A 72089-nucleotide genomic window follows, 5' to 3' on the forward strand; every position below is an offset into this window, starting at 1 on the left:
TCTGCCGACCCTCCCAGATGATCGGGTTGTCGGTCACTATGTTTACTATGTGGAGATTTCGCGTCTTACTTATCTGTGAACTTGCATCCCTGGGTTCCATATTACCCTGTTGTACTTTATATCTGCGTGCGTACATATATTTCTACATGTGTACTGATATCTATTTCCGTATCTGTGTACACACATAAGTACATATGTGGTCGACTTGCGGCGATAGTGGCAGCATACGGCCACTGTGCTGTGGAACCGCGTATGTGAGGTGTTGGCATTCCATGCTCTGCTGGCTATTGGGTATGCAGTGTTTGGGCGGTGCCTTTGTTGGAGTCACATAGGTCCGCCATACGGTACACATTACGGGGACATGTTTGTGTGGCGTCCATTTCACTGTGTGTGCAGGTAAGGAGGTGTCAGTCCATGTGGCCTACACTGTCAGAGTATGTTCTATGTTCCCTCTTTGCCAGGGCATAGGCATATTGGGTGCGCCTCCGTCTACCTACTGGGGCTGGCACAGCGTGTTCATGGCGCTGAACGCCCTGTGCCTGTGCTTGCCTTGGCAGTTGTGGCGGGCTTGGTGGCCCTACACCATTATGTCCCTGCAGCAGCTGTTTCCGCAGAATCATATTGTGTAGCATACAACATACTATGAATATGTGGGCACATGTGCCTGGAGAGTACTGCAAGGCTCCACCGGATGTATCCAAGCACCGGAACCGTGATTTCAAAATCCCAAACACACGCTCTATGATTATTCTGGTTTGTGCGTGTGCCTCATTATGGCGTTCTTGCATGTGTGTGTGCATTTCTGATGGGTGTCATCAGCCACGGCTCCAGTGCATAGCCAGCATCCCCCACAAGGTGACCTTGTGTGATGTCCCCTGGCGAATACCTGATACAGCTGTGAGGCATGCCAGATATGGGAGTCGTGGAAGCTTCCAGGGCTGCCAGCACACACATCCATGATAATGCCCTGCGCATTGCACACGACCTGGCAATTGATGGAGGGGTATCCCTTGCGGTTTATGTAGCGTGTACCCTGCTCCCGGTGGTGACTTGATTTCTATGTGCGTACAGTCGATCGCACCCAGTACCTCCGGTATTGTGCCACACGGTGGAAGCGGCGCATATTGCTAGCCAACACCTCCTGAGATCTGGGGAAGTTTATATACTCATGGGCATGTCGTAACATGGCATCCAGGAACTGGTGTAGTACCCTAGATGCTGATGCCTGTGAGATACCCATTATATCCCAGTTGGCCTTTGAAAGGTACCTGTAGCCAGTATTGCAAGCTCACATACCTTTGTGTCCACTGGGATGGGCTCCCCCTCTGTTGTCTCTTGTTCTCAGGCGTGGCCGCACAGCTCCACTATTTGCTGTAACGTGTCCCTGTCCACCCTGTAGCGCTCTACTATCTCCAGGTCTTGCAGCCCCTGGTAGGTCACCCTTGGTCTGAACACTCTCCTTCTCCTGTGAGGCCTACGGTGGTTGTCGGCACCGCCCTCCGCAACTCCGTCTGTCTTTGCCACATACCTATGCATCACGGCCACGGCGGCACCCACCATATACATATTAAAGTTCCCCATGTGTTTACACCCTCACGGTGCGGCGTTTGGGAAATCGCTGTGTGTTGTGTGCATTCACACTTTATACTGTTGTGCTGTATACCCGGTGATGTCATTGGGTGTGTCTGTGCAGCCGTATCCATGGATTATTTTCGGTGTTTTACGGTTTGCAACTGCAACGGTATTGCCTTTAGTGTTGCATTACAGTTGCCTGCATTGGCTTAGCTTTGCATCTTACATTACTGCATCCTGCAGGCACATGGCAAAATGAATTTCCATTTTTATTCTTTCAGGGCCCCCCCGCCAAGGTTTAATTTTCCTTTTTTTCCCCCCCCCTTTTTTTACCTTGGGCTTGTTTTTTAAAAGTCCCAATTTTTTCCAACCCCCCAACCTCCAGTAGCCGTAGTTGTTGTATCCCGCCAACCTGGCTGTTACATGTCTCTGCAGCAGCACACTGCATTGACTGCTAGCCTATTCATGTACGTTGTGTACCCTGACCACCACACTACCACATCTGTCACACTACACATGGGTGGCACTGCATTGCACGTATGGGGCTGCATTTGTACACCCATGACTGGGCCATTCAGTATGGCACTGGGCCACATCTTGACATACATGCTTCACACACTCATTGACTACCTGCATGCCTTTACTGGCACCCTTGTTGGGCTTATGTGTGCCACAGCACACCACATCCCATGCTGGCCACCTGTCATACTATTGCATGGGTGGTTGGGGTGGTACAGAGGGTATCACATCAGACATGATCCACTCTTTGCCCTTCAGCACCATTCCACTTTATGCTATTGCCAATGTACACATCCAGCATCACATCGTACCCTATGTCTCGGGATGTTACGCCATGTGCCTCCTGTACAGGTCACACAGTGGTGCAGGCATATCATGCTAACTACAACAAGTCAGGGACATGTGACATTGCACAGTCCTCAGACATGTGGCCCCTCATGCTCAGTATTTGCATACGTACACTACCTGCTGTCACACAGTATTGTCCATGCCTACATATCCCACATCTACATACCTGGCAGCATTCTAGCTCATCCTACTCATATTGCTTACAACCATACAGGTGTCAGTGTGGCAGATATATCATGTAGATATCATTGCATCAGTTACATCACACATAGTGCATACACATCACCTTTGCATAGTGACAGTCATGCGGTGTGTATCACATGGATACTGTCCCTATACAGGCATATCACGTTGTACATGGTTGATGTACACACATGCCCCACATGGTGCTGTGGTTGCCATATTCCACCATGGCGTGGGTACACATGTGCAGAACCACACATTTCTGGACCGTATGTCTAGCTGATACCTTGGGTGCCCTTGTACCTGTGCCATACACACATGTACACGCGGGCAGTGGTACAATAACACATGTGTGGTGTACCTTACACAATGGATACAACGTTACATGTCTCAGTATAGTCATGCTGTGATCTCTACCCAGCTCAGACAGTTTACATATGCAAATGACAGTCATGTAACACATCTGTACTCACCTGCATGCCACTAACACAGGGGTGTAATCTACTCTGCCATGGGCCATGTTCTCCGCAGTACTGATGCATGTAGTACTCCTACATGGCGTTTGCAGTGGGCAGGGTGGGAGGAGCAGTCCTGCATGTGTGCACACATGCCACATTGCTCTGCCTGGGCGTCTGTGTGACATCCACAGACTGGACACACACCGTGCTGTGGGACATAGGTCCTGTGCACATCCCACAGGGGCACACTGTGTCACTAGTCATGTGATAGCTCCCTTGCTGGTAGGGTGACACGGACCCATGGTACCACCACAGCGGACGTACTGTATAGACATACAGTTGACATCCACTTCTGCCGTTCAGTGGACACTACCATGGGGGGGGTGTCACTGCTGTGTACATTGCACATGTGTTTACACACGGCCCTGCTGGACATCATTGTGGCACACATTGCACCTGCTACGGAACGTTTGGACATGGTTACTTGCTGTTCCCTCCATTTTGGGCACCTATTCTGCTACTACATTGTCCCATATGTGCAGGCCATACATATCTTGTTTATGTACGTAACATTAGGCCATCCCTCCATCATGCATGCTATGCCTGTGATACTGTCTATGATTTCTGAACATATCCATCATGACAGCTTTGCATTACACATAATTGACATAGTCACCCCTACTGCGTGGGATACGTGCACGTCGTGCGCACATTCCGTATGACATCGACGGTATATGCCCATGCACATGTGTGCTGTGACACTATACATACATGTCCTATACCCTGCTGTGGCACTTCATTGTTGGATATCCACTGCCAGCATCAGCGTGGGTGGTGGCATTGTTCTGTGTTTGAAATCCCTATGGCAGACCTGGGGTAGGGTTACCACCTGTCCCACTTTGCAAGGGACAGTCCCTCTTTGGGCAGTTGTGTCCTGACAAAACATATTACAAATGGCAAATGTCCTGAGATTGTGGGACATAATTATGTCCCATTTTTCATGTAACAGTTGCATAACATAGTTATTTATGTTTGTAAATTCCTAAATGTTACAAGACACACAATAAGCAACTAAACTGCTACAAGACTACGATTTTATTTAGGCAAAAGAGTAAAGTTCTACCCTTTGTACTGACCATGGGTATGTGTCCACCTGTAACATCTGATGTGTGTCCCGACAATGTCCCACTTTGGCCATTTGAAAAGTGGCAAGCCTAACCTGGGGTTATCCCGGGTGTGTACATGTTGTCCCACTGCTGTGCACACGTTGTCCACAGTCGTTGGTATGCTGCACGGCTTAGCATTACATAACCAGCTTTCACCACTCTCTGCCTGATGGACAGGTATCTTTACCTACACACACCGTTCACATACTGTACAGATTCGTCATACGTATCATGCGTTACACAACAGTACATCTCCTGGGTTCGACATACCTTTCCGGCCTTTGGTTCTGTATTCGTCAGTACTTGCTTGCTACTCCGTTTGTATTCGCTATTTGTTCGGTATGAACATACGGTTTGAATATCCAGGGAGTCTTCCTTATATTCGTCGTCACCTGAGGCATGTGGGTTCATCACGCCAATAGCTGTTCCTCGGTGTGTACTTATACGCATATCACCGGTGATCCCCCTCCATTCGTACGTTACGCGTCGGCACTGGGTCATGGTTCATTCCTCGTGTGGCCGTTGGTTATTTGCAATACCTTCGTGAGGATGGTATGTATTGTATCATGTTTGTGTGACTGCATCCGCTATGTGTGGTGTCAGGTACATTTCGCTGTGGTGTTAGCCGTGGATTGTGTGTGTTGGGTATGGTATTCTGTTCGACATGTGGGTCTCCGTGTCCTGGCGGCGTCTGTCGATGGCGTTGTGCATTCAGATGTGTAACATAGCTGTTATATTCCTGTACACAACGGATGCAAGGATGCATCAGCTGCTGCTAGTGTTTCCCACGCGGCTTGTTGTGGGTATGCCGCTGTCATTGACTGCCTGTATGTTTTTGCTATGGTTTTAGCTGTTATCCCTTTGATATGTGCGATGGGGTATATCTGCGGATGTGGGTGAGTGCGGGTGTGGGTCTTGCATTTATACATACAAGATATGCTTGTGTGTGTGCTCCATCCCTGCTTGGGGAGCTGCAGGTTACCTGTCTGTTGTTCTGGGAATGTTTGTTTTGTTGATGTCGTGTGGTGTCGGTATCGCCTGCATTTGTGCTTCCTGCACGTATTCCTCCTTCACATCGGTTATATATCTGCGGATGTTCGTCCGTGCCTACTATCCATTGGCATTTTGTCACTGATAGTTACGGTGATTGTGGTCCTATACTTGGGACGGCCTGTATGCTACCGGTAGCCTCCTATTCGTGTGCCGCTTGCTTACTTAACGGTCATGGAACACACAGCGGTATTTACGGGACCGTAAGTGTTCACGATCGGTGCCGGGTTAGCACAGTCGTATTTTCGCCGTACATGCCTGATGCTGTGTAACGCGTTGCGGCGTCGTGTTGAGTCTACCTTATGGACGCCATACATACGGACATGGTTTGTACATCGTCCTTTGCATCTCCTGTTGGCTATGGCCCTGTGGTACATTCTGGGACATTTCCGCTTTGCATCGTTTTACGTCGCCACGTGCATAGCCACTGAGGAGATGTCAGTACTACTTTGTGGGTACTGCTGTACATCGCCTATAGTTCCTGTACTGTATGCCTACGCATGTTATTACAGTCCGCCTGTGACATGTCATCTACATACACATTTTACAGTGGCACACACATTACACACACACAGCGGAACACACGACAACCTCACCTCACACATACACATATTGCCGCCATGGCTCTCAACCTTCTATTTCCAAAATGAGGAACACACACATTAGTAATGTGGAACAAATGGGCATAATGTGGAACACATAGTAATGGCATAGTAACAACTTCAGCTAAGTAGGTCATAGGATGATTAGAATATGCTGATTTACTTACAGTGAAGAACCTTTAATGAATTACTATGATCCATTTCTATTTACCAGGATGTCATTTAAATACATTCCTAACAATGGATGTTTGACAGACATTTTCAATGTGGAACTTTGTGGAACTGTGAGGGACATGAACTGTTTTACACCCCAAATGAGGTACGTTCCTCATAATGACGTACACTTCACTGGTATGCTTGCCGCTTTCGCACCGACGGTTGAACACAATACCTACGTTGGCCACATCGCCGGCGGCGTGTATCTACGCACTCATATCCTATGGATATGACCGCACATATCCGTTACTGTACCGTGGACTGCTGATCATCCAGACACGCGGATATATATTGATGCAGGTTGACATTTCCATGGCTGGCGTTACCTGCTCTGCCGACCCTCCCAGATGATCGGGTTGTCGGTCACTATGTTTACTATGTGGAGATTTCGCGTCTTACTTATCTGTGAACTTGCATCCCTGGGTTCCATATTACCCTGTTGTACTTTATATCTGCGTATGCGTACATATATTTCTACATGTGTACTGATATCTATTTCCGTATCTGTGTATGCACATAAGTACATATGTGGTCGACTTGCGGCGATAGTGGCAGCATACGGCTACGCCGTGTGCTGTGGAACCGGCGTGCGGTGAGGTGTTGGCATTCCATGCTCTGCTGGCTATTGGGTATGCAGTGTTTGGGCGGTGCCTTTGTTGGAGTCACACATAGGTCCGGCCATACGGTACACATTACGGGCGGACATGTTTGTGTGGCGTCCATTTCACTGTGTGTGCAGGTAAGGAGGTGTCAGTCCATGTGGCCTACACTGTCAAAGTATGTGCTATGCGTTCCCTCTTTGCCAGGGCATAGGCATATTGGGTACGCCTCCGTCTACCTACTGGGGCTGGCACAGCGTGTTCATGGCGCTGAACGCCCTGTGCCTGTGCTTGCCTTGGCAGTTGTGGCGGGCTTGGTGGCCCTACACCATTATGTCCCTGCAGCAGCTGTTTCCGCAGAATCATATTGTGTAGCATACAACATACTATGAATATGTGGGCACATGTGCCTGGAGAGTACTGCAAGGCTCCACCGATGTATCCAAGCACCGGAACCGTGATTTCAAAATCCCAAACACACGCTCTATGATTATTCTGGTTTGTGCGTGTGCCTCATTATGGCGTTCTTGCATGTGTGTGTGTGCATTTCTGATGGGTGTCATCAGCCACGGCTCCAGTGCATAGCCAGCATCCCCCACAAGGTGACCTTGTGTGATGTCCCCCCTGGCGAATACCTGATACAGCTGTGAGGCATGCCAGATATGGGAGTCGTGGAAGCTTCCAGGGCTGCCAGCACACACATCCATGATAATGCCCTGCGCATTGCACACGACCTGGCAATTGATGGAGGGGTATCCCTTGCGGTTTATGTAGCGTGTACCCTGCTCCCCGGGTGGTGACTTGATTTCTATGTGCGTACAGTCGATCGCACCCAGTACCTCCGGGTATTGTGCCACACGGTGGAAGCGGCGCATATTGCTAGCCAACACCTCCTGAGATCTGGGGAAGTTTATATACTCATGGGCATGTCGTAACATGGCATCCAGGAACTGGTGTAGTACCCTAGATGCTGATGCCTGTGAGATACCCATTATATCCACGGTTGGCCTTTGAAAGGTACCTGTAGCCAGTATTCGCAAGCTCACACATACCTTTGTGTCCACTGGGATGGGCTCCCCTCTGTTGTCTCTTGTTCTCAGGCGTGGCGGCACAGCTCCACTATTTGCTGTAGCGTGTCCCTGTCCACCCTGTAGCTCTACTATCTCCAGGTCTTGCAGCCCCTGGTAGGTCACCCTTGGTCTGAACACTCTCCTTCTCCTGTGAGGCCTACGGTAGTTGTCGGCACCGCCCTCCGCAACTCCGTCTGTCTTTGCCACATACCTATGCATCACGGCCACGGCGGCACCCACCATATACATATTAAAAGTTCCCCATGTGTTTACACCCTACGGTGCGGCGTTTGGGAAATCGCTGTGTGTTGTGTGCATTCACACTTTATACTGTTGTGCTGTATACCCGGTGATGTCATTGGGTGTGTCTGTGCAGCCGTATCCATGGATTATTTTCGGTGTTTTACGGTTGCAACTGCAACGGTATTGCCTTTAGTGTTGCATTACAGTTGCCTGCATTGGCTTAGCTTTGCATCTTACATTACTGCATCCTGCAGGCACATGGCATATGATGCATTTTATCTGCAGCCGCAGTTATGCTACCTCTGTACTTGGCTATGCTATTTCGGTTCTTTGTTCTTTGCATTTCTACTACATCCCCTACTATCTTTGCATTCATATGCCTCCCCTTTCCCGTTATGCAGGAGTCTGCATACAGAGTTGTCGGCTGCCGCCGTTTGCCCTTCCTGGATTAATTGGTGTTGATTGCTCATTACGGCTCCAATTACACTGCTTCCGCATTTCCTCATATTCTCCGCATTACCTTCCTATATCCGTGGCTGTTGACGGGGAGGCCGTCACATGACTGTGTTGGGGAACATAGTCATCCTCGTGCACATGCATCTGTGCGCGCATTATGTACTCTCAGCGCATCTATTTCCTCACGCCGGTCCTGCTGCTGTGATATGCATTGTACAGCCCAGGTTTGCTGGCCTCCAATATGCTTCCTCCTACTGTGGCACACCCCTCTGCGATTGACATGTATCTCGTGTAGGCCACTCCTCGGTGTAGTACCGCTGCGCCGTTTGCTCCATCCTTACACCGGCGCCAGCTTTGCGATTCACTATTATCTGCCTCATTTGCATGGCATTGACTGCTAATACATGGTTACGGCCTCGAACACTGCCACCACTCCTTGACAACCCTTGCGCTGGGGTTGGGCTTTCCATACATACTATGGTGTGTGGTGGCTGTACAGCTGCTGTGTATTATACAGCTCTTTTAGGACATTGTCATATTATTTCATTGCTTTGCACCTTCTGTACACATATCCGGGGGTTCTGCTGTGGTTTCTATGTACATGACATTTTTGTCATTATTTACAGTTTGTGCATGTTTTCTTTGGACATTCTCGGTGCCTTTCTCCTTTGGCATATTGCACCTGTATGATACCTGACGTTGACAGCCTTCCGTTACTCCTTGGTCAAGTTTGGGTAAATGTAAACCATTTTTTTTGGTTTACATTGCCGTCTACGCCACGCATGCCCCGCCGTGAATCGCTATTTGCCTTCATTTGCATGGTGCAATACCGCACACAGTGTGATTAGCATACCTCGCCGGGCGGCGCAGGTCCGGCGCACGCCGGTAGTGCACATGGGATTGCTTCATACCTGAATCGCTCGGTGGCCATATTTGGCTTTATAACGCCGACGCTATGCTGGCGCCTGGCGCAAGGTTCATGAATCCCGGGGATAGTGAATTTAGTTAGATAGATATATTATTAACCTGACAAATCATGGAAATATTATATAATGTTTGTGTTGTTTATTACAATGCTACAAATCGGTCATTTAAGAATATATATCTGCCAGTAGAAAGAAAAAATACATGACACAACTACTGAATATGGGGGGGGAGCCAAGATGGCCTACTGAAGGCAGCTTAATTTCAGAGCTCTGTAAATGTATTTCATCAGGAATTCAGTCAACAATATCAACTAAACATTATAAAATCTTGTCAATAATACTTTGCACTTCACTTGTAACAACTGTGGAAAATTATTTTGAAGAAATTCCTGTCAAATTACCTGAAACATATTAGAAACAAAATGAACAGCACCAAATACTCTCAAATGGAGTCAGCACTGAGGAAGGAGATACAAATGTTCAGCTCTACAGACATTATCTGTGAAAATAGATAACTTCCTACAAAACCTAGAAAATCTTCAAGGGAACAACCAGAAGAAGACAGAAGTTTTCAAGGTACTCTTAAAGCAGCACCAAAGTAAAATCCCTGACATGGAATTTGCAGTAACTGATATGGATGGGAGGCTTAAAGAAGATGAGCAACATACTGACTTTCTGCTTAAACAAAACACCGGCTTAATAAATAAACTTGATGATCTCGAGAACCAAGAAAGAAGGTGCACTATAAGAATTTTCAGTCTCCCTGAGAAAATAGAAGGAACTTATATTATTACCTTTTTGAACTCCTGGATTCCTGAAATACTGGGCTTACAAGAAGGGCTTTCATATGGAATTGTAAGAGCCCATAGAGCACTAGGTAAGCCAGCTTCAGCTTCCTCTTCTACAGCACCAAGGTCAATTATTATAAAATCCCTCTCTAATAAATAGATAAAGACCTTATACTAAAAACAGCTTGGCAGAAAGCTTCATTAAAATATAACCAAAGCTTTATTAAAATTGACAATGATTATTCTGCAAGAGTACTGGAAATGAGGAAAAATGTTGACCTTTTGTAAAGCTACTAAATAAAAATAATAATCAAACCACAAATCTTGTATCTTGCAAGAATAAAAATGCATCTGTTTAATAGAACAAGAACATTTAATAGTCTTGCAGAGGCATCTACTTATACCAAAAACAACATAATCACTATCCCTGAAGACATGGACATTTCCTTCTCTTCATTAAAGAGATCATTGGAGAAAACCTCTTGGACAGACTCAAAAAAAAAAAAAGAAGACAAAAACTGACACTTCATCCACATCTAGTAGTAAATATTGTAAAGCTTCTACTGATAGGTAAAATCTTTTTTTTTTTTTTCTTTAACTTACAAAATTTTTCACAGATGTCATGCAGCTACACACCATGCAAATTCTCACACTACAGTCACTAACTGTTTTTAACATTTAAAGAGAGTGAATAAGCTACTACAAGCTATAATATAGCAATAACCCATGCCTGGGTGTGGGTAATGCTGGATTTACCCACGGTTGGCGTGGTTTGGTCACGAGGGCTGGCCAGTGGACAAACAAAACCAACCGTGGGTAAATCCAGCATTACCCACACCCAGAAGTGGGTTATTGCTATTATACAATTACATTATTTAAAAAAAAAAATTATTACTTTTCTTAAATAATGGCATTGTATAATGCCTCCTTGCTGCCCTTCCGCAGCTGTCTGGTATTCTGCGGCAGTTCTGATGTACTGCGCATGCGTATGCCAACGCAGTACATCAAAACTGTGGGCAAAAGCAATGGAGAAAGTAAGATCTCCATTGCTTTTTACAAACTGTTTTCGCTATGTTAAATGGGTTTGACATAGCGAGACAGCTTTAAAAAAAAGCAACGGAGAATCTCCGTTGCTTTTTTTAAAGCTGACTCGGTATGTTAAACCCATTTAACATAGCAAGACAGTTTTGAAAAAAGCAACGGAGAAAGCAAGATCTCCGTTGCTTTTTACAAACTGTCTCGCTATGTTAAAGTTGTTTAACATAGCGAGACAGCTTTAAAAAAAGCAACTGAGAATCTCCGTTGCTTTTTTTAAAGCTGTCTCGCTTTGTTAAACTCGTAATGGAAAAAGTCCGGGCGACCGGACCTTTTTCCATTACTATAACTCTGATTTACAACGTGCACGCTGACCGATCAGCGTGCACGTTTTTGACTATTAATGGTTGGGGGAGGTTGTATAATAGTAGTTTAAAAATATAATAGTTATGTAACTCATCATAAATTACTTATCCTGATTTTTTTACTTCATATTAGGACTGTCTGGCATTCTAACAGCATGATTACTGATTTATTTATTTCAGTGTCTCAAAAAGCACTTTTCTGAATAATATATGTTATTTAGCACACTAAATGTATTACTAACACAATATTTATTAATTTAACTAGCAAAAAGAGTTTATTAATGCTGTTATTAATTGCTGTTCTGGGCAAAACCAACTTAAACATAGTTTGCTATGGTTGTCTATGTGATTTGCCATTTACTAACGTACAGGAAATGGCTGTGAACATTTGTGACTTTTTTAAATGTTTTCTCAAATTTACAGCATCACATTGCTTTAGAATGTTGTTGCAATTTTCACTCAAACTGAATATTTAACTTACCACAAGGAGTCTCAAGACTTGTTTTAAACTGTGAAGTAGTCACCATTATGAAACAATCTCCTAGTCATTCCCTTTTAATGTAACACAAGGAAAATGAGAGGAATGCTTTCAGAGTGACACACCAGTCTCTGTTAACTTAAAGGACCACTATGGGGAAAATAGTTTAAAGAGATATATAATTTTTAATTTCCTTAAGTTTGGCTCATTGCAAACCCTTATGTACCAGGCATAAGCAGTCACTACTAATTTTATTTTGCTTGTACCCCTGACTGCCCTCCTGGGGGCAGACATCCCAATGAGAGTTTATATTCTTCTAAAGAAAAATCTTTCCCATAATACACTGCAAGTCCACTGTATCTGAGATAACAGTGTCCATAGCTTGGCTGTTACATTACAGTCAGGGACAGCCTTAGGCATAGGCGAACTAGGCGACCGCCTAGGGCGCCGTACAGGCCGGCTTCAAAAGGGTGCAATTCTGATGTGAAACGCTAGTAACCGGGAAAGCTGAAAAAACAAGTACATTTTTTTATCAATTGTCAGTGACCGCCGCGCCGCCCATGTAGGCTAGAAATGCGCCCTCCCCCACTTCAACTTAAGCATGAACTTGTTTTCCAATTCCAAATTCCTATCCACAGTAGCGCAGACAGCCCCTGGCCCCACCCTAAGTATAGCAATGTGATGTGTGTGGCCGCATTATTCAAATCGGCCTATCAGTGATGATTTCGCACCACTGACATCACGGCCACTAAGCCATGATTGAGCAATGAGCATATAAAAAGAGCTACCTTCGCCTTGTTCCTTCCTTCATTGAGAATCGGGTGCACCTATTGGCTAGGCGATTGCAGTTCTTGGAATCTGGACGTGAGAGTTAGCGTCGTTCTTCCACGTGGCGTTGGGTACTGTACTCTACAAGATGGAGTGTGTTTAAAACTTTTTGGTGTTTTTTATTTGAACTTCTTAGGTAAGAGTTTTTAAATTTGTTGAGTCAAGCCTACTTACAGAGATCACATTGCCGCTCAGCTGAATATTTTAGCAGGATACAACCCGACCGAGTTCCCCCAAGTTTATGCACTAACAAGCCGCTACTACCCTCCCAAGCGAGAGAGACCTGTAAACTCCAGGCGCAAATGTAGGGAGAAAAACAAAAAAGTTGAGAAGGAGCGAGATTGTAGTCTGGGCAGTGGATCAGAGCATGTTCTAAGCATAGTCTGCCTGAGATCCACATGCCCTTGTTTTCTAGGACTCGAAGTGCCTAGAAATGAAAGCGTGTGCTGTTTTTGCCAAAAAAAGTTACTAGTATTAAATGTACCTTTGCAAAGTTTCTGAACTGCTGAATTCTTAATTAAGTTCATTTAAGAAAGGTCAACTGAGTCTGTCTAGAATGAGGATGTTTTTGAAAATTGTTTTAAAACAAAAGATGCTAGAATCAGTCTCAGTACCAGCACCATTACTAGCCTTTTTTTAAAAAGTGTGCGCGCAATACTAGAGCTACTGCAGTTATTTAATTTTATGTTAATTACGTTAGCAGCCCCAAGTTGTAAAAGTAACCATAGTGAACTCCTCATCAACCTGCATTTTTTTACTGAAGCGGTGTTGCGATGGCCCTACTTAGTCAGGTGTATGTGTAGTTTAATGGTAGTGTTTTTTATTTGAGCCATGGTCGTACTGATCAAGCTACGCAACAGTGCTTTTTTACAACTTTATACTCTGGAAATTGTACTTGATTTTAAATAATTGATTGTATTGCCTTATGTCAAACATGAGGTCCCGTGTACGTGTAATGTGGGGATGCATATATAATTGCAGAATTGCCACTGAATCAGGACGTGCCAAGCTAGCGTGTAAGAGTTTTAGAGTAACCAGGGAATGCATACATAGCTAATTCTGCACTTTGCTCAGCTGAAACAGCCCTGAACGTTTGATTTGAGTGGTGGTTTTTTACAGGCCCTAAATCATAACAAAAACGTGTTCTGCTTGCAAGTACTGCGTGTTCTGCTTGTAAATACTGTATTTGTATCCCTGCTGTTCGGCTTCCCCAGAGACATGGAAAAGCTGAACATAGCTGACTGGCTTCTGTCCTGCACACTGCTGCGGCAGTTTTAAACATAGTACCTGAATGTGTCTCAATTAGTAGAATAGTTAGTTTTATTCCTGCTATTGCTTTCTTGCACTCCGGTGGCAAGCAGAGGTGTACTGACCTGTACTGTCCCTACTTATTCCATACCTCTGCATTATTTAAAGCTGTACTTTGAGAAATAAGTTTCTAGGTGTAATTAGGAGAATAGATTCATTGTATGTGTCCTTAACTTTAATGAGTTGCCCTGAAATCCGCTTTCAGTGTTTTACTTCACTGTTATACTGCTACTCATAAACCATTTTATTGTATGCTACAAATCAAACCGAGCGTATTGTCCATGTGCTGTGTTTCTATCTGCATAAACAATGCTCGGTGATAAATGTTATGCTCTCTAAAGTGGATGCTTAAAGGCTACACAGAGCAGTTTTGTTACTCCAATCTGGTTCTTGTCCCAATCTGCTGTATCTGGGAAGTGATTTACTGTTCTTATAGCCTTACAGCCGATTGTAGAACTTGGACTATTACTGTAACATTGCTTTCTATCTGCCTCTCTCTATACCCTGTATACCTAAACGTCAACCTTTTAACTTTTATCCCGGTCTCCCCCCTTTTTTTCCCCCACAGCAAGCCTACTTACAGAGGTTGTACTCCTGCTGCTCACCTCCCTCATAGACACAGAAAAGCCAAACATAGCTGAAGGGCTTCAGTCCTGCACACTGCTGTGGCAATTTTAAACGTAGTACTTGTATATGTCTCAGTTGGTAAAATAGTTAGTTTTATCCCTGCTATTGCTCTTCTGCACTCCGGTGGCAAGCAAAGGGGTGCTGGGCTGTACTGTCCCTACTGCTTCTATTCAGTTCTTCCACAGACCCATATTCTTACTTGGCCTGATTCAACTACTTTTTATTTCTGCTTTGATTTTTGTGAGTACTGATTGTTTTACTGCAGATAAATAGTATGTTTATTTAATAGCAGCATAAGCATTGCTAGTGCAGTTTTTTGAATGCATATTTGTGGTGGTTTTGCTTTCTGATTTTGTCAAAAGCTATAACTCTTGCACAGCTTTTTACTGTTGGGCAATGCAGCTGTACACGTTTGAGTTTCTTTAGCGTGAAATGTTATTTAATGAGCAGTGGCAAAATAAATGTCACTATGTGGGTGCACTGGAAACAAAGCTTGAGTGAGCATGCGTGCACTGGAACTTGTTAGTTTCTTAACTCTCTCAACTGTATTTGAATGCACTTTGTAATTGTGTGTGAAAGAAGCAGGGAAGCACTTTGTAACGCTGTGATTGAAAGAAGCAGGGGCCAGGGAAGCACTTTGTAATTGTGTGCTAATCTTAAAGCAGGGGCCAGGGAAGCACTTTGTAATTGTTAATTGGTGTGTCTCTCTGGGTTATGTTTGCAGGTGTTTTTGCATGTTCTTAGACTGTTCAGGTAATGTTTTGGTTTATGACCATTCATGGACAGTGCTGTGCAAGATGCAAAACCATATCAGGAGCACCCAGCCTTTATCTTGTAGTCTCTTTGATGATGGGAAATCCAAGATAATAGTATGAGAACTGACAAGTTTTCATCATGACAGCTTATTAATTTGTGTCATACAGATTTAGTCAGTTCCAGAAGTTATGGTATCAAGTGACTATAGTCAACTTTAGAGGTTAGGGTAGATGCTTTTTAGAGGTTAGGCTGACTTCTGTTTATTACTAATCTTAGTTCAGAATGAGTCCTGATCGGATCACTCTCATACCTCTCAACTGTCCCTGATTTTCAGGGATGTCCCTGATTTTGACTCAAATTTTAACCCTGTCCCTCTTAATCCCTCCTAAAACTAGTGACTTTTGGAGGAAAGTTGGTGAATTACACTTAATTAATAATGACAATAATTAAGAGTTATAAACTACTTTTACTTCAGAAAATGTGTATTAATTCATATGCTCTGATTCTGTCAATGTTTCAAGTTAATAGCACTAATATTTTAAGTGTCCCTGATTTTTCCTTGACTTGCCCCTGATTCTGTTGAAATTTGTCCCCAATTGGTTGAGAGGTCTGATCAGTATACATTTTTTTCTAAGGTGCCCCTTAAGTCTGGTTTTATTTCTGACTTCATTTCAGAAAGAGGATCAGATAGGATCATATGCTAAGTGGACCAGAGTACCAACATGAATTTGTATGTAGTTACCCACTTTATATTGCATGCGTGTGCTTCAGTTTGTTTTAAAAGTGGCAGTTTTACCTTGGTGAATACTATATTCTTTCTGAATTTCTGTTGTGACTGTAAATATTGGTTGGGATTCTTCTAATGTTGTAACACAAGCTACTATAACATTTACTTCATATCAGATGGTGATCAAGCTCTTTTTTTGCATGGTACAAGGACTGTGAGTGAAATAGAACTATTAGAATGTTTTATGAAATTAGCTTTTTAATTTCATTTCACCCATTGTTTAACCACAGTAGTCATGTCTTGACTGAACAGATTTCTGCTTTGATTTTTGTGATGTACTTGATTGTTTTACTGCAGATAAATAGTATGTTAAAGCATATTTAATAGCAGCATAAGCATTGCTAGTGCAGTTTTTTGAATGCATATTTGTGGCTTTGCTTTCTGATTTTGTCAAAGGCTATAACTCTTGCACCGCTTTTTACTGTTGGGCAATGCAGCTGTACACGTTTGGGTTTCTTTAGCGTGAAATGTTATTTAATGAGCAGTGGCAAAATAAATGTCACTATGTGGGTGCACTGGAAACAAAGCTTGAGTGAGCATGCATGCACTGGAACTTGTTAGTTTCTTAACTCTCTCAACTGCATTTGAATGCAAATTGTTACTTCTAGTACCATAGTTACAGTGCAGATTTTTAGTATGTATGGTTTGAGTCTCGTACTGCTGCATTTTTAGTTTGAGTTGCTAACGCTCAGAAATGAGTTAACAAGTTACTTGGCTGCTGTCAGAATACTAATTGTAAACGTAGAGTAACTGTGCAATGTTTATATACCGCAGTGCCTGGCTATTTAGCTGTGATTTTCCTTTTGAAAATGTCTAGGCAGTTCATCAGTGCAGTTACCTGAAAAGGTATTTGGTGGTGCTACGTTTTGTATCACATGCTGCTGGAAGTTCAAAATGCCTATTGATTAAAACATGTAGGAAGAAATTGAATTTACTTGGCATTCTTGCCATAGTTGAGGAATAGCAGAGTGGGAGTGATGGAGACTCTATGTACAATAGCAGTGAACTTTGTAAACATGGTGTGGGTTTATTTCTACTTCTTCAGTGTGACTTAGAAATGCATCAAAAATGTGAATTTATTTACTGTTTGCAGTACACTGATCTCATTACAAAAATGTACATTGAATGTAGAATGGTAATATGATTTAACATAGTAATTCAGGTGTTGGTTTATATATAAATATTTTGTAGTACAACTGAAATAAGAAAGTGTGGCTGTCTCATAGGTCCTATCTAAGGAACAGACTATTGTGCTGTGATATCTCAAGGAGATGTTGTACTGGCAGTGACAGTCATATTATAGGGAGGTTCTCCGGTGGACTTGTATAACTGACTTAGGATCGTGTGTGGGGTGCATCAATGGTGTCGGCTTTTTTCTTTTTTGTACCATACAGTATGTTTACACTAATGTTTCGTCCTTCATAGATCTTTGGGAAACTGGTAACCTTGAACGTGATAGGAACCCAGTGTTGAAATATTCCGAAGCTTCAAGTGCTCCAATGAATACTGCCTCCTCTGCAATGAATACTGCCTCCTCTGCAATGAATACTGCCTCCTCTGCAATGAATACCGCCTCCTCTGCATCTGTGAATCTGTAAACACTTCCATGACAACTGAATAGCATTCCTGATGCCTTACATTGTAGGCACGATCTGTGTGGACAGTAAATTAGATGAAAAATGAGCCACATCACTTTATGAACCAGTACAGTAATAGCATTTGGAATGTTTACAAGTAAATGGATAGGATGAGATAGGGGGGTAAATGTGCTCAATGTATGCAAGCTCTGGTTCCAGATTGATTCTTGATTTGATTTGAATTGGCTGTCTAGTGGCAGCACTTGATAAGCCTGTACACTGTTCTGCTGTTTTCTAATTTTGTGTAGTATAAACTTGGCTCTAATACACGTACTTCGTTATATAACCATTTGTAGTTGCAAGGCCTAGTTCGGTGAATTGCAAGACTTGGGTGGGTAGGCAGATCTAAGAATTGAGGGAGTTTATGAACACTGCAATTTCCATTCCTAACATCTGAATTTCCAAAATTTATTTTTTAACAGACAGCCTGGAAAAGGTCCAAAGAAGCTTTCTGGTGCAGCAAATAGAAAAAGAAAGGCTCAGAGAGAATTGCAAGTGGCTAGTTTACGTGCTTCAATGATGCGATTTATGCAGTCTAATCAGACATTAGACAGCAGTCAGTGGCAAGACAGTGAAATGCTTCAAGAGGCAGATTTCCCTGAGGTGCCAAGCAGTCCTTCCAGACCAGGTGAAAGTGAAAGTTCCTGCCAAAGTCCCAGCGATGCTCGCTGTATGGTAGATGTTGAGAATACTGGTACTGGATGTACAGATAATGAATCTGAGTCAGAGGTGTGCGATAATGGCTCTGACCTTGCAGGTGGTAATGCTGAGTGTAACAGAGAGTGTGGAGCACAGTCAGTGTCTGGGGCATCCATTGACTCTATTCCTGTGTGTTCAGAGCTAGGAGCAAGTCATGTATCTGACCAAGAAGTAGATGTATGTGAGGAGGAAAATAAGGAAGGAGATCCAGTAACACACAAAGAAGTCAATAGTGACCCTGGTAAATGGCCAGATCCCATGGATGATAAAGTTCGCTGTCTGTTAAGTGCTGCAGGGCCTGTTCAGATAATGAATCACAGTTTCCCCTATGATGATCACCATAGAAGATTTAATCCCATCATTTGTAATAAAAGACTTACAAATGGTGAGACAGTCAGAAGGTCTTGGTTGGTGTATTCCGAAAGTAGTGACTTAGCATTTTGTTTTTGTTGCAAACTCTTCAGCAGTACTCATTTAGTTGCCCTGTCTAGTACAGGAACATGTGACTGGAAAAATTTGGGACAAAAGCTTATAAAACACGAATGGTCAGTGAAACATAAAGAAGCTGCTGCTAAGTGGAGTGACTTGCACTTGAGGCTTAAGAATAGCTCCACCATTGATCACCACCGTGAGAACATGATTAAGTCTGAGAGAAAATACTGGAGAAATGTTCTGGAAAGACTGCTTGCAATCTGTCAGTACTTGTCCCAACATAACTTGGCATTCAGGGGTAGTGAGGATAGACTCTTTACAAGTGGTAATGGCAACTTCCTCGGGTTGGTACAGCTGTTGGGCAAGTTTGATCCAGTAATACAAGAGCATCTTCGTCGTATCAGCAATGCCGAGATCCATGATCACTACTTGGGGAAAACCATTCAGAATGAGTTGATAATGTTAATGTCTAAGTCTGTCAGATAGGGTTGCCACCTTTTCAAATACCAAAAGTGGGACATTTTTTGTAGAAATGTCCGATTTTGCAGGACAAAATATATAACTTCACTTTTTTGCCAAAATAAAAGCTTATTCTTGTAGCATTTGAGTTGCTTGTGCTATTTCATATAACATTTAGGCATTTCAGATAAAAAAATAACTGTTTTATGCAACTATTAAAGAAAACTTAGAAATATTTTTGTCCCAAAATGTCAGGACATTTGCCATTTTTTGATTTTTTTTTGCAGGACACAACTGCCCAAAGAGGGACTGTCCCTCGCAAAGTGGGACAGGTGGTAACCCTACTGTCAGAGACACTATTTTGCAAAAGATAACCAATGCAAAGTACTATTCCATTATATTGGATTGCACTCCTGACTGCAGTCATCAGGAACAGATGTCACTGACTGTCCGTATTGCTGAATGCAATGAAAGTGTGGAAGTTAAGGAGTACTTCTTGTCCTTCCTCCAGGTTACTGAGACTGCTGGTGGTTTTCTGACTGACATTGTATTAAATGAACTCAAAAGTTTGGGAGTTCCCCTCGAAAACTGCAGAGGCCAGGGTTATGACAATGGCTCTAATATGAAGGGGAAACATTCGGGTGTTCAGGCTAGAATCTTGGCCTTAAATCCACGTGCATTTTTTGTACCCTGTGGCTGTCATAATCTCAATCTAGTAATTGGTGATGCTGCAAAGTCTTTATTAGATGCTGTTTCATTCTTTGGTAATCTGCAACGAATGTACACTCTGTTTACATCCTCTACTCAGAGGTACAAAATATTTAGGGATAATGTGTCAGGCCTAACTGTAAAGCCACTGTGTGAGACCAGGTGGGAGTGTAGGGTAGAAAGTGTGAAAGCAGTGAGATACCAAGTGGGTGCAGTTTATGATGCCTTAGTTTCAGTGGCAGAAGTTACAAAAGGGAAGGATCCTAAGGCATATTCAGAAGCAGCATCACTGAGCAGTACAATGAAAAGTGCTAAGTTTTTAATAGCGCTGGTAGTCTGGTATGATGTATTAGTAAAGGTTGGACAAGTCAGTAAACTTTTACAAAGCTCAGCCATGCAAATTGATCAAGCAGTGATTCTGCTTGAAGAACTGAAAAGGTTTTTAACAGAATTCAGGGCCACAGGGTACGAAAAGTCAAAAGTGACTGCTACTGAGCTAGCTGAAGAACTGGAGGTAGAACTCAAGTTTCCTGATGCCGATGAGGTGAGACCCAGGAAAAAGAGGAAGCTTTTTGGTTATGAAGCTGATGATGAGTGTCTAATTAATCCTGAACAAAATTTTAAAGTCAACTTTTTCAACTCTCTTGTTGATGTTGCACTGTCATCTGTGCAGGACAGGTTCACTCAACTTGCAGCTCATAGTGCTACTTTTGGCTTCCTCTACAACATACAAGACCTCTGTAATGTTTCTGATGATGAGCTATTGCAGCTCTGTAAAGACTTGCAGAATCTTTTAACGCACAACGACTCTGCTGATATCGATGCAGTAGAGCTGTATGAGGAATTGAAAACCCTTTGCCACATTATTCCAAAGGGATTATCAGCACTGGATGTCCTTAATGTAATGAAAAAGTGGGGGTTAGTAGAGATATTCCCACAGGTAGTGGTAGCTCTACGCATTTTGTTGACTCTGCCAGTGACAGTTGCATCTGGGGAGAGGAGCTTCTCCAAACTCAAACTAATTAAAACATACTTAAGAGTACTATGCTACAGGATAGACTTGTGGGCTTGGCTATGATTTCTATTAATAATGAAATATCTTGCCAGATAGACTCTGCTGATATAATTGATAGATTTGCTCAGTGCAAGGCAAGAAAAGTGCGGTTTTAGAAAGTAGCTAGGTATGAATCTAACTGTGCAAATTTTGTATGACTTTACAACAGTTGTAAGCGGAAGGCACAATAGTTCTGTAGTATGCAAGTTCCTGTAGAGAAGCACTACAGTGGAGTTGGCAGGTAAGCATCAAGTATGGCCAGCTATGCACTTCTATATTGTAACATACCTGAATGGGTATAGCGAAGCCAACTGCACATGTTCTTGCATGTGTACTGAAGGTATAGTTGTCTACTGCCAATAGGATCATTGCCAGTCTTTGATCAATTATCTGACTGGTACAGTATATTTAACATTGTGACAACAAGCCTACTGTTAAGTGACTCAAGCCTACTGTTTTTAAGTGACTCAAGTATAAATGACAGTCTGAACAAGTGTAACATTTCACTGAAACATTGCATCTAGAAATGTCAGACTGTATTGCTGAATGCAATGAAACTGTGGAAGGAAATGTGTACTTTTATCCTTCCTCCAGGCTACTGAGACTGCTGCTGGCTTTCTCAGTGACCTTGTGGTAAATGAACTAAAGTTCGAGAGTTCCACAACTGCAGTGGCCAGGGTTATGACAATGGCTGTTAACATGAAAGGAAACTGTTCAGGCAAGAATTTTATTTACATCCACATGCATTTCTTGCACCCTCTGGCTATCACACAATCACAATCTAGTAATTGCTGATGCAAACTAACTTTTCAGTAGATGCTGTTTCATTCTTTGGTAATCTGCAATGAATGTACACTGTTTACATTCTAACTCTAGTACAAACTATTTTGGCATGCGTTGGGTCTAACTGTAAAGCCACTTGGACCAGGTTGAAGTGTAAGGAGAAAGTGTCAAAGCAGTGTGATCTGAAGTGGGTGCACTTTGCAATGCCTTGGTTTCAGTGGCAAAACTTACAAAAGGCAAGGATCCTAAAGCATTTCTGAAGCAGCATTGCTGAGCAGTACAATAAGTGTTAAAGTCAACTTTTAACACTCTTGTTGTTGCACTGTCATTTGAGAAGGACTGGTTCACTCCGCTTACAGCTCACAGTGCTACTTTTGGCTTCCTCAACACACAGGAACTCTTGGTAGTTACTGAAGATATTTCAATTGTCTGTTAACCCACTTTGCATTTGCTGATATTGATGCAGTACAGCTGTATGAGGAATTAAACACTGATAATCCCTTTGGAGTAATGTCAGTGCTTGATGTCCTTAATGTAATCGTGTATTTGTCTCTTACTAGAGGTAGCGCTGCACATTTTGTTGACACTGCATGTGACAGTTGCATCTGGGGAGTGAAGTTTCTCCAAACAAGTACTATGTTACAAGGTAAACCTGTGGGATTGGCTATGATCTGAATTAATAACTGCTCTTGCCAGATGTTATATGCTGATATAACTGATTACAAGGCATGAAAAGTGCAGCTTTTGTAAGTAGCTAGGTAGGGACTGAACAGTGTGCAAAGTATGTATGATTTCACATCTGATGTACTCTGTAGTCTGATCCTACAGCGGAAGGCATAACAATACTTTTCAATGCCAGAGTTCCTGTAGGGCAGCAGCACAAAGTACTGTCAACTAGGCACTATTCTGTACTACTGTAACTGGCTTACTTGAATTGCTAGGACAAAGTTGAACCCTATTCTTCTGTCTGCTAATGTTTCTGCATGCATAATGGAAGGTGTGGTTGCATAATGGCAGTAGGGTCATTGCCAGTCTATCTGCCAGTTGCAGTATACAGTGAACTGTGCCAACCGAACACTAGTTGCCTCATGCAGACATGACAATACAAGTGTAACATGTCACTGTGAAACATTGCATGTTGCTGTCCATTTTGCTGAATGCAATGAAACTGGAAGGAAAGGGGTACCTTTTGTCCTTCCAGGTTACTGGGACTACTGGTGGATTTCTCACTGACAATGTTACATGAACTTAAGTTTGGGAATTCCACTAGAGAACTGCAGAGGCCAGGGTTATGACATATTGGCTCTAATATGAAATGAAAACATTCTGGTGTCTCAAGAATCTTGTCTTTAAATCCACATGCATTTTTTGTACCCTTGAGCTGTCACAATCTCAATCTTGTAATTAGTGATGCTGCAAAGTCTTCAATAGATGTTTCATTCTTTGGTAATCTGCAACGAATGTACACTTTTCAGAGGTACAAAATATTTTGTGATGTGTCAGGTCTATCTGTAAAGCCACTTTGTGAGACCAGGTGGAAGTGTAAGGTAGAAAGTGTCAAGCACCCTAAAGTGGGTGCACTTTCCAATGCCTTGGTTTCAGTGGCAGAACTTACAAAAGATCCTAATGCATATCTGAAGCAGCATGGCTAGTACAAGAAGTGCTAAGTTTTTAATAGCACTGGTGGTCTGGTATGATGCATTAGTGAAGGTTGGAAAAGTCAGTAAACATTTGCAAAGCTCTTCCATGCAACTTGATCAAGCAGTGATTCTGCTTGATGAACTGAAAAGTGTTTTAACATAATACAGGGCCACAAGGTACAAAATGGCAAAAGTAACTACTACTGAGCTAGCAGAAGCACTGGAGGAAGAATTCCAGTTTCCTGGTGCAGATGAGGTGAGACCCAGGAAAGCGGAGGCTTTTATCAACCAAATGACTTAGTCCTGAACAGAATAAAGTCAACTCAACACTCATGTTGATGCAGTCATCTGTGAAGGACGGGTTCACTCAATGTCCAGCTCAGTGCTACTTTTGGCTTCTCTACAACATACAAGAACTCTTGGTAGTTACTGAAGATATTTCAATTCTGTCTGTTAACCCAGTTGGAATCTGCTGATATTGATGTAGTACAGCTGTATGAGGAATTAAACACTTTATCACATTACTCCAAAGGGATTATCAGTGCTGGATGTCAATGTAATGAAGCACGTATTAGTGGAGATATTCCCACAGGTAGTGGTAGCTCTGCACATTTTGTTGACACTGCTAATGACAGTTGCATCTGGGGAGAGAAGCTTCTCCAAACTACAACTAACGTATTTAAGTACTATGTGACAAGATAGACTTGTGGGCTTGGCTATGATTTCAATTAATGAGATATCTTGCCAGATAGACTATGCTGATATAATTGATTTGCTCAGTGCAAGGCACGATAAGTGCAGCTTTAGTAAGTAGCTAGGTAGGGAATGAATAGTGTGCAAATTATGCATGATTTCACATCTGATTTACCCTGTAGTCAAGATTTTACAGTGTAAGGCATAACAATTGTGCAGTATGCCAGAGTTCCTGTAGGGAAGCAGTACAGCAAAGTTGGTAGGGAAGCTCAGAGTACTGTCAGTTGTGCACTTCTCTACTACTGTGACTGGCAAACCTGAATGGCTATAACAAAGTCAAACCCTGTTCTTGCATCTGCTAATGTTTCAGGGAATTGGTTATGGCTAGGCTTGTGTAGACATTGTTCATTGTGTAATTAAAGGTGTAGTTGTATAATGCCAATAGGGTCAGTGCCAGTCTTTAATAAATTACCAGACAATGATACATCACATTTCAGAGGGAATGTGCCAACTGAAATCTCTAAGACTGCAGTAAACATGACAGTTTGTACAAGTGTAACATTTCACTGTGAAACATTGCATATAGAAATGTGCATCAAATGGCAGCAGGGGAATAAAACCAAACTATTACAATGTCAGCATGAACCAGCTAAATGAGTCTTCATATTATTCAAGTGTACCTGACAGTTTGGCAATTTAAACATTTTAAGTCACACATTAAATAGAAATGTGTAGTAGCCAGCAATTAAATAAAATCTGACTATTTCAATGTCTTTAACATGAACTATGCCTAACCTTTTCAAAATTACTCAAGCAGACCAGACACTTTTTTTTGTTCATGTTACACATTAATTGTGAAGTATTGCATATAGAAATGCATGAATAGCAGCAGATAAAATGTGACAAATTTTGATGTCTAACATGAAGTGCACCAACTGAAATCTAATGGCTTCAACTTAAGTGGACCTGACAGTTTGTACAAGTTAATCACTTTTTACTGTTGAACACTGCATTTAGAAGTGTACATCTAATAGCCAGCAAAGAATACTTGAATGACTATTGTTGACATGAAGGGTGCCAATTCACGTGGACCTCACACATTTCATTGTGAAACATGTACATATAGAAATGTACATCTAATGGCAGCAGTGGAATAAAACCGGACTACAATGTCAAGCATGAACTGAACCAGCTAAATGAATGTCTTGAAGTTACTCATGTGGACCTGACACTTTGCAAGTTAAACATTTAACTGTCAAATATTGCATATAGAAATGTATAGGAGCCAGCAATTAAATAAAATCTGACTATTTCAATGTCTAACATTAATTGTGCCAACTGAAACCCAATGTTTTAAATCAAGCAGACTGGACAGCTTCTACAAGTGAAACACTTTTTATTGAAGACTGCAGTTGGAAATGTTCATCTGGTAGCCAGCAAAGGAATAATTAAATGACAATTTCCAATGTCTTTCACATGAAGTAACAATTCAAGTGCACCTGGCAGTTTACAAGTGTCAAACATGCATATAGAACTGTACATGTAATGGGAGAGCAATGCAATAAAGTCATCTGACAATTTATGAACTGTATAAAGTAAATGTCTGGTAGCCAGCAATGAAATAAAATCTGACTATTTCAATGTCTCTAGCATTAATTGTGCCAACTGAACCTGTTTTCAAATTGGTCAACCAGACCTGACAGTTTGTACAAATGCAAAATTTTACTGTCAAAGATTGCATATAAAAATGTACTTGACAAGTAATGGAATAAATCATTTGACACTATCGATGTCTCTCGCCTTAAATATGTCTTCAAATTACTTGCATTGACATGATGGCTGAAAGTAGTACACTGCTGTTTAAAACTGAATTTAAAGGTCCCATATCCATCTGCAACCCATAATGGATAAACACTGCCAATACAATTCTGAAATCTGCTTAGTGTTAAGTTGTATGCAAAGTTCAAGACATCACTGACTGTAGTAACACTGCTTTCCTTTATGGCCTCTGGGTCAGCATACAGCTGCGGCACCACCACATCACTATGTAGCTGTCTGAAGTATGTAGACTTGATTGCTGACCTGTGAAGAGCATGAAGCACATCAGGCTATATAGTAAAAATGTAGAGTTGCTGCTACACTAGACCAAATGAGAACCTCTACACAAACATCAATGAAACATCAATGCACATTGCAAAAAAAGTTAATACTGTCTCATGACTGCAGATGAACACTACACAAGCAACAGATCAACCAGGTTTAAGGATATTCAGCCTTCAATTGCAGTCAACTAAACTACAAGATGTCTTACAGTATGACTTGGATTTTCATGCATTTAAACATGGAAAGAACTGGAGTGTTTTGTGGGAGTGACCCTTCTGTGGGCGTGGCTCAAATAGGGGTGTTCCTTGTGTTCAGTGTGGGTGGGGCTTAAGGGGCGCCAGAGCAGTGCTTCGCCTAGGGCGCCGTTTGAGCTAAGGCCGGCCCTGATTACAGTTCCATTCATTTAGAATGGAAAAACAGAGAAGAAGGGCCTCAGTAAAAATATAATTCACTGTCATGCAGTGCCTCTCACAAATGTGTTTGCTGCTGATATGTTACACATTCTGTGAAAAAAACTTCCAGAACTAGCAGTTCTTTGCTGAGATAACAGCCGTGTTTTAGGCATTTAACTTTGATCTGCTTCAGTTCCTTCTAAAGTTACTCCTCCCATATTCCAACCCACTGCTAGCAAGAGTATCACGCTTTCTGCCCTATAAGTTTCGGATATTTAGTCACCTTTGCATGACAATACACATCAAACAGCTTTGCTTACAGTCTGCATGGTGTGTCATTAAAAGTGTTCCCTCATCTCTCTCTCCATACATACTCCTATCATCTGAATAGCATTTTTACAGTAAATCATGTTACAACAGTGCTTTTAGCAATCCTTGATATAAAGGTGTTTAAGAATTTCTCTAAACATGCCTGTAACATACACAGATTACAGTTCATCTCAGCCACTGACAGATTGAGCTCTATCTGCAAATAATACTCTGCTCATATAGAATATTCATATTTGCCTTACATAGAATTTCAGTCTTTTGCCTTGTATCCCTCATGTATGCCACTGATGTATCCTTACATTTGTGGGTACTACTGCTATTGTCTGCACATATTCATTGATGTTATGTTTTTATTTTTAAATTCAACTTAAAATATTACTTCCTTCATGCTATGCAGTGCCTACTCTCACTGCTGTGAACAGTGTGCGTATTGCAAGCTGCCCACACAAGTTTCTCTATTCACTGATATCTGAAATTTCACACATTTCCTCAAGAAACTAGCTAAACCAGACTACCTCCAATATGTTTCATACTACAGTCATTTTTTTATGTACCTGTGACTGTTGCGTTTCTATAAACATATTAATATTCTTCTTACAGCAGGGATCAAGCTTGAAAGGGCATTTAGGCATGGAACATCAAAGAAGCAAATATGATGACAGCATGTTGTAGGATTATACATAAACATCAACTCATATGTACCATGGGGATGGGCTATGGCTTCAGAAAAAGAAAAGGGTGCAAACTAGTGAAACTTTATTGGTTAAATAGCTGCACTGTAACATCAAAGTACAGGCAAGCCAGCTAATGTACCAACTGCCCATGGCATCAACAGTGCTTAAGGACAAAGAATATAAGAGCTTCTACAAAGTTAGAAGTCAGAGCAATCATGTACCTAAGACACCTTTCAGTTATATTAGCATCTACAAGTGCATAACTTGTGAAGCCAGATGAATAACAATGGCTCTGGCTTTCAGTAAAGGAAGGGGCAAGCTGAGCTAACAGGTATCATGCTGAGGAGATGAATTCATTATGCAGACATCATGACTCCTCAGTGAGTAACTTCAACTGACTGTTCAGCAACAGAAGATGAAGGAGGTGTGGTGCATATACTTGGGAACCCTAAGTCACAGACAATGGCTTATCATTTTCACATGGAATTCTAACAATAGGCTCAGATGAGGCTAAGAAGTACCACAGAGGAACCCAGTTTTTAAATTGAAAATACTCAATATTCACATAGTGCTTGTGTCACAAAACAGGTACATCTAAACATGGACTGGACACCAGATAGTAGCTCAAAAAAATTACATCCATATTTGTGTAATCTCTACTCCACTGCACCATATAACTATTAATTACTGGTTTCCTTACATGTATACCATACAACCTGCTTATGCAAGTCACATCAAAAACGGCACATCACCAAATGGGAGACAGCCATAATTGATACTGACTCTTGTTAACACCATATTGTGACATTTATATACTCCGCTTCCTGCAGCAGATTGCACAGCAGTATCATTCAGCCTTCCCAGTACAGTTTAAAACACCATGTAATCCAAATGGTATGCTCATTTAGTGAGAAATTAATTTTCTAGAAGTTGAATATACAGACAGACATATCTGACCAATCAGAACATGTTTGAAAAAGTGAGGCCACTGCTGTGTGTTCAGGCATTCTGATCAACTGTAATGGCATCTATATCAGATGATCGAACGTTTAGTTAAGTGAATAACTAAACGTCGATAACTAATAATCACACACACAAAACATCAAACGGCAGTTTCCACTCAGGGAAACAATACCATTGCACAATGAAAAATAAAAATAAAAAATAAACATAAATGAAGTGGGGGGCTTCACCCTCCACACCCCCTGATGTGGGGGGGCTGTGCCACCCACACACCCCTAACTAAATATACCAACTCTGAGATCACTCCACATTGAAAAAAGGGCAAACTCCGTGCAATGGACAAACGACTTGTTTCCCTGAGTGGAAACTGCTGTTTGCGGTTTTGTGTGTTCGATTATTAGTGATTGACATTTAGTTATTCAATTAACTAAACATTCGATCAGCTAATATAGACCCACTGTAATGCATATCTGACAATGTATGAAGCACCACTGGGAACTCCTTTCTTCTGCAATACCACTGTAGGACCATTAATTCCAGTGTAACGACCCTGCAGCAGGATCTCTAATCTCTACTGACAATCAGGCGAGTATTATTGGGGCCAAGTGATATGACCCTATCTCACGTCTACTATTCACTTCCCATTTTCTACTTCTTCTCGGATCAGTATATATTTTCAAGAAATTGCCTTCTTTTAGATATTACCATTCTTCATGTTTTAATTTTTTGTTTTTCGATGGGAACAAAGATAAGAACATGTTAAATAGGAATTCTACTGCTTACTCCTTTTACTTTTCATCCACTAGCAAAAATATGGATTATGTTAAGCTTTGAGTGGATTCTACAAAATGTGTATGTGACCTTTATTGGCTGTGTGCCTGACACGAAGGTCAGCAGCCATGGGCTCAAATAGCTACTGGCCAGCTGGCGTCTATTTGTCCAGCGCTGGTTACCTTGAATAGCTCTGTCGAGTGAAAGTTGGACATAAACCATTGAGCCTACCAAACATTAAATGAGAATTGCTACACAATGTTGGTTCACTCATAGGATGCAGCTTGGAAGTGGATGACATGATGGTAAGGAGGAGGCTGGACATCTGACCTATCAGGAAGACAAAATGGAAGGGCAGTGCAGCCAAGCTGCTTTGCTTGGGATACAGAGCCTACTACTCAGAAGGAGGTCAGGCCAGGAATGGTGTTGGAATGTTGGTGAGAGAATGTCATCAGAAGGCAGTGGGCGACATCAGCAAAATTAATAACAGACTCATGGCAATCAGACTCCAGTGTAATAACAGGGCAGTATTCATAGCCTCAGCCTATGATCCACAGCAGGGGTGTGATATTGACGAAAGCAGTTCATTCATACAGCAGTTGCAAGACCCACTATAGAAAGCAAGACAACATGAATTGGTATTGATAATGGGTGACTTGAATGCACATACTGGGACAGACAAAACAGGAGATGAGGACTGCCTGGCTCCATGTGGGTGGGCCAAAAGGAATAAGGGAGAGACATTTCGAGAACTCTGTCTGGCAAATGGCTTGATAGGAGCCAGTGCATGTTTCAGAAAGAGAAACAGTCACAAGTTCACATCCAAGAGTGGCCAATATGCAACTCAGGCAGACTACTCCTAGCAAGGAAAAGGGTACAAGGGTATAATCAATGATTTCAAAGCCATCCACAACAAAACAATCAGCTCACAGCATAAACCACCAGTTGCCATATTCAGCTGCAAGCAGTGTTGACAGAGGGCTCTAAGATCAACAGAGACCAGGCTCAAGACCTGAATGTTGACTGTAGAGAAGTTACAACAGTCCAATGTGACAAATAAATAATTACTATAGTCAGCCCTGGCCTGAACATGCTCATATAAAGATGTTAAGAAATGTGCTGTGTCTTTCAAAATTCTCGGAACAGAAGCCAAAGCCATTTTCAATTTTGATTCCACCCATACAGAGGCATTCTCCTTAACCCAACCTCTGCCTGACACTGTAGGTTGCAGAGATGGGTTAACAAGATGTTTATGTATTTTTGGAAGGGCCTTAAATAGGGGGACCAAAGGATGATCTATCCATACAAATTTAAATAATTCACTAATCAGGCCACTCTGCTTATATGTCACTAAATCACTTTTCGCATTATCACCTAACATCTTAGCTTCTAACAAGGACAATTGCAAATAAGTTGTGTTATCACTAAGCATGTCCATAACTTTATTGTGGTAGAACTGATGATCCATTACCACAACTGCACTGCCTTTATCGGCGGGTTTAATTACAATTCTGTTGTCACACACTAATGAATTTAAGGCACCCCTTTGTCCTGGTGTCAAATTATAGTATGCATGCCCTTGTTTGGAAGCTAAAAATGCCATAATCTCATCCTTACAAGTTTTTAAAAACATTTCAGCTGTTGAATTGACAGGTGGATTAAAGACACTTGGTTGTCTCAATTCACCTTGTTGAACAACGTCATTTGCACCAAACATTTGATTCAATTGCAAACCCCTCCCAAACATACGTAAATCCAGCACAACATCACTAAAGGCTGAATCCACACTGGGAATTAAAGTCAAACCCTTATTTAGTATTTGCATCTGTTCATCAGTTAATCCAACATTAGATCTGAAGTAGTTTACTTCATGTGGTCTTCAACCTGTGGGTTACAGATCTGTACCGGATCCAACTCAGCCGCATCACCAGCATCTGATCTGAGCTCTCAGCTCATCCCCTTTCCCATAATGTCCCCTGTCTCTTTCTTCCCCTCAGATTGAGTTTGCTGCCCTATACCTAGCATATACCCAACCCAACAAGACCTTAGCACAACTGGCACTGCACAAACTTGAGCCAAAGCATGGCCTAAGGTATCCCTGATGAGAACATCTTCTACTCATATAGCCAGTATCATAGTGGCAAGGTAGGGGGAAGTAGGGGGAGGTGGTTGAAGACAAATGAAGTACAACTACTCAGATGGAACATTATGGTGAGTACATAACTTCTTTATCTGTAGTAGTTTACTTCATTTGTTCTTCAACCTGTGGGACAGAGTCCCCAACTATTTTGCACCTGGGAGGCCCTCATGAAAAGATATTCTTGATCACAGTGGAGCCAAAAGATGCCCTATTCCTGGAAATGATGTCCACTTTATAATGAGAAATGAAGGTATGAGATGAGGACCACGTAGCCACTGAAAAAATATCATCCAATGATACCCTAGACCAGAAGGCCACTGAAGTAGCCATGGATCTGGTAGAATGAGCTTTAACTTGCCCTGGTGGGGAAAATCCCCCTAACAGAATATGCCTGAAAAATGCATTGAGTGATCCACTGGGCAATTGTAACCTTAGATATCGGTTTGCCTAAGAAGGATCCTGAGTAAGAAACAAACAACTGGTCAGATTTTCGAAAGGCTTTTGTTCTTTGTAAATAGAATCATAATTGTGTATGCACATCTAGCAAGTGTAACTTATATTCTCCTTTGTTTTGGAAATTTGGAAAGAAGACTGGGAGATTAATTGTCTGATTTATATTTGCTTCTGATGCCATCTTCGTAAGAAAGTTGGGGTTGGTATGCAAAGATACCCTATCCTTGTGAAAGATCATGTAAGAAACCTTGATAGACAGAGCTTGGAGTTCTGACACTCTCCTGGCAGAGGTAATGGCAACTCAGAAAGCCATCTTCCAAGATAAATACTACAAATCCACTGAAGCTGCAGGTCCAAAAGGGGGCGAGACTAAAGCCTGAAGCACTAAAGTAAGGTCCCACGGTGGTATAGGATCTTTCACCAGGGATCTCAGGAGAAAGGTACCATTAAGGAAAGTCTTGCAAAGTTTAGCTAAGGCCAAGGAATTCAAGTTTTATCCCATATGAAACTTCAAGATAGTGGCCAGTTGGACTTTGACAGTGGAAAACTGGCACCCTGCTGAAAAATACTCGCCAAGAACTCCAATACCACAGATGTTGGAGCAGTAAAAGGATCCAATGCTTGCTGCGAAACCCATATTGGAAAACATTTCTATTTACTATGGTATACTCTTCTGGTTCAAGACTTATGATCCACCACCAGAATAATTTTAATCAGGGAAGATAAACCGAGAGTCCTAATAATCATGGAAACTGGAGCAGCCAAGCTGTGAGCTTCAGACTGACCAGGTCTTGATGAGGGATCCCTGAGGGATGGGAAATAAAATCCGGAACTGGATCCAGAGACCAAGGAGGAGCTACTTGCTGAAACCAAAGTGACGGTAATCAGACTTGGTGAGGCCAGAATGGGGCAATGAGGATCACCAAGCTCCCCAGCCTGCATGCTTTCTGAGGAAACTTTGATATCAATGGCAGAGGTGGGTAAGGATAAAGTAGACCGGGAGGCCAAGCATGAACCAGAGCATCCCTGGGGGCTTCCCCCTGAGGGGAGATTTAGAGCAAAGAACTCACTGCATTTTGCATTGGAAGGAGATGTGAACAGATCGCAGCAAGGCTGACCCCACTTTAGAAAGATCTGCTCTGCCACTGAAGAATTCAGAGACCACTTGTAAGGCATCAGGACAGACCTGCTGAGCCTGTCTGCCAAAATGTTGGACCATTCCGGAATGTGTGTTGCCACCAGAAAACCGCTGGTGGAAATCGTCCATTGCCACACTCTCATAGTTTTGCAACAAAGGGGGTAAGATCTAGTTCCCCCCTGTTTGTTGATATACCAGACCATTGATATGTTGTCTGTCTGAATAGCAATTGTCCCTAGAGGAAGTTGGGCATGAAGTGCCTGCAATGCCAAAAGCAGCACTCTCATGTCCAGGACATTGATATGCAAATTGGTCTCAGATGGGGACCATGTGCCTTGGACTGTCCTGCCCAAGCAATACCTCCCCCTAGCTGGGAGGTGTCCGTGGTCACCATGGCCTTGGGAAAGTGTGAAAGGGAGGGACATCCTCTGACTAAATCTGGGGAATTAATCCACCATCGAAGAGAGTCTTTGCACACTCGGGAGATTCATACCAGTTGAGACAATGTACAGCACATGAAGCTTCAGGCTGTGAATCCTGTCTGGAGTAAGGAGCACTTTCATCTAGATAGTGTCCAACCAAGCCCCAATCAAGTCTAAGGTCTGAACTGGCCTCAGTGATGATTTATTGAGATTGATGGTAATGTGCAGTTTCTGAGCTAAAGATAGGAAATAATCCCTGGCCTGGTAAAGTTGATACTTGGAGGGGGCAGCAAGGAGCCAATTGTCCAGGTAAGGAAAGACCTGAATACTCTGAAGTTTCAGGTAAGCCGCTGCTACTGCCATCACCTTGGTGAACACCCTGGGGCCTGTGGTGAGACCAAAGGGAAGGGCTCTGAACTGATAATGATTGGCAACTAGCTGGAAGCGGAGGAATCTCCGGGAGCTCCTGTCCATCTTGATATGGTAGTACACATCCCGAAGTTCTATCGAGCACATCCAATCATCTGCCTGCAAGTAGGTTGAAGACAAATGAAGTACAACTACTCAGATGGAATGTTATGGTGAGTACATAATTTCTTTATATATTATGTACAATATAGTCACCATTATTAGTCAAATTTAAATTTTCCGTCTCTTCACGTTCCTGTTCTATGAATGGCTCCTTCTAATGCCATTTTTCTTTTTGACAGGAACCACTATATCTGGAAAAGAAGAACTGTTGAAAACTTTCAGTCTGGCTCCTAATGCACAAGGATTAGTAGTAGTAACCTGTGTTCTGTTCAGCATGCCCAAGGATTCCAAGTCAGTTGATGTTTCTGACTAACTTCAGCAGGCATGGCTTTCAAAATCTTATCATTCACCTGCACTTTCTCATTCTCACATGTTGAAATAATGCTGGGTCCTGTTGTGCCATTAGTGATCCCATCACCATTAATTTGTTGTCTAATCTTATTCCATGGCCAAGTAAAAATGTTGTCACATAGAAAATCTTGATAATCTCTCATCATTTTCTTGGTCTTCATCTGCTGTAGCCTTAAATTATACGAGGCAACTGCACAGTACAAGTCATTGATTTTAGCAAGGTACTGCTCACCTTTAAACTTGGTCTCCATCTCCCATTGTTGTTTTTTTTTTATCAGTTGTACAAGTTCCTTTTCATGCGCTGCAGAAAACTCAATCAATAACCATATATAAGAAAAGCCGGTGTCAAGATTAATCTGCTGCCACCGTGCAAGCAACTCTGAATGGGTCTCACCATAAGTAGGCATGCATAAAACGCAGAGCTCCCTCAGAACAATTCTATGATGAATGCATGCCTCAGTCTGGTGGTCTGGCAGCTGTTGTTTGTTGACATGTATAGGAAGTTTATTCCAGAGACAGGGAAGCCTCTGGGAGACAAACCTGTCTCTCCAGCAGGTTATGTTAATGTCACATAGTAGATTCAGGACTTTCGTGCGGGTAATACACGAGGAGTTAGACTTATGGATATGGAGCATCTGTAGCAGGGCAGGGTCCGAGATTGCCTTGTAGGAGAGACACAGATCACCACTGAGCAATCTGTATGATACCCAATAGAGTGATGTGATTTCACCCTGTCCGCATAGGACAGGTGTTGGAGGCCATGGATTCTATTTGTGACATATTTCAGTGGCCTTTCCAGTTGATGCAGATGTTTGCAGTGGAACATACCAAACAGGGCATTATACTCAATTATTGGTCTAATGAGGGAGGAGTATAGAGAGGTAATAACCTTTTTTCTGGATACAATCCCTTTACCTATGAGATGAACCAATTAAAAGTCTTTTTCTGACTACTGTGTTACATGATGGTTGAATGCAAGGTTATCAACCTGAGTGCCCAGGTCTCTCACCACCGTTGATGTGGTAATCAATAGGGGCCATGCTTTTGCTGAATGGTATGATGATACATTTTTTGCATTTAGCTTGAGACCATGACTTTGGCACCAGTCAGTAGTTGCTGTGAGACTCTCTTGCAGTTTGTTGACATCATTTGGGGAGTCAATGACTGCACCCAACTTACAGTCATCCGCAAACTTAGTCAGCTAATGGCCTTTTGTCTTTGCCTGGACTTCTGAGAAGTAGATGCCAAATAGTAGGGTTCCCAAGACAGATCCCTGGGGAACTCCACTAGTGACAGGTCTGCTATAGGAGGTGGAGGTGCCTATGTTGACTTTGAGGGTCCTGTCAGTGAGCCGGTTGGTCACCCACCTGATGAGAAAGGGACTTATGCCAAGTTGTGTTAGCTTTCTGATGATGCCCGAGTGGTGGATTGTGTCAAAGGCCTTGACCAAGTCAAGGTAAGCTGTATGCACTGACTTTCCCTCAACCAGGGCTTTGGTGACAGTCTCAAGGAAGTCAACCAGGTTCAATAGGCAAGGTCTGCCCTTGACTAATCTGAACTGGGTGGGGTCAAGAGTTTGGAGATTGCCTATGTCCTTGTTTACAAGATCCATAATAATACGCTCCATGGCTTTACAGATCAGACTTGTCAGGCTAATGGGATAATTTCCTGGGTCAGTAGTGTCACCACCTTTGTGCAAGGGGATGACATTGGTAGTTCTCCACTCTGCTGGAATGAAGCCTGTACTTAGGCTGTGGTTGAATAGGGTGCTCAATGGCGAAGCCTGTTCTTGTTGGAGATAGTAGAGAATACAACCTGGATACTGTTAGTAATGAAGAAGAAGCTGGATATAAGAAAAGAGTCCAACAGGGCATTCCTGTGCTTGTGGAAAACATAAGACAAGGTCCCAAGAAAGCTGATTTGGGTAGTCCTGTGAACAGTCAAGTACTGGAAACATTTGTAGAATTAGCATAGGGCCTGTACACAGACACAGTGCTTCAAGTATAAACAGACAGAGAACCAAATTAGCCCCAAGTTTAATGAAAAAAATGTAAAGAAGGTCAAAGATAATTATAATAGTTTGGTCAGATGTACGAGAACAGGTGATTTACTAAAGCAGATTTGGGCAAGATAGGAAGAAGGCAAAAAGTGATGAAAATGCCCAGCCATCCTAGATGGATTATGTGAGAAAAGATTGATAGGTTTGACTATCAAGTAAGGTAGGAGAGTGGTTCTGAATCAAGATAGGTGGCACCAGTTAACACAACTACATGGCCCCATATAAAAGGAGAAAAAGAAAGTGATACTGGCAAGTTGCTGACTTTACCTTGTTACGTTACCTTCACATCCTGCAGAAGACGTGCAGATTGTTCTGCTTTGACTAAGAAGAATCAAGTTTCAGCTTCATCAGGATTCAACTGGATGGGAAGTCGGCTTCATAACAAAAATAAAAGCAGTGTTTGCCAGAGGATTTTACACCTCCATGGGAGCAAGCACCCCAAAAAGGTGTATGAAATCTCCAATAGTTGCACTAACATGAAGACAAATTCTAAAATCAAAAAAGCACCGCTAGTGTACTCTTATATCCAGCACTGGCAATGATTTCCTTTAAGAGCAGTCATGGAGTTCATCATCGGGGGGCTGAAGTCAGCAAGATGGAACTTCATCTACTTTACAATTGTTGAGGTGTAGAGAAGCCCAGTTTTTCTTTTAGCTGACAACTAGTATATGGTACAATAGTGCAGCTGTAGCATTGTCACCTCACAGCAAGAGGTTCTGCAGCTTGATTCTAGGCGGGAGTGCATGGCCTCCCTGTGTTCATGGTGAATTCCTCCCAAGGTACAAAGACATAAGTCTGGAGCGTTTCTCCCCGGGCCTCCACAAAAAATTGCTTTTGTTCCAAGTCAAATTTTCCCAGTAAACAAATATTAAATAAATAAATATGCCAGCAGTAAATGGAAAAACATATCAGCCGTTGCACAAAGACAGCCATGGATAAATCCAGCATTACCCACATCCAGGAGTGAGTTATTGCTATAATACCATGGCATTACTTAAGAAAGAAATGTCTTACCTTTCTTAAATAATGTCTTTGTATTAAGGGGGTTTGTTGTTCCCCAGCATTGTTTCCCTGTTCTTTCATGTTTTCTGAGGTACTGCACATGTGTATGGGACTTACATGCTTGCACAGCACAACAGTGTTGTTCAACTGAAGGAATGGAAAAAAAAGAATCTGTTGCTTTTTTTGTAATGAGGCAAAAATGTGGATATTCTCCAAACATCTGGGCATTTCACATGTACCAGAGTCTGTAGAGATAGTGCAGAAATATAAGGAAAATAGGGTACATTTCTGTTCTTTAGTTTTACAGAACATACCTGATTTTTCTTCTATTTGGTCTGCCTTCAGTAGAAAATATCAATAGAAAAGTCTGGCTGCTGAATGGTTCTTCAGTGGCTGGACATTTTTCTGTTGGTATTTATTTGATTTACAATGGGCACACTGGTTGGACTGACCAATCAGTGTGCAATTTTTTTATACCAATGAGAAGTCATTGTATAATAGACTTTGCACCCTGGTAGACTGCCACTAGTACCTCTGTTTACACTGCCCTCTAAGTACTATATTATGGATACAAGCAGATTTGATGAGTGTAATTGCAGGGCATTGTTGATACCCATGGCCTCCTTTTACTTGCTTGACAGCATTGCTAAGTACAAGAGAATGAAATAAAAATTACAAATATTTCTTTAAAAGTTTCCCATCTGCTACTGTACAGTAATAACTTCCATCAACCACTGCATAATTCAATCAGAAATATTATATATTATCTGGAATTATAAAAACACTGATGTAAATAATCTCTAATAAACATTGCTGAAGAATATGTTAACTGCTTCCTTGTTCAGTAATAGTTAGCATGCTTTGTTTACAAAAAAAATCTGCATGCATAATTGATTCAACCAAAAGACAATATTCTGTTTTCCTACCTGAACCAGTGCACTGCTTTTTGTTTGATTTGTGCAAAATGCAAATATTTTACTTTTTAATGATGTACTTGTGTTTCACTTCAGTATGCCAGGCAATGCACGAGTAGTATCTAACCAGCAAGGAAGCATATATGCCTGTGTTATGCATGCAGGTATTTGTTAGGAAACATAGTAATGCTAGCTTTCTCATTGCTGTATCCCTTCTTCCTTCTTCGCCCATTATTATACTTGGCCCCATTCACGTGTCACTTAAAAGAATGCAATGGTTCCTTCCTTAGTCATTTAATTGCAACAATGTGACAAATCGCCAGGTTGAAATCATGTTTTACTAGACTTAGAAAACCTAGGGCTTTTACTGCAAATACAAAACTAAAGGCGGAACCGCAAAACACATACTAGAGTTTTACCGCAATTAAAAGACAGAAAGAACTGTGGCATTCTTATAAGTGGCAGGTGAACGTGAAAAGACTATTTTAAGCTGTAACATACACTGAGAAGATCATTTTTACCCAATACCTGCTTTATTCAAATCAGGGTTATATGCTACAACCCTGATTAAGATAAAGCATATGCTCGGAGAATGTACAAGTTAGGGATTTTTTGTTCTTTTTTTCAGCAATGAAGCAAGAATCTGACAAGATAAATGTTTTTAATGAGCAGCTGGTGATTAAAATCAAGAACCTCTGTCTCTCTCACTCTCTCTCTTTCTCATACACACACACACACACACATGAATAGTATTACTGGCATTTTGTAAATGCAGCAAGCTCTGAAATCACACTTCTTTTCTGCAATCTTTTTTTATTTTTCATACAAGTTCTAATTTTTAGGAAAAAAACTATCACTGAATCTATTCTGTAATTTATACTCTGCATATATTTCTGATGTTTTCTTTTTTCAGGGCTTGCAGCATGCAAGTGTTTCACCTAGGAACAAATTAGATTTGTCCAGTAACTAGAAAGACAGAATAGTTCCCCCAGTTGTGCACCATGTTTTTACAGCTTGTGAAAGTCGGATTGAAAGGCTGTACTGCATTCATAATTAAACAGGGCATTGCCAGGGCGAAAGGACTGGAAGAAGGAGGTCCTTGGGCAGTTGTTCAGCAACATAGAAAAAAAAAACAAACAAAAAAAACAAAGGGCGTTATTACCAAGACCTTGCAGTGCCTTTACACTGAAAGCAACACCGCGAGAAAATTAGAAGCTGGAACATGGCTCACACAGTACCGGAGCCACAGGTACGGGGGTGAGAGAAACTGTCAAAGTGAGGATTTAAAGTAGCAGTATGGATAATTTAGATTGGTATTGCGAAAGATGGGGAAGAGGCACGTGTTAGGAATGAGGAAACATGCAGAAGCACATAGTGGTCCTTTAATCTTTAGTTTTGAATGCACAGAACTGCAGAACATTATTAGATTGATTTACTAAAGTTAAATAAGAGGTTGTTAACTAATAATTAGCAATTATTTAAAAGCATCTTTATGGTTTCAATTTGAATGACTTTGTACACAAAATTTGTGTATAGGTCTTTGGTGCAGGCTGGAGAAGTTGTTTGACCGCAACTGAGCTACAAAATATAAGTATTTTTTGATTATTTTAACAGATTACTGTTTTTATAATTTAATATATATAAAGCACTTTGTCTATTCAGAATCTTCAGAAATCTTTATCTGTTTAAAAACTTTCAGAATCTGTAGTGCTTGCATACTTGGTGGCTTTGCAGTTGCCCGCCCCTACTGTGACACACCTCCCAGTCTAGTGTCATTAGCTCATTCTTCTTAATACAGAGAGAACATTTGATAAGGCCTTCTGTTCCTCCTTTTTACCTTTTCAAAAAGTAAAACAAAACTTTTTTTTCTTCTTCGCCTGAACCTTCTTGTGTTCTGACTGTCCTTCTCAAACATATTGGAAATATACAGTATATTTCAGAGCATTTGTTATAACTGTATTTGCTATAACTGATTTAAGTATTTTTTCTGGCTTTTTGAATATTTACTGCTTAGCGACTGCATCTTAGCCTGTTTATACAGCTCTGCATTCTATTTAAACTGTTTTTGTGTTGATTAACTGTTTTGCACTCTTAAAAGTTATTTGTTGCTTAATTTTACCTGTAGGCTAACACACTCAAGTGTGCTAGCCACTTAAAAGCATTTATAGCATTTACTGTCTGTTTTTTCCTTGTCTCTGTAAAAAAAAAAAAAAAAAAAAAATCTCTTGTTTTCCCACCTTACTGAACTAGAGTAGTCCAGTTTCAGAGTTGCTGATCCCTGGGCTTTGTTTTTAGTTCCTGTTACTGATCCATTGCCTTATTAGGAAGGAGGGAAGTTTCTTTGCTTACCAGTGGGAGTGGGAAGCACTGAGCAGCCTTTTGTCCGATTGGTGAAGTTTCAGCCAGAAACTAGTAGTCTATTGGTCGTTTGGGCCAATTCCTAGCTCCTTTCAGCCCCTGCCATAAAACACGCTAAACACGTTTTCCAGCTTGTACCAACTCTGCACAGATCCTCGTGGTGGCCTGCAGAGTGATCCAAGCAGCAGAGAGCTAAAAGAGTGACTTTCTACCAGATATAAGTATTTTTGTGGCTTTCCCACTGTTATTAAGCTAGCGACTGCATTTCGCCTGTTTTACTGCTACTTTAAGTGATTTCTGCATTTTACACTGTTTATTGCACTTTAAGTTACTAATTGTTGCAAATTGTTTCTGTAGGCTACACACTAAAGTGCGCTAGCCGATTTACAGCATTTATAGCATTTACTGTCTGTTTTTTCCTTATCTCTGTAATAAAACAAAAATCTCTTGTTTTCCCACTTTACTGAACTAGAGTAGTCCAGTTTCAGAGTTGCTGATCCCTGGGCTTTGTTTTTAGTTCCTGTTACTGATCCATTGCCTTATTAGGAAGGAGGGAAGTTTCTTTGCTTACCAGTGGGAGTGGGAAGCACTGAGCGGCCTTTTGTCCGATTTGGTGAAGTTTCAGCCAGAAACTAGTAGTCCATTGGTCGTTTGGGCCAATTCCTAGCTCCCTTCAGCCCCTGCTATAAAACACGCTAAACTGTACTGCTGATCTAACCAGCATATCCTATAACTGAAAAGTTCATCTCTACTTGATTCCCAAGTAGACTATTCTCTATCTGTAAAGCCTAGCACTTACTCCTACAGTACTTGCACCTTTATAAAGCACTCTTATTATAGATAGTACCCCACCAGCCCAAAACCCACTTCCCCCGGAGTCCTTTGAAAGTTCTTTATCTACTACTTCTAGTATGTCGAGGGATCAGTTGCTAGTGTCCTCTCCAGCTCAACTGGTGAACCTGGGAATATTGAGGCAATGTTACAATTGCCTCATGTACACAGACAATCCTCTCCTTCTCCCAAAAAACACAAATACATGCGAGAGATGCAACTATACGGCCAAACTGGAGGCTGAGCTCTCTCAACATAGGACTGGCAAGACCAGACAGGAGGAGAAGGCAACCACACACAATACATACCCAGTCACACATGGTACCATCACAACTTCAAATCATACACATACTCACACAAAGACATACTCGGAGGCTCTGGTCAAAAATTTACCAAAACAGCAGAGGCCACCAAAGCAGACACCCAAACAACTACCACCTCACGACCCAACACATGCAACACATAGACCACACAGTCAGAGTGTCAAACAGTCACAGCCCTTAAGGCCAAACAAAATGCCAGACACACTTGTCATTGGTGATTCCATAGTCAGACACACTGACGTCTCGCTCACCAGACTGAGTAAGGAGAAGGTCACAGTAAGCTGCCTGTCGGGCGCTAGAATCCGCCACATAACACAAGCACTCAGGTCTCTCAACAGCAGGTACAAGTCGACTCAGTCATTGTCCACGCTGGTGTCAACGACCTGAGACGTACCTCCTTGGACTACATGAAAAGGGACGTCGAGGAGCTCTCTGATTATGTAGCCCAGGCAGGTATGACCCTGACCTTGAGCAGTATCCTACCTTCACCTAGAATGATGCCACAATACAGTGATAAGATGATCAGCTTTAATAATTGGCTTAAATTCTGGTGTCATTCAAAGGGGATCCAATGTCTGTCTGCCTGGGATGACATGCTGGACAAGCCACGCTGCTTCGCAAGGGACGGCTTGCACCTGTCACCCTGGGCTTCCGGATATTGGCAAAGGCTCTTGCCACCCCATAGTGCCTTTTTAGGCAAGGCTCAAATTCTAAACCTACCACCCTAGAACACCAAAAGGAAAAAACTAAGGGTAATGCTGCTCAATGCCAGAAGTCTCAATCTCAAGATGCACGCACTCGAGGCCCTTCTCAATATGGAGAACATCGATGTCTGTGCTGTGACAGAAACCTGGTTCAAGGCTCCTGAGAGCACCCCAGCACTAACAGGTTTCACCTCATATCATGCCCGGCCCCAAAATCCGGACAACACCAAGAAAGGAGGGGGTGTCCATATTCATAAAGGACACCCACACCTCAAGGTTGGTGGCAACGCACGATGCATCGGAGACCATCCAGGTGCAATTAACCATAGGCAAGACTGCTCTGCAATTTGTAGCATGTTACAGGCCACCCTCTTAAACTCAGGAACCTCACATGGCCTTCCTGAAAACATTGGAGGATAAATGTATCTCCAAACACCATCATACTAGGTGACTTCAACTACCCTAATATAGACTGGGAACACTACTCAAGCCCGAACACTCTAACCCAAAGATTCCTGGAGTTCATAAACTCAAATGCCATGGAACAACTAGTCACCATCCCCACAAGAGGTGAAACATACTTGATCTCATCATCACGAACATGGGATCAAAATGTTCAACACCGGAAGTATACCCCTCACTGGTGAGATCAGATCATAAACTAATCTCGCTGGAGGTCCTCATCCCGCCCCCACCTGAAACAAAAACGACCACAGTGAAAAACTTCTCAAAAGCCGATTTCACACTTCTAAAAACTAGTGTGGTCTCCTTTAAGGCCCCTGAGCCAGTGGTAAACATTACTCAAACCGCTGAATCACTTACAAATGCCTTCTACCAGCACCTACAGGACTGCATGGATCAGGCAATCCCAAACAAAACTAAGACTCTCTGTACCAAAGGCAAGCGTCCAGTCTGGTGGACCCCAGCCATAAACAAGCTCTACAACAAAAGGAGGAAGCTACTACAAGATAGAGCAAAATCCTTGAAAGGTAAGACACCTTTGATCATTATAAGTAAAAAACTAAGAGCTCTCATAAAATCATCCAAGGCAAATTTTGAGAGAAATTCGCCAAGGACTCTAAAGACAATCATAAGGCCTTCTTTAGCTATGTTAGAAACCTAGGAGGAAACTCCCAGATATGCTCAGAATTAGTTCAAAATGATGTGAAAATTACTGAACCTACACACATTGCTAACATACTGGCTGACAGGTTCAGTGCAAACTTCTCCCCTCCCCAAAAGGAGAGATATCTATTCCAGAGGATTGTAGCCCCCCAAACATCTCCAACGCCCAGGTGAGAACTGCCCTCACTAAGGCAAAAAACACAGCATCCATGGGACCGGATGGTGTCCCCGGCTGTGTGCTTCATGAACTCAACGAGGAATTAAACCCACAGTTAGGACAGCTGTTTAATCTTAGCCTCACTTCAGGATACGTACCCAAGGAGTGGCGCACGGCGACTGTGGTCCCACTTCATAAGGGCGGTGCCTCCACAGACCCTGGAAATTACCGCCCCATTAGCTTGACAAGCCTTATCCGCAAAGCCATGGAGAGGATCATAATGGAACTCATAAATAAAGACATAGGGAACTTGCAGACTTTGGATCCAACCCAGTTTGGCTTTGTCAAAGGCAGATCCTGCCTCTTAAACTTGGTTGACTTTTTCGAGACAGTCACCAAGGCCATTGATGAGGGAAAGGCAGTCCATACAGCCTACCTCGACCTGGCAAAGGCCTTCGACACAATACCCCACTCAGGTATCATCGAAAAACTCATCAGCTTGAATGTAAACCCATACATCACAAGATGGGTTGCAAACTGGCTTAGCGACAGAACCCACAGGGTCAGAGTTGCTGGAGCCATGTCAGACTCAAAGCCTGTCACAAGTGGTGTCCCACAGGGCTCAGTCCTGGGTCCACTCTTGTTCGGCATCTACTTTTCTGAAGTACAAGCAAACACAGGAGGGTTATGGCTGACAAAGTTTGCAGATGACTGCAAACTGGGCGCCATAGTCGAAAACACATCTGACACATATCCTCCAGAAGGGCCTCACAGAAACGGATAACTGGTGCCAGAGCCATGGCCTGAAGTTAAACGCCGAAAAATGCATAGTCATACCCTTCGGGAAAAACAAGGTTACCCCTAGCTACCATATAGGTGACAATCCACTGAGCACAGAAAGTCATCAGGGATCTGGGGACCCAAGTTGACAGTAGTCTTTCGTTTGACACTCATGTTGCTAAAGTAGTTAGGAAAACCTTCTATATCACCCACCTGATCATGAAGGGATTCACATCTAGATCAAGGGAGGTCATCGTCCCTCTGTACTCATCACTCATTAGACCTATGATTGAGTACAATGCCCCGTTCGCAATGTATCTGACCAGACACCTGATGCAGCTTGAAAGGCCCCAAAAGTTCCTCACCAAAAGGATAAAGCGTCTCAAAAATATGTCTTATGCTGCCCGACTGAAAGAACTCCAGCTTTATTCAGTCTCATACCGCTTGCTCAGAGGTGACCTGTGCCTGACATATAAGGCCATGTCAAACCCAGATTTGATGAATATGCTTCACCTCAAAAAATCTAGATCCCTCAGAACCACAAGGGCGGAGACTTAAACCTTGACACGGTTATAAATAGAACGTGCTGGAGGGACAGATTCATCACCCAGAGACTCCCTATGCTGTGGAACAAAATCCCGGTACATGTGAGGCAGAGCACCTCGCTGGCCTTGTTCAAGAGGAATCTTGACCAATGGATGGGAGATCGCAGATATACCCCAGGGATTACTTCAGTGTCACTGCTTGACAGAGGCACAGAAAAATGATAGGCATAGTTTTTATTCAAACTAAAGGGGTGGCGAAAGCCACATAACTATGGGCTAGGCTTATAAATGCCCTTGGGCAGATAGCCTAGTATGAACCTATGAACCTATGAACCTATGAACCATATTGCACTGATATTAATTGCACTAGCAGTTTCTTCTTTTAGTTAAGTATTACTGCAAGCTATTTTACTTTTGTGCTTAAATTATACAGTGCTGTTCCTCGTCTAAATAAGTAGATCTCTGTAATTTTTACTTTTAAGCAAGTATGCATTAAGAGTTTAAATGATTTGACTGAAAAATTATAAGCTGTAGTGCTGACAATGATTGGAAATATTTGTTTGTATGAATGTTATCCTGCAAGACTGCTCCGTGAGTGTAACTTTAATATTAGCTACTACAGCTGAGATGATTAAAAATTTATTACTGAGCTATCTTTATATATGTCTTAACAGTTATTTCATATTATCATACACTACTGTCCTGTTAGTTCTAATTAACAACTCATAAACCATCACAGAGGATCTTTTAAGTTGTTCTTATCTATTTGAATTAAGTATGTTTCTAACAAGCTATAATTTAAGAAGTTATGATTCATAATTCTTTTATAGAGACCTAACTTTAGCAATGGGTTTGTGTGTATATATGTATGTATGTGTATGTATATGTATGTGTATGTGTATAGATGTGTGCATGTATGAGTATGTATATGTATATGCATGTGTATGTGTGTGTATGTGGGTGTGTGTGTATGTATAAGGGATTTTCTTCTAAGCTTTTTAGAAAACCTAGTTTTTCCAATTCATATCTACATTTTTCAAGTGGGCATCCTTTTCATCAAAAGAAGGGGATAGTCAAGGGACAATTTATTCGTGCTGCTAGAATGTGTAGTGACAGTTCTGATTTTTTACATGAGTTAGAATTTATGAAGGATTTATTTTTGGAAAGAGGGTACCCTGATTCCTTATTGACTAAGTTGGCCAATGAAATTATTGCCAACAGAGACATAAATTACCCTCCTTTACTAGGTGCTGGACTGTTTGTAAGTCCTGCAAGTTGTGCAAGTCAAGTTCCATCAACAGACAGTGGTCTAAAGCTGGAGAATAGTTTTATTTACACTTATTCACTTAATGCCACTGACATAGAGAATATTATCTGGAAACACTGGCCAATACTACACTACATGATGAACTCAAAGATCTAGTGCAGATACATCCTTTTTTTGTAAGGAAAAGGGACACTAACCTTAAACAACTATTTGAAAAGAAAGATACTTTTAAATGTGGTACCTGTAAACAATGTGACGCTATAATTAATGAAAGCAATTTATATATCCCAGCTAGGAAATTTCTTTTTAAATCTAACAGTCATTCTAATTGTGCAACTAAAGGTGTGGTATATCTAGGGGTATGTACAGTTTGCACAAGTTTTTATGTTGGTAAGACAGAGAGACCTATTTGGAGGTGTATTTATGAACATTTATATGATATTTCTAAGCAAAAAGAAACTAACGCCTTCTATAAACATTCTGTTTCCTGTCCCAACATGAAACTCAAATTTATAGTATTAGAACAAGTTGCGCATGAACCTAGAGGCGGTGATTGGGAAACCACACTTGAGTATAGGGAACTTCTGTGGCAACTGAGACTGGACGCAGGTAAACCGCCAGGTCTTAATGACAGCATTAATATCAATAGTGTTCTAAAGTTAAGAACTGCTCGATTATAGTTTGTAGAGTAGAATTTTTTCCACTTTTTTCAATATTACACAGTCCTTTAATTATTTATTTTTTTATATGAGGTCAATATATGAGATTTAATGCTAGTCTAATACTAGTTTTTTGGGATGGTCATCTATATTTAATACATATTAATTTATTTTACATTACCTAATTCTATTTATTACTAAATATAACACTATTTATTAAATTACTATTTATTAAAGTATATTATATTTCTTTGTATATTTGTTTTTTCTTGCTAATATGCTTTGACAGTATTAGCTTGACACAAGCATTCATACAACACGGTATATTTTATTCTAAAATATATTCATAACATTTTTAACTACAGTTTTTTTTTTTATACGCTAGTGTTGTTAGGTGATGATACAAGGTTTTTAACCATATGAAGTTTTAAGTTGTTTGATGAATTTTTTGTCAAATTTATTGACAGTTTAATTATTCATTTTTTTGATGAAAAGATTCTATAAAATTTGATTTTTAAATCTATAAGATGTGATACTACATAAATTGCATTTATGGTAGTTTTCCATGTCTATTTCACATCGAATGACTTTATATTTCATATTTTACATTTTATATTTTGTAGTCCTTTGCGTGTATTCAAGTATATTTCTTTAATACGTGATTGTATTCACGATGGAATAATTAAGTAATTAACTAATTAATTAGTTACAGCATGTGACTTTGGCTGCAGTATATATTTGTTGAGTATTAAGCATTGTATTTATACTTGATAAAGCTCGGTATTGCACTGAGCAAAAGCGCTTGTTTTAGTGTGGTGGCTTCCAATAAAGGATTTATTTACAGTCTTATTTGGCGCTTCGTCCCTGGGTCGTGAATTCTTTCTTATGGACTTCTGATTTAATTTGCTTTTCTGGGTGTGTGTGTGTGTGTGTGTGTGTGTGTGTGTGTGTGTGTGTGTGTGTGTGTGTGTGTGTGTGTGTGTGTGTGTGTGTGTGTGTGTGTGTGTGTGTGTGTGTGTGTGTGTATATATATATATATATATTTGTGTATGTATATGTATGTATGTATGTGTGCATGTGTATGCATGAAGACACACGTATATACATAAATAATCTCGAAGCTGCACATTAACTACTACATTTGGTTTGTATTTAATTATTAAGTTGATGGAGTCTGCATGTCTTCCTTGCAGTCGAGTGACATTTAAACACATGCAGGTAGGTGTGTGCATGAATGGGTGTGCCTTCTTTGAAGGTTGGGCATCGGGCTGGCAAGTCGGCACCATAAAAATCCACTGCTAATCATTAGCGGACCAGAGTTCTGCTGTGGTGACCCCTAACTGGGAAAAGCTGAACGACTTTATTCTAAAGCTACTGCTGCACAAATAATCTCATTTAAATTATTTATGTCTCACTAACAGTACTTGTCAGAGCTGTTAGCTATGGTCATGAAGGCTAGAGAAAGCAGTCTGACAGAGTGTATTCTGTCTCTCAAACTGGGATTCTTATGAATTCCATGTTTGTTGTTGAGAATTTTTTTGTTACATTGCTTCTTGTTTTTCAGTAATTCTGATGTTTCTTCAACTTTCTGACCTGAAAGTAAAGTATTTTATATATTAGGTATTGTCATCATACAAACAAATCTGTCATACATATTTATACATACCTAGGTATATTGGGGAAACAGAAAGAGTTGTCTAAATAGAAATGTGATTATTTCTTATTATTTTAACTATATCTACATTTACTTACATCCTTATCCTTAGTTTCTTTAAATGTAAATGGACTCAATAATCCAAGGAAAATATCTAGTTTATTAAGGTACTTAAATGTAAATAAACCCCAGATAGTATTCCTACAAGACACTCATTTTAAATTGAAAAGAATGTCTGGAACCCCCATAATTGCACAATACTAGCCCATTCTTCATGTAAAGCTAAAAAGAGAGGTGTCATGATTCTCTGGATTATTCACCCTCAGATGTTATATAAATATGAGGATCCTGAGGGACTAATAATCAGTATCATTATTAAGCTTAATAATAGAATTTGGTCACTAGTGAATCTATACTGGTTTTCGGGATTAGGTGTGTCAACTGCAAGACGTCATCTGGATTTTATTACAAATGCTTATAAAGGTAATTTTATACTAGGGGGGACTTCAATTGTATTTTAAATAATCTTGACACTACTAACAATAGACCACTAAGGCGAACATGCACAGCAAAGCTATTTAAGAAATGTATAGATTCCCTTAATTTATATGATACTTTTAACTCCAAACATAATCAGTTTCTGAAATTTTCTCATGTTGATAACAAGTTCAAAATCCAAACTAGTATTGATAGAATATTAGTCTCTAATGATTTAAAACTAAAAATTTCATTTTATCTATGTTTACTTTCCCCATTTCTGATCATGATTGTCTCAAACTTGAAATACAGCTATATTTTACTAAATTAATTTATATACCTGGAATCCCTGCATACTGTATATCACCAAAATTAAAGATTTCAAACCTTTGTTATTAGCAGAATTAAAATGCTTTCAAGAAGTAAACACTAGTTCTGATACTAATGTCATAATGACATAGGCTGCATTAAAGGCCTTTATTTATGGTAGAACTGTTACCTGGTACAAGAATAAATTAAAGGAATGGGAATCTGAGATGCAAAGTCTACAAATCCAAATTTCACACACACTTATCACCAGCTGATAAAAAAATAATTAGATGACTGAATAAAAAGTATTCAAATATTCTGGTGCATAGAACAGATTTAGTTCTAGAGAAGATGAAATTAAATTCATGCACACTAACTCCAAAGCACATGCATAATTTGGCAAGTAGAACTAAGATTCACTCTAAATCAAATAATATCCTAAAAATAGTATATGAGTCTTCCAATAAGGCAGTATCTGATATAGGAGATATATTAGATGCTTTCAGGTTTCATTACACTAATCGTTATAATTCTGATAATTTAAGTTGTAATAACCTAGATGAAGAGTTGGCTACAATAAAATTAGAGAGAATCCCTGATGAACTTAAAATGAATTTGGAAAAACAAGTAACTCTAAATGAAATAAAAGATAAAATTAAATGCGTTAACCTAATAAGGCCCCTGGCACAGATTGTATTATAATTGAAATGTGCAAACTATTTCCCACAGCTAATATTTCTCTTCTTCATAAAGTTTTAACAGTAGTACAGTCTGAAAACCTGATACCAACATCCTGGAAGTATTCCTTAATCAACCCCATTCTCAAAACTAATAAAGAACCACAATTCTGTAAACCTTACAGGCTGGTTTCCCTATTAAATAATGATTATAAAATCTTTATGTCCATACTTGTTGATAGAGTAAAGGTCCTGCTTATGAAAATGATAAATTAGGATCAAACGAAGACACATGCATGATAATATTAAAAGAATACTAACACTTATTGAATATCTAAATAAAGAGGGTGAAGAAGCCCTTTTAGTCAGCTTAGACATAGAAAAAGCTTTCAACTCTACACATTAGCATTTCCACTATCATTTATTTCTATGATAAAAGCTGTTTATAAAGATAACCTTGCTTATGTTAAACTAGACCCTTTTGTGTCTGAGTCCATACCAATAACTAAAGGGACTAAGCAAGGCTGTCCACTGTCTCCCATCCTAGTCACTCTAGGTATAGAAGCGTTTGCCTCTTTAATAAGAAATAATTACAAGTTTAAGGGTACTAATGTTTATAACAATTATAACTCCAAAATAACTCTTTTTGCAGGTGATGTTTTGCTCACCCTAACCAACTCAGAGTCTGAATTGGAGAATTGGATGTAGTTATAAATCATTTTCAAGAAATTTTAGGACTTAATTTCAATAAGCAGAAATCCAATCATATTATTTTGAATAACAAAGCAAAAACTCAACCTGGTAGCCAAAACATTACTGGAGAAAATTACTGAGGTATAACCATAAACAAAACTATTTAAGTGACAAAAGAAACCAATTATAAAAAAACATGTTATCTTCAGTAAATAACCACATAAGTAAGTGGAATAACATATTCTTCTCTTTTGAAGATAGGTTGCAATTAATAAAAATAGTCCTTTTGCCAAAGATTCTCTATGTAGAATTAGCCCTTGGCACACCCCATGGAAATAAATTTACCAGAGATTGAAACAGAATTTTATTAAACTTTTTATGGTTCCCTAAAAAGAACTCCAGCAAATTAGATCTTGGGATAAAGGCAGCATAACATTCCCAGATATAGAAACTTACATAAGACCCTCTCTGCTTAAAGATGTCATAAGCTGGGTAGACCCAAATTATACTTCTAATTGGAAGTCTTTATACTTATCTATATTTTAAAATGAAAATACACCATTATCAAATGTTTTTATTCGTGATTCTTCTTATAAACTTTAGTATTTTATTTGCCACTCTATACAATACAATGTTGCAAAACCTACCAAGTCTAATATCATGAATAACACCTTTAATAACTTCAGAAAGATAATAAACTCCAATGCATATATTAAAATTGGGTTTGATTTACTCATTCCCTTCAAAATTACAAAAAAACTTTCTGGATAAGTTACACTTAAAACTTGTCAATGAATGGGAGAACAATAAATTTGTATGCTGGAACCATTGCATAAGAGACTTAGAAGTTTTAACTGTGCAACACATTATTAAGGAATTCAATATACAAACACAAGACTGGTTACTATTGCAAAGTATGGTGAATTATTCAAAGGATCTAAGTAGAATTATTAGTAACTCTTCCCATAAAAACCAACCACTTCTAATTTGTTATACATGTGAATTATTGTACAGTAATTTTAATTTTAACACTACCATTTCCAATCTGTATGGTATACTTATAGGATATAAGACTACACTAACAAATAAACATTGGAACTTAATAACTAAGGGTTTCTCTCTCAATTATACTTCACCCGAGAAATCCAAATTATTATCATCTATAAAATTACCATCCTAGAGACAGTATTGGAGTATTTTTATGTGGAAGTTCCTGCATAGAGTCTTTTTAACTTCTGAGAGGGTTGAAAAATTTAATAAAACTGACAGCATTATTTGTTGAAGATGTTGTTCCCTATGTAAAGCAGATTGTATCCACATTTTTTATGAATGTGCCTATTTGAAATAGTTTTAGGATAATATTGAAGTTTTTTTAAAAGCATTATTTACAGATATTTTTTCTCTAACTAAATCAATAATATTCTTTAATGTAAATGAAGATTTTGTAATAAGCAATGCTAACTCATACCTCTTATAGGCAATACTAGCGATTGCTAGAAAGTGTATAACAAGAAAATGGAAACCCACTACCTCTCCAACTATGGAAGATTTTCTGACCCTCCTTGAAGAAGTGATTTCCGAGAAACCAAAATGAAAGATGTGAGAATAAATTCTAGAAATGTTGTTAATAATCCTTGCATAAAGGTTTCTTTTCTCATTAAAACTTTTTGTAAAGACTCTAACTCTTTCTGAATTATATGATGTTTATTATGCAAATACTTTGCTATTGTTTTATAATTTTATCAATTTTGGAACTCTACAAATAGTGTATATAGTTGTTGTGTCTCCTTTTCATCATTCTTTTATGTTCTAAAATTGTATCCATGATGTTTATATTATTGTTAAAATTATCATTTTCTTACTTCAATAAAAATATTTGATCAAACAACTACTGAATATGTAACAATATTAGTAAATAGTGCTTGTATTGTGTATCATCATTAAATTCACAATTCAGCAAATTTGTGGGAAAAAAAGAGAAAGCATTGCACGTAAAAATAATGGAGGGTTTGATTATACATGAAAACCCCAGAAGCATATAAAGAAATTCACCTGTGGGGATTATCAGGAACCTGGATGGGAAACAAAATATACCCCCGGAATCCCACCTGTGTCCCTGCTGGACAAGGAAACAGCTGTTGACTTTGTGGGAACATGGGTGAAATTCTTGGCTAGGCTTATAAGGGCCTCCAGGTCAATAGCCTAGTATCATCCTATGAACCTATAAACCTAATCAGTCACAAGGTAAGTGACTGAGAAGACACATTAGCCAGGGGTTCAGCCAGGGCCGGCCTTAGCTGAAACGGCACCCTAAGTGAAGTACTGCTCTGGTGCCCCTTAAGCCCCACCTACACCAAAAACAAGGAACACCCCTATTTGAGCCACACCCACAGATGGGTCACTCCCACAAAACCCACTCCAGTTCTTTCAATGTTTAAATGCATGAAAAATCAGTCATACTGTAACAAACACCTTGTAGTGTAGTTAAGACTGCAATTGAAGGCTGTATTCTCCTTGAATTCTCCTTAATAAACCTGTTTGATCTGTTGCTAGTGTAGAGTTTATCTACAGTCATGAAAGACAGTATTAACTTATTTTTGCAAGGTGCATTGATGTTTACGTGTAGAAGTTCTCATCTGGTCTAGTGTAGCATCAACTCTACATTAACACATGACTATATACCCTGATGTGCTTCATGCTCTTCACAGGTCAGCCATCAAGTCCACATACTTCAAAGACAGCTACACATTGTGATGTGGTGGTGCTGCAGCTGTATGCTGACCCAGAGGCCAAAAAGGAAAGCAGTGTTACTACTACAGTGACTGATGTCTTGAACTTTGCATACAGCTTACCAACAGCAAGTGGATTTCTCAGAATTGTATTGGCAATGTTTCTTACCCATTATGAGTTACAAATGGAAGTATGTGGTACCTTTAAACTGAGCTGATAACAGTACACTGCTGTTTTGCAAAACTGTCAGGTCCGCTTGAGTAATCTGAAGACATATTTAAGATGAGAGACATTGTGATATTGTCAAATGATTTTATTCCATTACTGTGTCAAGTACATTTCTGTATGCAATCTTTGACAGTAAAATGTTGCACTTGTACAAACTGTCAGGTCTGGTTAACTAATTTGAAAACATTAGGTTTCAGTTGACACAATTAATGCTAAAGACATTGAAATATTGTCAGATTTTATTTCATTGCTGGCTACTAGACATTCATTTAGTTTATACAGTTCATACTCAAGACATTCCAATATTGTCAGATGATTTTATTCCATTGCTGCCCATTACATGTACATTTCTATATGTAATGTTTGACACTTGTATAAACTGTCAGGTGCACTTGAATTGTCACACTTCATGTGAAAGACATCAAAATTTGTCATTTATGTATTCTTTTGCTGGCTACCAGATGTACATTTCTATCTGCAGTCTTCAACAATAAAGTGTTTCACTTGTACAAACTGTCCAGTCTGCTTGACTATTTGAGAACATTAGGTTTCAGTTGGCACAATTAATGCTGAAGACATTGAAATAGTCAAATTTTATTTAATTGCTGGCTACTAGACATTTCTATATTCAATGTTTGAAAGTTAAATGTATAACTTGCACAAATTGTCAGGTCCACTTGAGTAATTTTAAGACATTCATTAAGTTGATAAAGAAAGTTAAATGTACATTTCTGTATGCAATGTTTGACAGTGAAATATGTCAGGTCCACTTGAATTGGCACACTTCATGTGAAAGACATCGACAATTGTCATTCAAGTATTCCTTTGCTGGCTACTAGATGTACATTTCTATATGCAGTGTTCAACAGAAAAGTGTTGAACCTGTACAAACTGTCAGGTCCACTTAAGTTGAAGACATTAGATTTCAGTTGGCGCACTTCATGTTCAACATCAAAATTTGTCAGATTTTATCTGCTGCTATTCATGCATTTCTATATGCAATACTTTACAATAAATGTTTAACTTGTACAAACTGTCCAGTCTGCTTGAGTAATTTTGAAAACATTAGGCACAGTTCATGTTAAAGACATTGAAATATTGTCAGATTTTATTTCATTGCTGGCTACTGGACACATTTCTATATGCAATGTCTTGACAGTTAAATGTTTTAACTTGCCAAACTGTCAGGTCCACTTGAATAATTTCAAGACATATTCATTTAGCTGGTTCAGTGCATGCTTCAGACATTGTAATATTGTCAGATTTTATTTCACTGCTGCTATTAGATGTACATTTCTATATGCAATGTTGCACAGTGAAATGTTGCACTTGTACAAACTGTCATGTCTACTGGAGTCATTTAAAAAACAGGTTTCAGTTGGCACATTTCCTGTTAAAGATACTGTATCATTGTCAGATAATTGATTAAAGACTGGCACTGACCCTATTGGCATTATGCAACTACACCTTCATTACACATAGGTTCATAGCCTAGTACCAACCAATGAACCTATCGGCCCTAGGGCCTATACAAGCCTAGTCATAAACAATTTCCTGGCTATTTCTTCCTACAATATTTACTTTGATATTCAATATTTACATGCTGAAACATTAGCAGATGCAAGAGCAGGGTTCACCTTTGTTATAGCCATTCAGGTCAGCCAGTTACAGTAGTATAGAATAGTGTCCAGCTGACAGTACTTTGAGCTTCTCTATCAACTATGCTGTAGTGCTTCCCTACAGGAACTCTGGCATACTACACAATTGTTATGCCTTCCACTGTACAATCTTGACTACAGGGTAAATCAGATGTGAAATCATGCATAATTTGCACACTATTCATTCCCTACCTAGCTACTTACTAAAGCTGCACTTATTGTGCCTTGCACTGAGCAAATCAATTATATCAGCATAGTCTATCTGGCAAGATATCTCATTAATTGAAATCATAGCCAAGCCCACAAGCCTATCTTGTCACATAGTATTTCTTAAATACGTTATTAGTTGTAGTTTGGAGAAGCTTATCTCCCCAGATGCAACTGTCACTAGCAGTGTCAACAAGATGTGTAGAGCTACCACTACCTGTGGGAATATCTCCACTAATCCTCGCTTTTTCATTACATTAAGGACATCCAGCACTGATAATCCCTTTGGAATAATGCGACAAAAGGTTTTTAATTCCTCATACAGCTCTACTGTATCAATATCAATATCAGCAGATTCATTGTGGGTTCAAAAAATCTGGAAGTTTTTACAGAACAGAAACATCTTATCAATAACTGCCGAGAGTTCCTGTATGTTGTAGAGGAAGCCAAACGTAGCACTATGAGCTGCAGGTTGAGTGAACCTGTCCTGCACAGATGACAGTGCAACATCAACAAGAGTGTAGAAAAAGCTGACTTTAAAATTATGTTCAGGACTAATTAGACAGTCATCATTTGCTTCATAAATAAAAAGCTTCCTCTTTTTCCTGGGTCTCACCTCATTTGCATTAGGAAACTTCAATTCTACTTCCAGTTCTTCAGCTAGGTCAGTAGCAGTCACTTTTGCCTTTTCGTACCCTGTGGCCCGGTACACTGTTAAAAACCTTTTCAGTTCATCAAGCACAATCACTGCTTGATCAATTTGCATGGAAGAGCTCAGCAAAAGTTTGCTGACTTGTTCAACCTTTACTAATACATCATACCACACCACCAGCGACATCAAAAACGTAGCACTTCTCATTGTACTACCTAGCGATGCTGCTTCAGAATACGCCACAGGATCCTTGCCTTTTGTAACTTCTGCCACCGAAACTAAGGCATCGTAAACTGCACCCACTTGATATTGCACTGCTTTCACACTTTATACCCTACACTCCCACCTAGTCTCACACAATGGCTTTACAGTTTTTTTGTATTTTGCATCTCTGAGTAGATGAAGTAAACAGAGTGTACATTCATTGCAGATTACCAAAAAATGAAACTGCATCGACTGATGACTTTGCAGCATCACCAATTACTAGATTGAGATTGTGACAGCCACAGGGTACAGAGAATGCACGTGGATTTAAAGACAAGATTCTTGCCTGAACACCAGAATGTTTTCCCTTCATATTAGAGCCCTTGTCATAACCCTGGCCCCTGCAGTTCTCTAGTGGAATTTCCAAACTTTTAAGTTAATTTACCACAATTTCAGTAAGAAAACCACCAGTAGTCTCAGTAACCTGGAGGAAGGACAAAAAGTACTCCTTTACTTCCACAGTTTCATTGCATTTAGCAATATGGACAGTCAGTGACATCTGTTCTTGATGACTGCAGTCAGATGTACAGTCCAATATAGTGGAGTAGTACTTAGCCTCTGTCATCATTTGCAAAACACTGTCTCTGACAGACTTGGACATTAACATTATTCCCTCATTTTGAATGTTTTTCCCCAAGTAGTGATCATGGATCTCTGCATTCCTGATACGCTGCGGATGTTCTTGTACTACTGGATCAAACATGCACAACAGCTGCACTAACCCAAGGAAGGTGCCATTACCACTTGTAAAGAGACAATCTTCACTACCCCTAAATGGCAAGTTATGTTGGGACAAGTAGACAGATTGTGAGCAGTCTTTCCAGAACATTTCTCCAGTATTTTCTCTCAGACTTAATCATGTTCTCATGGTGATGATCAATGGTAGAGCTATTTTTAAGCCTCAAATGCTAGTCACTCCACTTAGCAGCAGCTTCTTTATGTTTCACTGACCGTTCGTGTTCTATCAGCTTTTGTCCCAAATTTTTCCAGTCAGATGTTCCTGTGCTAGACAGGGCCACTACATGAGTACTGCAGAGGAGTTTGCAACAAAAACAAAATACTAAGTCACTACTTTCTGAATACACCAGCCAAGACCTTCTGACTGTCTCACCATTTGTAAGTCTTTTATTATAAAACACGGGATTGAATCTTCTATGGTGATCATCATAGGGGAAACTGTACTTCATTATCTGAACAGGTCCTGCAGCAATTAACAGACAGTGAACTTTATCATCCATGGGATCTGGCCATTTACCAGGGTCACTATCGACTTCCTTGTGTGTTACTAGATCTACTTCCTTGTTTTCCTCCTCATGTACAACATCTACTACTTGGTCAGATAGATTACTTGCTCCTAGCACTGAACACACAGGAATAGAGTCAAAGGATGTCCCAGGCACTGACTGTGCTCCACACTCTTTGTCACACTCAACATTACCACCTGCAAGGTCAGAGCCATTATCACACACCTCTGGCTCATATTCATTATCTGTACATCCAGTACCAGTATTCTCAACGTCTACCATACAGTAAGCATCTCTGGGATTCTGGCAGGAACTGCCACGCTCACCTTGTCTGGAAGGACTACTCGGCACCTCAGATAAATCTGCCTCTTGAAGCATTTCACTGTCCCTGTCTTGTAACTGACTGCTGTCTAATGTCTGACTAGGCTGCATAAAGCGCATCATTGAAGCATGTAAACTAGCCACTTGCAATTGTCTCTGAGCCTTCCTTTTTCTATTTGCTACCCCAGAAAGCTTCTTTGGACCTTTTCCAGGCTGTCTGTTAAAAATAAATTTTGTAAAGTCAGATGTTAGGAATGGAAATTGCAGTGTTCATAAACTTCCTCTCAAAAAAAAAAAAAAAAAACCCAAAACTTTTGCACATCTATGTATTTTTGTTATTTTTCCCTGCACTGTATTGCTTTATTATGCTTGCTCATTATGCACATTTTATGTAAATGTATTTCCTGACTGTATGAATCTTACCCTTGTATTAAACCATTAACGTTATGTAACCATGTTTCATTGTATTGCTTGTGGAGCTTTTCTCCCCGGGCCTCCACTGAAAATGGGCACTTCTTGGCCCAGTGGACTTCCCCGGTAATCAAACTGAAATAAATAAATAAAATAAATAAATTCTTAGAGCTACCTACCCACCCAAGTCTTGCAATTCACCCAACTAGGCCTTGCAACTACAACTGGTTGTATAACTAAGTACATGTATTAGAGCCAGCTTTATACTATACAAAATTAGAAGACAACAGCAGAACAGTGTACAGGCTTCTCAATTTCTGGCACTAGACATCCAATTCAAATCAAGAACCAGTCACCTGGAACTCGAGCTTGCATACCCATATTGAGCACATTTACCCCCCCCCCCCCCGTCTCATCCTATTCATTTACTTGTAAACATTTCGAATGCTACTACTGTACTGGTTCAAAAAGTGATGTGATGGCTCATTTTTCATCTAATTTACTGTCCACACAGATCATGCCTACAACGTAAGCTTCAGGAATACTATTCAGTTGTCATGGAAGTGTTTACCGATTCACAGATGGAGAAGATGTGGTATTTATTGCAGAGGATGTGGTATTCATTGGAGCAGTGAAACTTCAGAATATTTCAACAGTTGGTTCCTATCAAGTTCAAGGTAACCAAGGTAACCAGTTTCCTGAACATCTATGAAGGACGAAAAATTAATGTAAGCATACTGTATGGTACAAAAAAAATCAGCTGACAGCATTGATGCTCCTCACAGATGATCCTAAGTCACTTGTACAACTGCACCGCAGAACCTTAATATAACATGCTTGTTAGTGCCAGTAAAACATCTCCTTGAGAAAATATAGCATAACAGTCTGTTGATCCTTTACATAATAGATAGAAGAACCTATTAGACAGCCACACTTTCGCTTTTTTCCCTTGTACCACAAAATATTTTAACGCTGACTGAAAACTACACTTCTGAAGGTATATGATCTATAACAGGTCCCCAACAGGCAGTGTAGGAAATGGTGAATAGGATTAACAGATGATGAAAAAGGAAATTGGGATGAAGTGAAAGCAAATGGTAGTTAAATATCTGGCATAGTGAAACCAGAATGCAGCATGATCCGTAATGAATCAGGCCATAATGAATAATGATTTACTGTAGCAGTTCAGCTTCAAATCAAAATTTTGTGAAGGATGGCACCAGAGTAGGGTATAGGAAGAAGTTTTGCAACTGTTGGAAGCAGCGTGATTTATGTTTAACATAAATGAGCTTATTAATAAGAAAAAACACTGCTAAAATGTTTGTTAGTTTATATATAAACCAGCACATGAATTACTTGATGTTAAATTATATTCCCATTCTACATTCAAATTACATGTGTTTGCTGTGAGATCAGAGTACTGCAAACAGAAAACAAATTCACATTTTTGATGTATTTTATAAAGTTACACAGAAGCAGTACAAATAAATCTTCTATGCCATGTTTACAAAGTATACTGCTATTGTACATAGCATCTCCAGCATCACTCACACCCATAAATACACTGCTATTCCTCTGCTATGGCAAGAATGCCAACTAAATTCAATTAATTTTTCCTATATGTTTTAATCAATAGGTATTTTGAACTTCAGCAGCATGTGATCTACAAAACCTACCACAACTACCAAATACCTTTGCAGGTAACTGCACTGATAAACTGTCCTAGAAATTTTCAAAAGGAAAATCACAACTAAATAGGCAGGCACTGTGGTATATAAATATCGCACACTTACTCTACGTTAGCAATCAGTAACATCATTCTCAAAAGCAGAGCAGCATCCAACAACTTGTTAACATATTTCTGAGCGTCAGCAACTCAAATGAAAAGCGGAGCAGTGCGAGACTTAAACCATGTTGTGGTTTGTCTTTCGGCTTTTCCCGGTATGGGGTCACCACAGCAGAACTCCGGTCTGCAAATGATTGGCAGTAGATTTTTACAAAACGCTGAGGTGTCAGCTCGACGCCCAACCTTCAACGAAGGCACGCCCATTTACACATGCATGTCTTTCGAACGCTACCCAACCACGAGGAGGACATGCAGACTCCACACAGAAGGCACTCCCAAGCCAAGCCGAGAATCAAACGGGAGAACCTCTTGCTGTGAGGTAACAATGCTACTGCCGTACCACAGCAGCATTACTGCGAGACTCAAACCATAAAAACTAATAATCTGCACTGTAACTATGGTACTAGAAGTACAAATTTGAATTCAAAATGCAGTTCAGGGACAGTTAAGAAACTAAACACAAAAAAACTTCCAGTGCACGCATGCTCACTCTTAGCTTTGTTTCATGAGCACCCACATATTGTGACATTTAATTTGCCACTGCTCCAAAGTACCATGTGGGTCTATACCATATTCTGGTGGAAGAGAAAGTAACCATTAACAAGAGGGTCACAGAATCATACAGTACTACTTTTAACCAGACAGTGGTTACAAAGGAGCAATTGTTGCACAGACAGTTCAGTACAGTTAGGACCTTGTTAGCAATACCTTTTCAGGTACCATGGCTAGCATTTGTTTGGCCTGACAGACAGATAACTTTACTGTTCATACTGCAATAGTTTAGTTAAAATAGTCATAGTTTAGTCAATATATATATATATATATATATATATATATATATATATATATATATATATATATATAATATACACACACACACACACACACACACACACACACACACACACACACACATACATACACAGTGTAAATGTGACATTAATACTTATATTCTTTATCCACACATTTTCTATCTTATATTGACCATTTTATAGAAAGCTTTTGTGAGTTCTCTAGTTATGTGTTAAAATGATTTGGGATAGTTCTTCATTCTCAGTGTTCAAGTATTTTTTACTATTTTGAGCCAGTTAATTCTTGTAAGGAGATGTGATCTTCTATCAGTGTACAAATCACATTCCAAGGGGACATGACACAAGGCCTCACAGGATTTTGTCACAATGATATTGTGGGACAGAATATTAATTCTGATACCTACAGTGGATATAAAACGTGTACACAACCCTGTTAAAATTCCAGGCTTTTGTGATATAAAAAATGAGACCACAATAAATAATTTCAAAACTTTTCCCACCTTTAATGCGACCTATAACCTTTACAATTCAGTTGAAAAACAAATCTGTTAGGGGAAAATATAAAAAATAAAGAACGCACAATAAGCTGGTTGCATAAGTGTGCACACCCTTAAAATACTTTGTTAAAGCACCTTTTGATTTACAGATTAAGTGCAAAGATGCATTTACATTGCTGTAATTTATTTATTTGGGCCACTTTTTAGACAAAAAAGTTTCATAATAAACTTGTTAAGCCAGAACCTGAGTAAATCTAGTGTGGTCTACCCTGACATCACTGTAGGTTGAGTGAGTACTGCATCCACAGACTAACAGGTGCATATCCACACGTGCACAGCAGTGTGCCCATTAAAGTATATATGCCCATTAAAGTATATAGTCACACTTCATGCTTTTTCTGCCATGATGTCACTGAGGTTAAAGTTGTGGCATGATCGTAGGGAAAGCAGTGACACGAAAAGCTTTTCCATCAGTGAATCAGTTGCCACTGCCAGGCACCTTTCATAATGCTACAGGAATGTTTTTTGGCACTTTGTGCACTAGTTGGTGTAGTATAAAGGTAAGGACTTTTATGACCAAATCAGTATAGGAAAACTACTACTCAAGTATTTAATTTATTTTGTAAAACTTGTGCGAATTTTGTGTTATTCTATATTAAATTCTTTATGTAAAATTGGGAATACCAACTTGACTGTGATCTCTGTCTAAATGTGTCCAAGTGTTTTTAATGTAGTTGAGGTAAATATGAATCACAGAAATGAATCTTATTCAAATATATTTCTAGGAATCAAATATACTATCAGTTGTCTGGATGCCTTTGAGTGTGTGCACAACTGTACTGTTGGCAGGAGGGACACTAGCATAGTTACCTGTAATTCATAGACATTCTAATGAGCTACTAATGAGATCGCTCCATGCAGCCTCATCATCTCTCTAAATCACATTATGCTATGTTGTACCACTGGGCACTGATACATTGCTGGTGACTGTGTTTTTGAATCCCAGCCATTGTCTTTTCACTTCAGCATATTATATTCAGCAGCTAAGTAAGGATTAAATAATAATAAACTAACACTAATCTGATACACCAAAAATTCATACAAGAAACTCAAACTCAAAAATGTATCATTAGAACAAGTAAATCTGCATTGTTCAACACAAAACAGCAAAAACAAATGAGCAAGAGTGAAATATAGCATTTTTGACAAAATTAGAAGGTAAAATCATCACAATTATGCCTTCAAAAAGTTGCACTAGCAATGCTTATGTTCCTATCAAATATAGGGTTGCCACCTTTCATCATGGCTAAAACCAGAGTAAAGCCACACCCCTCGCATCATCAGTAACCCCGCCCATCCCACCACTCCCTACCCATATTCCACCCATTTTGTGATGACATTATGACACCACTCGGTGAGGAACACCCTCTTTTTCTGTTCCTGCTGCCTGCTTTGGCTGATTTACAATGCTTTTCTGTAAAAAAAAAGCATAGTAAATCAGCCGATTTACATACTCGAACAGTGTGCTTCCTTTTTGAAACAGAATACTGGAGTTTGTACAGTGTTTTTAAGACTCAGAGAATCAGTTTGATTTACGGATAGTCTGGAAAAAAAACAGGGGTGGCAACCCTAATCAAATATACTTTAACATTCTATTGATCTGCAGTAAAAAATCAAGTACATCACAAAATCAAAGCAGAATCTGTTCAGTCACACATTGCATGACTACTGCTGTTAGGCTTTACCCAGCCATTGTCTTTTCATTTCAGCATATTATATATATTCAGCAGCTTAGTAAGGATTAAATAATAATCGACACTAAATACATGAACTGCTCTATATGCAGTTGAAGTGTTATTTTGGTGCATCTGAATGGGGAACGTTAATTAATGACAGATAAAGGTAAAACAGACAATGGGTGAAATGAAATAAAGCAAAAAGCAAATTTAATAAAACATTCTAATGACAGTTCTATTTTCCTCACAGTCCTTGTACCATGCAAAAAAAGAGCTTGATTATCTCAACATCTGATATGAATTAAAAGTAAATGTTCAAAACTTTGGTTTTAGTAGCTTGTGTTACAACACTAGAAAAAGAATCCCAACTAATATTTACAGTCACAACATAACAGGAATTCAGAAATAAGACAATATAGTATTCACCAAGGTAAAATGGTGCCACTTGTAAAAGAACAAACAACTGAAGCACATACATGCAATATCTGTAAAGTGGGTAACTACGTACAAATTCATGTTGGTACTCTGCTCCAGTGAGCATATGATCCTATCTGATCTTCTTTCTCAAATTAAGTGTAAAATAAATGCAGATTTAAGGGGCTATTTAGAAAAAAATGTAAATTGATCAGATCAGGACTCATTCTGAACTAAAACTGCATTGCATAATAGATGCAGTTCTTTTACCAGATAAGTTTGTAATTAGTAATAAACAGATGTCCGCTCTCACACCTCAAAATCCACCCTACCCTCTAAAAAACTTAATATTGACTATAGTCACTTAATACCCTAACTGCTAGAATCACTGCTGTAAATCTCAACAAATTAACTATGACGCAAATTAATAAGCTGTCTGAAAACAAACTTGTGAATTATCTCATATTATTAATAGCTTGGATTTCCCATCTTCTCATCAAAGCAGACTACAAAATAAAGGCTGGAAGCTCTTAATTATTTGGTTCTGCATCTTGCACAGCATTGTCCATGCTTATTAATTTTAGGTGTACACTGGACAGCAGAGTCATCCCAACCCACACACAGCAAACCAACACTTTAGTAGTAAAGAAAAATTCAATATAACTCCCTGAATTAATAATAAAGACTGAAACCTGGATAAATCATGTGACAGGTCTACTGAAAAATAATTATAAAATAACTTTTATATCTCTTACTTCAGAAAAATGAGCAAACAAAATGGCCGCACACCGAATGAAACACCTTGGTTACTTAAACAGTTAAAATATAGCAGCAACAAGTCGCAAATGGTCAGAAACCAAAGCATTTTGACAACAGTCTGTGAGAACATGCAGAAAGAACACCTACAAACATAACCTGGAGAGGCACACCACACCAGTTAATAACAAATCACAACAAACTAAGCGAAAACACCAGAGCCCCATTAGAAAACACAAATGGCAGAGTAAGCAGTGATTGACCTAAAACACAAGCACAGTAATATAGCATGCACACCAAAATAAAGAAAGCCGTTATAAAACAAGTCATCGTTCATATATTATCCTGTATTTTACTATTTAATAGTATGTTATAGCATTTCCATAACAAATATGAAATGTACACCATGTAGTAATGAGGCTGTTAGTCTCAACAAGCAGATAAAATGAAATTTAGTTAAATAAATCTCACGATTATCACAAAAAGTGAAAATGTCCCACATACTCAACATGGAATATGGATATGCGTTGGCAGGCAAGAATATATTTGTCCTGCATTTCTATTAATCTTTTCAAATTTGGAAATCCATTTTCCATAATAATATTGCTGTAAGTCCTAACACAACAAGCACTTACTTCACCTTCGTATCTCACTTCACAGACTAAACACGCCATTCTTTGTTTGTAATAATTTACTCCCAACACTCATTAATTTTCTTTCCCTTCAATATATTCAGTTTAAGATATAATTGCAGACAATCGCTACCGAAATAAGGAGATATTATTCCCCGGACCCCGACTTACCTTAGCCAAGCAAGCAGCAAAAGCAATAAATTAATAAACCAAGCAAGGTGAAGGGAGGGCCGGAGGCACAAAACAAAAAGACCAAACCAGCGCCTTTTGTGTAGCCCGCATGGAGCTACAGAGAACCAGGCAGACTGCCAATGAGTCACTCACTTCCAGAGATTTCAACCCAGAAGTAACGATAGCCAGTAGATGCGCCCACCTCTCTATCTCGTCAATGAAGAAAGGAACAAGAGATGGGTGTGAGCTGGTTATATACACTCAACTGGAGCAGTAGCCGGGACATCAGTGGTACAAAAGCATCACTGACTGGATGCTTTAAATACACTCAACAAGAGCAGCCACTCAGATTCAGCACATAGATGCAAGGGGAGGGAATGGAGAACATAGTATAGTAAGGCTAAGGGGGCTGTGCTATGTGCTGCGGATGGAATGGAAGTTCATGCTTTGTACTACGAAGTGGGGGGAGGGCACAATTGCTAGCCTACAATACGGGCTGGGAACGGTGAAAGTAAAGAAATGTTAAACCATTAAATTGTGCCCTTTTGAGGCTGGCCTGTACGGTGCCCTAGGTGGTCGCCTAGTTCACCTATGCCTAAGGCTGGCCCTGGATTCAGCTAAGAAGCATAAGTGACAAAAGCAGTTCCCGCTCTATTGTTGCTGACAGATTACACATTTATAGATGGGTAGGAGTGATCATCCCTTTCTGGACATCACATGACATCATTAATTACTTATTTTTCACATTTGCAGTCTGATGTCATCAAAATTCATAAACTGAACTATAGCTCTAGTGAGTATCTCTTCCTCCAGCAATGAAGGTCAGTAAAAGCATGACTACAGGGAACACAGTGTCTATTGTATAAAACAGTCTTATAAGTTTAATTTTTTCATCCTTTATGCTGGTTCATTTTCAGTTCCGCCACCCAGATAATACAGAGTACAAGATTGCAGTTAACACCACAAACAAAACTCTATCTTAAAGGAGAAATCCACAAGTTTTTCATTCCAAAACATGTTTTTCCTTCTCTGTAATCCAGGACTAAATACTTTGCATATAGAAAAACATAATTTAATAATTATTTTTGCCTTTATTTCATCTGTAACATCACAACAGCTACTAAGAGTGGCACAGTAATTTAGTTCACCTACCCCAACAACAGAGCCATTAAGAATTCAATGACAATTAAATGTGCCTTATCAGTTAGTGGTTGCCAGCATCACACTTCAGATAAATGCTGTAGCCTTGAGTCTGAACAAAGTTAGGGTTTTCAAGCTTAGTTTTCAAATGCAAATTTCTTTCCCTTTAATAAAACTCAGAGCCACAAAGAAAGACAGCAAATATCTTTATCTAAGTCTTCTTACTTTCTGTCAGTATATGATTTTGCATTTTTTCTACATTGTAATTTCTACAACAGTGCATGTTTCTTCTGGAGTTGGGGAAAGAAGTTTAACACTAAAGACTTTAATTCTAGCTACAATATTTAAAGCTGTGAATACAACACAAAGCATCTCAGCCCAATTAACACCTATTAACTACAGGGGTCAGATGTCTCACACTTGAACACTGAGCTACACTTGTTACTTTAGAAAAGAACAATTAACTTGGCTACATTAACTCCGTTACATTAACTCAGCTACATTAACTCCGCTACATTTCAAGCTTGTCATTAATTCCTTAAGATGCTGCAACATAGATGGTCATTGATGAAAATCAAAGGAAGGAAAGTAATTAAAAATGTTGGTTGATGCTGACAGCAAAAAGTAAGCAGTCACAGCAATGATCCCCTCATCATAAGGATTTATGTCTGTCCCTCTAACATGACAGAAGGAAGCCGAAGGTATTGACTGTAAACAAAATAATGAGTAATCTCCGTGGTATCCCCGAAGTCTCAAAACAACCCACTAAACAAGTATAGTGGGTCCCAAAAACAAAATAGTGTCAGAAACTTCTCTGTGTGGAAGATTTTCAGTCCATATATCCCTAGTTAATCACTGTATATTAATCAGATCAGACAATAGTAGTAGAAGTAGCAAACGTAAACTCGTCTTAAGTAAAAAAAAAAAAAATAATAAAAAATATATAATTGTACAGAATTACTGAATATTCGAAAGTAATCCAAGCAAGGCAGGTAGTCTGTTTCCAGTCGAAAATCCTTTATTAAGTACACAGACAAGTGATCCAAATAAAACAAAAACAGAGTAATAGTTTCCTCATAAGCTTTCTAAATATATATATATATATATATATATATATATATATATATATATATATACACTTTTTATCAGGCAAGGGGGTGGTTTATTGCGCTGTAAAACAAAGTGTTATTGGTACACATATTAAATTCACATCCCTTCCCCCATCAGTGTGACATTCAAGCTGATCCTGCCCTACTTAGTAGATTTCATAATAATATAACCCTTATAAAGTGGAAAGTGCATCGGACACGGATATCCTTCAGAAGGGACTCACAGAAACAGATAGCTGGTGCCAGAGCCATGGCCTGAAGTTAAACGCCAAAAAATGTATAGTCATACCCTTCGGGAAAAACAAGGTAACCCCAAGCTACCATATAGGTGGCAATCCACTAAGCACAGAAGGGGTTATCAGGGACCTGGGGACCCAGGTTGACAGTGGCCTTTCTTTTGACACTCACATTGCTAAAGTGGTTAGAAAGACCTTCTACATTGCCCACCTGATCATGAAGGGATTCACATCCAGATCTAGTGAGGTCATTGTTCCCCTGTACTCTTCACTTATCAGACCAATGATCGAGTACAATGCCCCATTCGGGATGTATCTCACCCGACATCTGCAGCAATTGGAGAGACCCCAAAAGTTCCTCACCAAAAGGATAAAGGGACTCCAAAATCTGTCATATGCTGCCAGATTGAAGAAACTCCAGCTCTATTCAGTCGCATACCGTCTGCTCAGAGGTGACATGTGCCTGACATACAAGGCCAAGTCCAACCCGGAATTAATGGACATGCTCCACCTCAAAAAATCCAAATCCACCAAAACCACTAGAGCAAGCGACTTAAACCTTAGCATGGATATAAATAGGACGTGCTGGAGGGATAGATTTATCACTCAGAGACTCCCTATGCTGTGGAATAAAATCCCGGTCCATGTGAGGCAGAGCACCTCGCTGACTCTGTTCAAGAGAAATCTAGACCTGTGGATGGGAGATCGTAGGTTTACCCCGGGAATCATCTCTGTGTCACTGCTGGACAGAGGCACAACAAACTAATGGGCACAGTATTTTTTCATATAAGGGGTGGCGTAAGCCACAAAAATTTGGGCTAGGCTTATAAATGCCTTAGGGCAGATAGCCTAGTATAAACCTATGAACCTATGAACCTATGTACTTTAAATAAAATTTAAAATGATGTGGTACCTCTTATTTAACCAGATTATTAAGTCTGTGATTTTATCCAAGACAATATACTACATGGCTGGAAATATATCAACCTTAGTCCGTTTGGCAATCAAAAATATATATAAATATATACTTTGCATGTAAAAAAAAAATCAATTGTCAAAATCATATTCTATTTTCATAACCCATTGTTAACAAAGATCGCTTTCGTCCTTCTAGACTTCTTCAGGTCTATGTACAAGAACCCTAAAAATTATCTATAAAAATATTATTGTATAATTAGTATTGTTATTACACATCATTTTGAATAAAGTGGACAAAAAGTGAACCAGAAAAATAAAAAATAATAAGGAAAAATGTATGATGATGGAAACAATATATACACTTAAATTATAACTGATTAAAAATGGTATTTAAAACCAACTGGTAGGATAAAATAAAATAAATTAAATATTAAACAAAATAATGTTAACCATGGCAGTCTCCTTCAGATCAGTTTGGGGAATAACAGATTAGAAAATTATAGTAACCATTTACTTTGATGCAGATGCATTTGCAACACATAAAAGTTTAAGATGTACTAGAAAACATTTTTTCTTTTCAGTTTTTGGGTGTGGTTCTCCTATCATGATATGAAAATTGGTTTAGTATTTTATTTCCTAATTCTGTGACACCTTTGAATGTTTCTATACATGGGAATGTAACATATGTACCAATCTACCATTCCCTAACAAACATGCACATAGGTTGAAGTAAGTATATTGTTGAAGCATATGTACCAGTTTCCCCTTTCCGCAACAGACATGCACACAGACTGAAGTCTGCATATTTTCATTGCATAAGACTAGTTTAATGGCCTCTACAGTATTTGTTGTTAGATAAAAATATTGTCACAAAGATAAGAGAACTGTGGGAATAGTACTGCTGCAGGTTTTGTGTTTACAATGCCATTGATTAAATAAAATGAAATATAAATGTTCACACCATAAGTTTTTTTCTCATAGCATAAAGGGATGGAATGAATAATCCCTGCCATGTGGTAGTTAGTGTGCAGGTAGCACAAGACAATGTGTTACTTCACAGTGCAGAGTAAGGTATTGTATTTACACAAGGCGGTGAGTCATGGCAGAATGTTAGCGGTACTTTGTAGTTCCATCTCTGCGTTCTGTACTGACTACATTGTAGCAGAGGAAGATGGGAATGCCTGAGTAATATAAAATGATGTAGTGGTCATCATAGAGTTTGTGGGTATATCTGCAGTAATATATATAAAAACACTTGTTTGATTTTCTTTATTGTGTTCAATGACTGATATTTGTGAAATATTCCTGTTTTAAATCAGTGTGATTGGTGGACTGGAGCACCCCACGCATGATTAATGTAGTGATAAAGGAAGCACTGGGATTATGAAAGTAAGACTTTCATATAAAAACTCAAAAGTTGTGATGAGAGTATGAGCACTACATCCTAAAACATCACTCTCTATATATATGCTGTTCTGCAGTTTTTAAAGAAACTGCTTATTCCCAGCAAATGCACTACATATTAAAACAAAAGTCTGTTATAGTCAAAGAAGAACTGAAGTACTGTTCTGTGGGAAAAATGCATAAGAAGACTTTGAAAAATGAATCATTTTGAAGGTCTTTATTGTATATATTGTATACTAACCCCCAAAAATTCTGTATTTTGAAAATGTATCTTTTGCAGTTTCCAATATTATTAAAAAGACGTTATGTACTCACCATAACATTCCATATGTGTTGTCCATTTTCATTGTTCCTCAACCTGTGGGTTTGGATTCAATCCTCAGATCTGACTCGGCCATTTTCCATAGCTCTAAGATCAGATTTTTAAGCTCCTCCCTTACTCATAATGCCTCATTTCCCCAGAATACCTCAGATCAAGTTTGGTGCATATTTACAGTATATCTACATTTATACACAGATTATGAACAACTGATAGAAAGTGTTAGCAAAAAGTTCAGGAGATCAAACAGTACCATGGTTTCTATAGGCATATCCATCAGGTCTCTCATAATCATGGACAGGGAGAGGGGGGGGGGGGGTTGAGGAAGAATGAAAATGGACAACACAGATGGAACATTATGGTGAGTACAGAACTTCTGCATCTGATGTTATATATTTTTATTTTATTTCAGTTTGATTACCGAGGAAGTCCACTGGGCCAAGAAGTGCCCATTTTCAGTGGAGGCCCGGGGAGAAAAGCTCCAAGAACAGTATAATACAATATAGGTTACAAAATGCAAATAAAGATTACAAAGTAAAAATACATACAATATAGTTTGTAAAAACAAGTAGGGTTAATACATTTGAGAGCTGCAGAGAACTTGTTGGCAGATTTTTTTTTTTTTTTTTTGAATCAATATATGCTTACAGTCACTTAAAGTCTGTTAGTTGTAGTTATTTTGAGAAATTAGAATAAGTATGAGAGTATAGTGGAGTAGGTGTAGGAGTGCTTAGTTAGGAGTCCCTATGGAATTTAAGTGGGGTGAAAGCAGGAGCATTTCCATTTGGAGGATAGGTGAAGAAAAAGTTGAGTTTTGAAGGATTCAGTGTTGGGTATAGTCCTAAGCGAAGTAGGCAGAGAGTTCCATTTTTTACCTAGTGAGAAGGAGAGTAAAAGCTGGCCAGCTGGTCGTTTCAGTTTACTAATGGAGATTAGGTGATCTGTTAGGGATGTATGGAGGGAGGATGTCCTTTAAGGCTGGGCATTTATTAGGGGAGAATATTAGTTTGTGAGCGGTGGTTAGTTGTAGATAGTCTAGGTGATTAGGGAGTTCTAGCCAGTTCAGAGAACGAAGGCTGTGGCAGTGGTGAGTTGAT

The sequence above is a fragment of the Protopterus annectens genome, chromosome 2.part0 (genome assembly GCF_019279795.1).
Source record: "Protopterus annectens isolate FY-2018-M chromosome 2.part0, PAN1.0, whole genome shotgun sequence".
Classification (NCBI taxonomy): Eukaryota; Metazoa; Chordata; order Ceratodontiformes; family Protopteridae; genus Protopterus; species Protopterus annectens.